General features: G+C 62.3%; 3 protein-coding genes across 7 annotated transcripts in view; all 3 read left to right on the forward strand.

Moving 5' to 3' along the window:
* The window catches only part of TH (tyrosine hydroxylase), a 7,337-nt gene extending 1,341 nt beyond the window's left edge, over nt 1–5,996 (forward strand). Inside the window, exons 2-13 of one of the 2 annotated variants that reach the window (XR_010841554.1) lie at nt 402–599; nt 1,394–1,568; nt 1,836–1,924; nt 2,113–2,180; nt 2,481–2,531; nt 2,912–3,057; nt 3,144–3,279; nt 3,404–3,473; nt 3,912–4,024; nt 4,216–4,311; nt 4,618–4,751; nt 5,607–5,996. Coding sequence is in view for 1 of the 2 variants with exons in the window: in XM_059068137.2 (XP_058924120.1) it covers nt 402–599; nt 1,394–1,568; nt 1,836–1,924; nt 2,113–2,180; nt 2,481–2,531; nt 2,912–3,057; nt 3,144–3,279; nt 3,404–3,473; nt 3,968–4,024; nt 4,216–4,311; nt 4,618–4,751; nt 5,607–5,766 (1,380 nt within the window). In the remaining variant the exon portion in view is untranslated. The remainder of the gene's footprint in view (nt 1–401; nt 600–1,393; nt 1,569–1,835; nt 1,925–2,112; nt 2,181–2,480; nt 2,532–2,911; nt 3,058–3,143; nt 3,280–3,403; nt 3,474–3,911; nt 4,025–4,215; nt 4,312–4,617; nt 4,752–5,606) is intronic. The other variant, XM_059068137.2, reaches the window with a different exon arrangement.
* Nucleotides 5,997–8,268: 2,272 nt separating this feature from the next.
* INS (insulin) lies at nt 8,269–9,105 on the forward strand. The gene is made up of 2 exons (XM_059068604.1): nt 8,269–8,455; nt 8,960–9,105. The coding sequence occupies exons 1-2, from the start codon at nt 8,269–8,271 to the stop codon at nt 9,103–9,105; spliced, it is 333 nt and encodes a 110-aa protein (XP_058924587.1).
* Nucleotides 9,106–26,573: 17,468 nt separating this feature from the next.
* IGF2 (insulin like growth factor 2) lies at nt 26,574–38,377 on the forward strand. Of its 4 annotated transcripts, none has more exons than XM_067037836.1 (5): nt 26,574–26,647; nt 27,182–27,346; nt 32,102–32,264; nt 34,292–34,449; nt 34,820–38,377. In XM_067037836.1, the coding sequence occupies exons 2-5, from the start codon at nt 27,185–27,187 to the stop codon at nt 35,057–35,059; spliced, it is 723 nt and encodes a 240-aa protein (XP_066893937.1). In that variant the 5' UTR covers nt 26,574–26,647; nt 27,182–27,184; the 3' UTR covers nt 35,060–38,377. The 4 variants fall into 4 exon arrangements, with proteins under 4 accessions (XP_066893937.1, XP_058925072.1, XP_058925075.1 ...); XM_059069089.2 differs by having other exon boundaries at nt 26,576–26,647; nt 34,301–34,449; XM_059069092.2 differs by lacking the exons at nt 26,574–26,647; nt 27,182–27,346 and adding an exon at nt 28,483–29,242 and having other exon boundaries at nt 34,301–34,449.
* Nucleotides 38,378–67,208: the final 28,831 nt, after the last annotated feature.

Below are 67,208 nucleotides of genomic sequence, written 5' to 3' on the forward strand. Positions count from 1 at the left end.
TGAGCCCCAGACAGGGGGCTTCTTCTCTACTCAGGCCGGGGGGCGGGGCAGACACACTGACCCCCGGAGGCTCATGGTCTCGGCACCGGCTGTGGACAAGGTGTGGCCAGGGCCCCTGGGCTGTGAGGCAGAGCCGGGCACGGGGCCGTGAGGCGAGGTCACTCCGTGGGGCCAGACACTATGTCCCCTGGCCCTGCCCAGCCCGGGGGCAGCAGGGCAGCTCCCGACTCACCCCTCCTGTCACCTAACCCGGTTGGATGTGGCCCGGGGGCACAGGCCACCCTCAGCTGTGGCTCCCAGCATCCTCCCTGCGGCCCCCCGGCAGGCGCGACGCTGGAGCTGCATCCCAGGTTCTGTGGGTCCACTGAGGGCGGGGGGAGCTGGCGCGTCTGTCCCCACAGTCCCCGCGCTTCGTCGGGAGACGGCAGAGCCTCATCCAGGACGCCCGCAAAGAGAGAGAGAAGGCGGAGGCTGCAGCTGCAGCTGCGGAGCCGGGCGAGGCCGCGGAGGAGCGGGACGGGAAGGCCGTGCGGAATCTCCTCTTCACCCTGCGCGCCACCAAGCCCCCCGCGCTGTCCCGGGCTCTGAAGGTGTTTGAGGTGAGGGAGCATCGGGGGCCACGTGGGGAAGGGACTCACAGCCCCTTGCCACTCCCTTCTGTTCTCAGGAGCTCCCTGAGCCCGGCCCCCAGCCCTCCCCCGAGCCCAGCACCTCACCCTGGGGGCCGGTGGGTGTGGGTCCCCCAGGGCAGCCGGGGACACAGGGCCCCCCATGCCCGCCTGGGCTCACGTGACAGCTGATGGCGTTAGCCGCTGGATCTGGGCACACGCACCCAAATAACATTACAGCCGACTCCTCTCAAGCTCCCGCGATGGCCAATGGCCGTGTGGCCCGAGGGCCATGAAGACTGAGGCTCCCTCGTTGCTGGGTGATGGGAGCTGTCAGGGGAGCGCACCCACCCCTCCCCCCGTGCTCAGTGCTGCTTGGTGGGGGCCTGAGCCTCCCGACTTGCCCACAGGGGGATCAGGGCCCACTCCCAGCCCCAGGTGTCTAGAGGTCTTGGACGAGGCCACCAAGGATGGAAATCAGGTTGCCTGGGAGAAGGCCCCACCCGAAACGCCGGGTCTGGGGGACCCTGTGACAGCCCCTGTTAGACCAACTAGACAAGAGCCGTTTTCCCAGCTGAAACCTGCCCAGGCAGCCAGCAGCGGCCCTGAGTCTGGAAAGCGGTCTTGTGGGCTGCTGGCTGCAGGCATCCAGGGCAGGGCCGGGCAGGGCAGGGCGGGCCGACCCTGGTGCCTGCTTCCCAGCTCCCTCACCTCCCCGCTCTGTCTGTCTCTGTCTCTGTCTCTCCATCTCTCCCTCCCTCTTTCTCCCTGCTTTTGCTCCGAAGACATTTGAAGCCCAAATCCACCACCTGGAGACCCGGCCCTCCCAGAAGCTGCGGGCAGGGGGCCCGCACCTCGAGTACTTCGTGCGCTGTGAGGTACCCAGCGCCGCCCTGCCCACCCTTCTCAGCTCCCTTCGCCGCGTGGCCGAAGATGTGCGGGGCGCCGGGGAGAACAAGGGTGAGGCTGCCCCTATGTCCTTGAGTGCGGTCACATGACCTCGAGACATCCAGGGGCAAGGGGTCCCAAGGGGGAACCCCAGTGACTGTGTGCACGGCCTGGGGGCTCCCTCCCTGCTGGCTCCGGCCCTCCCCCATCCTCCTCGTCTGTGTCCGGGGCTGGGTCACCTCCAGCCCCCCAGTCGCGAGCGGGAGGCTGCTTCCGGGGGGCCCTCCCACCACAGCCCAGCACCCAATCTGGCCCTTCTACCCTCCTTCCTGCGTGAAGTCCTCTGGTTCCCAAGGAAAGTTTCTGATCTGGACAAGTGTCACCACCTGGTCACCAAGTTTGACCCTGACCTGGACTTGGACCATCCGGTGAGCTGGGGCCCTGACCTGTCCCCGTACTTGTGGCTGGGGCGGCGGGCGTGGACCCCGGCTTGGGACGGGGTGTCTGTTTGCCGCCGGCTCCTGGTGGAACCCTGAGGTGTGGCTGGGTGCAGCCGCCAGGAGCCCGCTGGTGTCACGGGCCGCGGCCGGGCTGATGGCGTCCACTCTGCCGTCAGGGCTTCTCGGACCAGGTGTACCGCCAGCGCAGGAAGCTGATTGCTGAGATCGCCTTCCAGTACAAGCAGTAAGGACTCCCCTGCCCCGGGACCTCATTCTCTGAAACCCAGACCCCGTCCTGCGGCCTCACACTAGACCTGGGCGGGGGGAAGGGAGGGATGTCTCTGTCACCGGTGCCATCACCTTCACCGTCACCACGGTCACCGATTCGGGGTCCCCAAGTCACAGCCGAAGAAACGGAGGCATAGAGCAGTTAAGCAACTTGCTGCGGCCACGCAGCCAGGGTGGCTCAGCCCAGGCCCTTCCTGTCCACCACCCACACGCCCTCCCCAGGGGGGCCTGGACTAACTGCTGACCCCCTCCCCAGAGGCGACCCTATTCCCCACGTGGAGTACACGGCCGAGGAGACAGCCACCTGGTGAGACCCCACAGTGGCAGCTGGGGAGGGCGGGTGGGGAATGAGGAGGGCCCGGGAAGACCCCCAGAATCCCTGCGTGGACAGTGGTGGCCTCCAGAGGACAGACTAAGTCCGGGTGGAGGAGGGACTTGCCGAGGCCTCCCGCTGTCCCCTGAAAACCCCCAGAGCCACAGGTGCGAGACATCCACTCCCAGTGGCCGGGGTCTTTGGGGCCAGCGAGAGGCCTGCAGTGTGAGGCTGCCTGGGGCCTGCAGGGGGCAGAGCAGAGCACCCACGGGAGGGGCTGCTGGGTGCAGGGAGGGGTCTGGAGCGGGCGGCGGGGGCCCAGGTTGGGAGCGGGGGGCACCCGGCCGGGCTGAGAGCCCCCCACCCACCCGCAGGAAGGAGGTCTACACCGCGCTGCGGGGCCTCTACGCCACCCACGCGTGCCGGGAACACCTGGAGGCTTTCGAGCTGCTGGAGAGCTTCTGCGGGTACCGGGAGGACAGCATCCCCCAGCTGGAGGACGTCTCCCGCTTCCTGAAGGGTGCGGCGCTGTGCAGGCCCCGGCAGGAGGGCCTGGGGTGGCCAGCCGGCGGCCCCAACCGCGCTGACCGCCCGCCGCCCTTGCAGAGCGGACCGGCTTCCAGCTGCGGCCCGTGGCCGGCCTGCTGTCCGCCCGGGACTTCCTGGCCAGCCTGGCCTTCCGCGTGTTCCAGTGTACCCAGTACATCCGCCACGCCTCCTCGCCCGCGCACTCCCCCGAGCCGTGAGTGCCCAGCCCGCCCGCCGCCGGGGCCCACGGAGGGCGGGGGCCGGTGCGTGCTGCGGGGGGAGCGGGGCAGGCCGCGTCCCCGGCCCCCAGCCCCACCCGCTGTCCGCCCCCAACACAGGGACTGCTGCCACGAGCTGCTGGGGCATGTGCCCATGCTGGCCGACCGGACCTTCGCCCAGTTCTCCCAGGTGTGTCCTTGAGGCCTCAGGAGCTGGGCGTCAGCCGAGGGGCTGGGGGTGGCACCTGCAGCCATGGGTGCTGCCTGCCCCTCCCCACCCCCAGGGCTGGACGCCGCCCACATCTGGGTCACGAGACTTCAGAGAGATTGCAACGTCCTGGAAGAGGGGGGCGGGCGGGCCGTCTGGGAAGCCCACCTTAGAGCAAAGAAGGGAAAGAATCCCTTCCCAGAGCCAGCGGATCTCAGTGCCCAGAGGACAAGCTGGGGGCCCAGTGCCGCGGCTTGTGCTGCCACCTGCTGGCTCTCCCACGAACGGCAGAGAGCGGCCATGGGCCCTTGATGGATCCCGGGAGGGTGCCTGCACGCTGGGAGGGTCTCCGTACCCGGCGGTGTCCAGGAGGCCCCTGGAAAGGGCTGCAGACAGCCCCAGCGCCCTCCCCTCACACAGGCGCCCAAGCCACGGTGGGCTGAGCCTCTCCCCCCTCAGCTCTCCCTCCCCCGCAGGACATCGGCCTCGCATCCCTGGGGGCATCGGACGAAGACATCGAGAAGCTGTCCACGGTGGGTTCTTTCCCCTGCAGGACGCCGGGTCCAGGCCGGGCCCTCCCGTCCGGGCCGAGGTCTCCGCTTCTCACGCCGTGACCGCCTGGCGCCTGGCTCGCCTCTGCCTGGGTGGTGGGTGCCTGGGGCCATGGTCAGTGGGGAATGCTGCGCTGTGGTCTCTCGGCTGACCTGCCAACTGCCCCCACCAGCTGTACTGGTTCACCGTGGAGTTTGGGCTGTGCAAACAGAACGGCGAGGTGAAGGCCTACGGAGCGGGGCTGCTGTCCTCCTACGGGGAGCTCCTGGTGAGATGCTCCCCGCCCCCCCAGCCCAGGAAGGGGCTGGAGCCCTGGTCCCCACGGGGAGGGCGACCTTGGCCATGCCTTCTGGATTCGGGTCTCCCAGGAGGCTGGGGCTGCCCTTTTAGGGGGGGCCAAGAAAACTTGTCCCTGACCCGTCCCACTCACACGGTCCCCAGGCCTCGGGAGGCTCCCCAGTGGAGAGGGGTGGGTATGAATCCACACCCAGAGCCCACCGTGGAGTCAGGCCAAGGGGCCCCAATTCCCTCGGGGCCCTGAGATTCCCCCCCCACACTCCCGGCCCGCCACCAGCACTCCCTGTCTGAGGGGCCCGAGATCCGGGCCTTCGACCCCAACGCAGCGGCCGTGCAGCCCTACCAGGACCAGACTTATCAGCCTGTCTACTTCGTGTCTGAGAGTTTCAGCGATGCCAAGGACAAGCTCAGGTAGGCCGAGACCCCCACCGTGCCCCCCAAACTGGGAGAGCCAGCCAGCAGGCTGGGCCTGCGAACCCATTTCACAGTGGAGAAAGCTGTGCACACCTCGTTTACAGCACCCCTTCCGCAGCAGCACCCCCAAAAAGTCTGGGGTGGGGAGACCTGTGGGGCTGGTGGCCATGTCAAGGCCAGGCCAAGGCCAGGCTCTGAGGAGGTGAAGTTTGACTTTGTAAGACAGATGTGTAGGGTCCTTCCCAGTCCCCTGCCCTGTGAGCAGCTGGGGCCAGGGTGACTGAGAGCCGGTGGGGAGTCTGGGGGTAGCGGGGAGTTTCCAGTGCTGGAGGTGCAGTGACCAGCATTCCCCAGGGGAGGAGGGCAGAGCCCCACCCGGCCCACCCTTTCACCTTCGGAAGGGGCCTCTTTTCCAGCCAGGCTCCTGTTGTCACCGGGGAGATTGAGGCCCAGGATCTATGTGCCTGCAGTGGTGGTGGGGGACGGTGGTGGATCACACACAAGCCTAGGGATGGGGATGTAATGGACCCTGCAGGGCGCATGGTCTGGAAACCTCCTGAGGGAGGAGGCCTGGCTGAGCGGGGCCTTGGGAAGGAGCAGGGAGGGATGGAGTGCCTCGCAGAGGCTCGCTTGGAGAAGGCCCGTCCCTCCCTGCCGTAAAAAGCCCCCAGCCCTTGGAGGAGGCCTCAGGCCCCCATCTTGTCTGGCTGGTCGGACGGACCGAGCTCTGGGGGCCCAGGCGGCTCAGAAAAGTCCTGGGAGCTCGGAGCCTGCCGTGATGGAGACCCAGGCCCCAGCCCTCCGGCTCCTCCCCACTGGGTGACTGAGGGTCCCTGCCGGCTCCCCCACCAGGAGCTATGCCTCCCGCATCCAGCGCCCCTTCTCCGTGAAGTTCGACCCATACACGCTGGCCATCGATGTGCTGGACAGTCCCCACGCCATCCAACGTGCCCTGGATGGTGTCCGGGACGAGCTGTACACCCTCACCCACGCCCTGAGCGCCATCAGCTAGACACGGGGAGCCACCCCACAGGCCCCCATAGGCCGGCCCCGGCCCCCGCCCACGTGAAGGGCTGGCTCACAGGGCGCCCCGAGAGCCCGCCAGAGATCCCCCCCGCTGGAGGGCACCCTGCTGCCCCACCCACCGCTTGCCAGCTCTGCCCGCAGGTGACTTTGTGCCGTGTGCCTCCCGTGTGCCGTGCTCCCAGTCTCAATAAAAGAAAGAATCCCCCCGAGTGCCTACCCCGCTGCTCCTGTGTCTGTGTCTGTGCGCCGGGCTCAGCCCGCAGCCCTGGGCCCCTCACACTCTGCCCCATCCCTGCTCAGAGGCTCCTCCACTGCCTGCCCCCTCCTCCAGGCAGCCCCGGGTCACCTGCTCGCCCAGGGGACCCAGCCTGTGCTGAGCCACCAGCAGCTCCAGAGGGCTGAGGGGGTCCTAGCTGAGCTGTCCCATCTCTGTGGGGTGGCAGCGTGGAGGTGGGGGCCTGGCCTGGGTTTGTGGGGGCAGGACTCACAGCCGTGGTCTCCTAGGCAGGGCTGCAGGGGGACCCTCCCCACAAGCCCGATGTCCCCACTAGGAGGAGGACGGGGCTCCAGGGGCCAGCCTGTGAAAGCAAGCAGAGGAACGGGGGAGGGGGGGGCCCAAGGCACAGCTGCCTCTGATCCCCGTACGCCACCTCACCCAGAGCAGGACCTGGGAATGCACCCCCCCCCCCAGCAATGTGTGCTGATGGAGCGTTCAGCTGAGCTGGCCCCTAGGTAACCTCTCTGGGCCTCAGTCTCCCCAGCAAGGTGGGCGGGGGGCTGGATTCTGGGCTTTGTTTACTCGACAGGTCTGGACCTGGCCCTCCAGCTAGAGGCCCCAGAATCCTCCAGGTTTGGCCCAGCCCAGGGTGTCCATTTTTCCCATCCTGGCCCTGGCCCTCGGAGCAAGCAGCCCGGGGCTTCCTGGGAGGTGGCTGGCTCCTTACTTCCTGCAGGAGGTAGACATCAGCCCATCTTCCAGGCCCTGCTCTTTCCCTCTGGTTCCCCTACCTCCCCCTCCCACCACCAGGACCCTGGCTCTAAGCTCTTAGGATGTTAATCCTCGTAAACTCCTACTCATCCGTCAAGACCCTCCTGGGCAAAGCCTTCTGTCCCAGCCCTCCTTGGTGGTCGGTCCTTCCATCAGTTGCACCTCAAGCACCTCGTCTGTGACTAGCCCTCCTGTACCTGTGTCCCTTTAGCCTGTAAGGCATCAGGTGGAGCCACTTCTGATGGTTGTGAGCCCCACTGAGACCCTGGGGAAGGGCTAACGGCCGGCCTCATTTCCCTCCTGCCCTCCTGGGCCCCGGGCTCTGCCCTCCCACTGGGGACTTCCGTCCTCCAGCCTTCTGCCTTGCACACCCCTCTCTAAGAGGCCCCCAGATCTTCCCTGGCTGCAGAGGGGCCTCCGGACATCGTGACGCGCTGGGAAGGCAGGGTCCAGCCCCCTCCTCGGTGTGGGGGCCTGCTAGGGTCCGGGCCTCCCTCCAGGGGCCTGTCCAGGGGGTTGGGGGCACCACAGGGGCTCGGCCCAAATGACAGCCAAAGGATGCAATGGGGCTGAGGGGCCGGTCTGCAAGGGGTCAGCACGGGGGCCGTGGGCAGGGCTCTAGGAAGAGGGCTGGGGGCCGAGAGGCCGCCTGGGCAGGGCCCCACCCGCGCGTCCTGTGGCCCCTACATTGAAGATGAGGAACAGGGGCCAGCGTCAGGGGCCTCACGGCTGCAGGTCCCTGAGTTCAGCCCCCTTGGCAGCGCCCCAGGGAGCTGGGGGTCTCAGCGGGCCGCAGTGCCGGGGTGGGTGAGGACGGGGCCGTGAGCCAAGGAGAGGCTCCCTCACTGCCCACCCGTAGCCTTGGACCACCTCTGGGGCCCCGAGGGTAGCCCCAGGGACAGAGGGCAGGGGTCCTCTCTTTTGCCCACACTCCCCGGACCAACATGGAAGATGGCACCCAAGCAAGGCCAGTGGGGCTCGGCTCCCGTGGGGCTCGGCTCCCGTGGAGGGGTCTGCCCCCAGCTGTGAGTGGCGACAGCTCGGCATTAGGTCCCTCGTTCAGACTCTAATGACCCCGTGGCCCCAAGAGGTGCTGACGACCAAGGAGAGGTTCCTGCAGACCCAGCAGCGGGGAAATGATCCAGAAATTGCAGCCTCAGCCCCCGGCCATCTGCCACCCACTTGAGGCCCTAATGGGCCAGGTGGAGGGGTCAGGGGCTATAAAGCTGGCGGGGCCCAGCAGCCCCCAGCCCTCGGGACGAGCTGCACTCGAGGCCATCAGCAAGCAGGTCTGTCCCTGAGGGCTCTGCGTCAGCCTGGGTCCGGGCCGGCCCCGCTGGGGTCCGGTGCATCGGGGCCCCCGGACACGAGCTCTGCTGAGTGGCAGGAGGGCGCGGGCTCCTCTCTTGGAGCGTTTGGGGGTGAGCACGGGCTGGGGGTCCCGGGTGACCCCTCGCTGACCTCAACCCCACCTGTCCCCCAGGTCCTTGTGCCCCCGTCATGGCCCTGTGGATGCGCCTCGTGCCCCTGCTGGCCCTGCTGGCCCTCTGGGCGCCCAGCCCTGCCCGGGCCTTCGTCAACCAGCACCTGTGCGGCTCCCACCTGGTGGAGGCGCTGTACCTGGTGTGCGGGGAGCGTGGCTTCTTCTACACGCCCAAGGCCCGCCGGGAGGTGGAGGGCCCTCAGGGTGAGCCCTGCCCCGCCGCCCCATTGCTTCCAGCTGGCACCCGGTGGGAGGTCAGGAGGGATTTTTTTAAAAAAGGAAAATGATCTCTTGGTCACATCCTCAAGTGACCAGCTCCCTGGGGGTGAGCCAGGAGGACGCCTGAGGGTGGGCTTGCCCCTCCCCCTCCCCTCTCCCCCCCCTCACCTCCCCACCTCCCTTCTGGCCCCCGCCTTGCCCAGTGCCCTGGCCCCATTCTCTCCCCTCCCCACCAAGGGCAGCTCCAGGGAGGAATCTTCTGAAGTGAGTCAAGTCCTGGGCGCCGATTGTCTCGGGGTGATGTGTCGGCCATGGGGGTGCTTGTGGGAGACGCCCGGTCACCCTGGGAGAGGGCCCCGTCCTGGGCGCGCTGTCGGGGGGTAGCGGGGCAGGCCCATGATGGGCGCCAGGGCACCTGTCCAGGGTCCCGCTCCAGGGCCGGGCAGCGTGGGCAGGGAGCGCCGTCTGCCTGACCGTCTCTCCCCGCAGCGGGGGACGTGGAGCTGGGTGGAGGCCCCGGCGCCGGCAGCCTGCAGCCCCCGGCCCTGGAGGGGCGCCCGCAGAAGCGCGGCATCGTGGAGCAGTGCTGCACCAGCATTTGCTCCCTTTACCAGCTTGAGAATTACTGCAACTAGGCCGGCTGGGCGCCCCCTCCAGGCAGGTGGCCCAGAGCCGCGCCTCCCCGCACCCCGATGGTCAATAAACCCCCTGAATGAGCCCTGCTGTCATCTGTCTGTGTGACCTGGGGGGCTGAGGCGCTGCTGGGGGTGGGGGCGAGGAAGGTCGGCCCACCTGCCCGGGCCCGCCTGCCCCAGACCCCTCTCTGTTCTCTCTGCGTCACGCACTGGGTGCCCACAGGCATGCGGGCACACGGGCACCAGGGCCCGTGGCAGTACCCCCCAAGGTGGTGTGCTCCTGTCTTCGGGAGCCCTGACATCCCCCTCCTCAGTGCCCCACTGCTGCATGGGGTGGCTCCGCAGGGCACCCACCCAGGCCGCTGCCGGTCATGCCAAAGAGCCCAGGGGTGCCTTGGCTGGTCACAGCCCGGGAGGTCAGAGGGTGACCTGGCCGTACCAAGGCTTGGCCAGCCTGCCGGCCGCCCAGGCCAAATCAATCTGCAGCTTTCCTGAAGGCTCCACCTGGGCCAGGGCTCGGGGTGGCCGGGCTGGGGCTGGGTGCCTGGGCCCCAGGTGCTGCAGACCACTCAGAGGCCGGCTTGGTACCCAGCTGGCTGGGCGGCCCTCCCTGCGACCCCGAGGCTCTCACTCCGGTCCCCCCACCCCAGGGCCACATCGACACCCCCCAGGGGAGACGCTGCAGGCCCCCAGCAGGCCCCGCCCCTGGAGTGGAGGCCAGGGCTGGGCAGGCAGGTGGACGGCCGGACACTGGACCCGGAAGAGGAGGGCGGGGGGGTGGCCAGGGTGAGCCGCAAGCTGCCCATGGAATCACCCAGGCGGCCCCATTAGCACGGGTAGAGGCAGGGGCACCCCGCAGGAGCTGAGGTATGTGGGTGCCCGAGGCCGGGCTGCACGCAGCTGGGGCTGGGAAGTGGGCCTCTCGGAGTCAGGCTGCCCTCAAGGCCCTGCCAGCCAGGGAGACCCTGGGGACGACTCGGACCCTTCCCCTCCCCCTCAGGTGCCAGCAGACTCTGCGGAGAGGGAGGGGGCCTTTGGGGCCCCGGGGCCGGTGCGGCCATCCCAGCCAGCAGGACTCGCAGCACGGCTGGTGCTGGGTGGTGCGGGGGCTCGGGAGAGGAGCCCACCAGGTGGGGAACGCGGTGGGTCAGGGAGTGACGTGGCCCTCGGCCCCCTGCCTGGGCTGGGGCCTGTCTTCCTTTCCCCTCCTGAGACCTGCTGTCGCTCTCAGGCCCAGGATCCACCCCCGCCCCAGCCGCTCCCACCAGCCCCTGTGTACCAGCGGATGTGTTTTTGAACAGGTGGGGTGGGGACCCTCCACACCCCCAGCAGGGATGGGGTCACGGAAGGAAGGAGAAATGGCTGCCCAGGGCCACCAGGGTCCCGGGGGGCGAGGGCCGGATCGGACCTGGTCTCCTGCTCGGCACCGCCCTGGACACTGAACCCCAGGTGCCTCTGCTTCTGGACCCCCCACATCGCCCCACGGAAGCCAGGCCCCCAGACCTCGGCTCTGCCACCCCACCCGGGCCCAGGCTCCGCCCCTTCTGGGAACTGGAGGGCAGACCTGGCCTGCCCTTGGGACCCGGGCTTCACTGGCCCATGCGGCTGGCGGTGGCCGTCAGCGGTGTGCAGGCCCGTGTGTAACCCTCGTGTGGGCGGTGGGGTCCAAGTGCCGAGTGCAGCCCCTCCACGCGTTCCACTCCCTCGCTGTTGCGTCTTCCATGTTGCGCTGTCACGCATGCCGTGGGGGGTGGGTGTGTGCTGTTGCCCCCGTGATCCTAATGGGGAGACTGAGGCTGGGGGGGTCAGGCCCTCTGGTGCCCACCCACTAAGGACGCTCTGCCTGTGTGGCTGCCTCCAGGCTGGCTCCCCGGATTGCATCTTCTCCTGGCACGGATGAACTGGCAGATCCACCTGGCCACTGGGGCCGTATTTGCCTTCTCCTGTTGGCAGTAAATATTTACTGTCCTCGCTGTTCTCCGGGCCTGAGCAGATCCTGAGGGCCATGGGAGGTAGACGCAAGGATGCTGGGGTGGGCTCTCTTGCCCTTGAGGGCCTGGTGCTTGGTGGGGGCCAGGCTGGGAAGAGGGCGCAAGACCAGGAACCAGTGGCCTGATCTCCTGGCAAAGGCCCCCTGGCAGAGCCCCGGCCCGTGTCTGTGTCCAGTTAGGCTGTGAATCCCCAACTTGGGGAGCCTGCCCCGGGACCCAGGCAGGGTTGGGCCCCCTACGCGGGTGGTTTTACCAGGTGGGCACCCGTCCACGCCAGGCAAGGCGGTCAGAGCGGTCATTCACAGGCAGAACCAGCAGAGGGCGCCAAAGCCCCACTTTTGCTACACTCCGCTTGATGCTAGGCCTCACTGTCCTGGACGGTGGTCCTCCGCGCACGGGTCTGCTGCCCACGCCGCCCACATTCCCCCCTGCCGGCAGGCACAGGGGCTCCCGGGGGTTGCCCAACGGGCTGGCCGCCCCGGGCTCTGGAGGCCATGAGGCGAAGGAAGGGGAGAGGGTGCCGAGGTCTCAGCCCCCCATTCAAGCCCACACCGCCCTCACGGGCCCAGGCTTCCTGCGGGAGCAGCTAGACAAATGTGCCGGGCCCCCAACATTCTGGAAACGTCTCCAGTGAGAGTCTGACCCTCTAGAATCAGAGACATGGGGCCGGAAGTCCTTGGGGCTGATCTTCTCCAGGGCCCCCATCCTGGCTGAGCGAGCCAGGCACCCATGCCAAGCTGGAGCCGTGGCTGAGGGTCTCCAGGGCCTGGGGGAATTGAGGCTGGGGGCTGGGGGGGTGGCTGTCACCCTCAGGCCAGGCGGCGCCTCACTATGCTTGTAGCCACCTTGGCCACCCGAGCCAGAAGGTTCATGTGAGGCGGGGGCTTCGGGCCCAGGAGCCCTGGGCCCAGGAGGCCTCTGGCGGGGGTCCAGCTGGGTCAGGGTTAGCTCTTTCCCATGTCCATCCCCATCTCCCCCTCCCGGTGCTGGGAGGAGAGAGAGGTCAGTTCCAGAAAGAATGTTTTGGGGTAAGGGGTGGTCATGGGTCTGGGAGCCGTGGAGATAACAAACAGGCAGGGTGGTGGGCACTGGCCCACGCCCCTCCCTCCGGCACTGTTGTTTCTGGCCTCGGTGCAGGGACAGCGAGGCAGAGTCCTTCGAAAGTGGAGACCAGCGGAGGTGGCTCCCTACCACTCCCCAGCCAAGCACCGGCCCCCCACCCCACCCCTGGGGCCTCAGCTCAGCCCCCTCCCCAGGCAGCCCGCCAGCCCCAGCCCCACCCCCCCCACCCCGGGTCAAACCTCCCACTTTCTGCCACCTGCCGCTGTCGGGCCTCTGACCCGGAGACCCCTGGGAGAGTCTCCAGGAGCCCAAAGATGGGTCCCTGAGGCTGCCCCCAGAAGCTGGGCCTGGGCCCGTCACTCCACAATCCCCACCCTCCAAGGCACTGGGCTGAGATACGGGATTTCGGGGGCACCCCTGGAGCCTCAGGAGGGGGATGCAAGTGGGTGCTGCCTCCCAGGCTCCCCCTTCACCCAGAGATGCTCAGAGGCCGTAGACCCAGGGTCAAGGTAACAGGGTCGTTCCTAGCCGAGCCTGGCTCTGTGCTTTGCCAGGGATGAAGGTGGGCCTCCAGGTCCCCAGCCTGGGGGTCCAGAGCCTGTGAGCTCCGGTGCCCCACCTTCTGCAGCCCCATGTGGACCAGGCTGCTGGCCCATCAGAACCTCGTGGGGCGGGGGTGGGGGGGCGGAGGGGGGCAAGGAGCGCATTCCGCCAGCCTCACTGACCCCCTGCCCAGTCCATCTGTGTTTTTGGAAAACAGAGCCGGCGCCCCGGCAGCCCTGCAGCCTGAGGCCGTTCACACTGTGTCTCAAAGCACACGATTTTCTTCTTCAAAGTCCATCCTCACTTCAGAACTTGGCCCTGTTCCAGCCTGGCCTCTCTGGGGGCACCCTGCCTGCCCCTCCCACACCCATGGCCCACTTGCTGGGGGACCTTGGAAATCCCCTTCCCTTTCTGGGCCTCAGGTTCTGGGCTGTGGGTCAGGCCTGTGTGGTAGCTCAGCGGGCAGCCAGAACAGGGCTGAGAGGAGGTGAACATGGGGGACCCGGCTCTGAACCCGAGGCTCTGTCCCTTCCTAACCCTTCCTGGCTCTCACTGGCCCTCTTGGGCCCTTCATGGTCCTTCCTGGCCCTCTCTGGCCCTCCATGACCTTTTTTGGCTTTCTCTGGTCCTCCATAGCCCTCCATGGTCTCCCTGGCCTTCCCTGGCACCCACCTGAGGTCCAACAAACTCAGCCTGTCCAAGGAACCCTCCAAGGATCAGGGAGAGGGAGAGGATGGAAGACGGGCTTCCTCCCTTGAGGCCTACATGATGGGTCTGTTCTTGGTCACCTGCTGGGGTTGCTTCCTGGACACGGGTCCAGCTGTGGGAACAGAGAGGGCAAAGAGGCCAGACTCCGGGTGGGAGGAAGAGCTAGAGGAAAAACAGGAGAGGGGAGGGCTGAGGGGGGCCCCCCCAACTCCAGCTGCATAGATCAGAGGAGGTCAGAACAGGCAGGCTGGGAGGCTTCCTGGAGGAAGAGTCCTGTGTCCGCATTCAGGTGCCTAGACCTTAAGACTGTGTCCGCATCCGGCTGTCACCACCAAGGGTGCAAACCGAGCCCGGGGATTGCCATGGGGCAAATACAGCCCGTGCCACCCTCCCTGGAGCCACACTGGGAGCCGCGTTCACACAGAGATGTCATCCTCCAGGCCCTGGCCAAAAAGAAGGTGCAGGTTGAGGTCTGGAGGACACAATGGGTCAAGTCCTGTGGACGCCTCACCTCCCGAACGCCCTCAGCATGTTGGGGTCAGCAGGGGGGTCCACTCGGGCCAGTGCAGAGCTGAAGGGTGAGAGCTGGTGGGCCAGGCACCTGGGGATTAAGTCCTTGCTCTGCTGCCCATGGCTGTGTGGCCTTGGGAAAGTTACATAACATCTCTGAGCCTCGGTTTCCTCATCCATCAAAAGGGAGCCCAAGGAGACTCTCCCCGCCTTGGTGGTGAGGGGCCAGTGGGGCGATATGTGTGAGTGGGGAGCCCCCCAGGCCCGCTGCCATGGCGTCAGCAGGTCCTCTGAATTGTATTCTCAGCTCCTTCCTCATAGGACAGGCCGTGGTCTCAGGCTGCCTGCACGCGCCCGGCAGGCACTGCGCTGTCCTCTGTGGGCCAGGCATGTAGGTGAGGAAGGCTGAGGGAGGGCCACGGGCGCAGGGCGCTTCTTGTGGCTTCTCGCTCTGCATCTCCAGCGAGTTCCTTCCCCTCTCTGGGCATTAGTGCTCCACAAGCCTGCTGCCCCTCCAGGCAGCTAAGGCAAAAGGCAGCTGATGCGTCTTTGCCGGGGAAGGAGCAGCTCCTCACTAGCAGGGGTGGCCCGTGGGCATGTCGGGGTGCTGGGTGGGGCTCGCCAGGAAGACCAGCTCCCCAAGGGAGGAGGCCCCGGGCTGGGGACGTGGAGGGCTCACACGTCTTGAATGAGGCCGAAAGCAGGATGGGAAGGGGTGTGCATGACCCAGGGGATCTGGGGCTCCCTTGTGTCCGGGGACAGGGCAAGACTCCCTGCCTGGCCAGTCCCCCTCCTCCCAAACTCCAGAGTCCTCTCAAGTGGCCACTTTCACCCAGGACCAGCCGGGGCCATGACTCAGCTACCAACACCCAGGAAAGAAGGTTCGAGTGCCGTCGGTCAGGGGAGGCAGGGGCAAACATACCTTTGCATTGAGAGAATATAACGATGAACAATAACAAACACGTATCAGTATGTGGTCTGTGCTGGACGCTGACCTAAAGGCTTTCAGGCACCAGCTTGTCAAGCCTGTGAGGTCAGAGGAACGTGGCAGCCCAGGGGTGACGGGACCCGCCTGGGTCCTTCAGCAGAGCAGGGATTTGAGCCGGGTCAGCCTCCAAGCCCCCTCCTGCCCATTCCTCTTTCCTTCTGGATACACTGCGGTGTGAGCTGTACAGCATGAGCCCTCGGCCCTCCCACTGTGGCCTTGCTGCCCTGGGGTGGTCTCACCCTGGCCTCTCCGGCTGCCCACACAGAGGTGGCTGGGTCAGATGGGTCCCAGTGGTGCGGGGCTCTAGGGACAACTGGAGAGTTCAGCACGGGGGTTACGTTTCTTCCCCCTCTTCTCTCAGCTCTCAGGTTTGGTAAAGTGGCTCTTCTGTCTTCTCTTGGCTCTCAGGTTTGGTAAAGTGGCTCTTCTGTTATCCTCATGGCAATATTGATTTCTAGGACAGCCAGGTGCTTTCTGAGGCTGTGGTTGCATTTCTCGATGTGGCCACAAGGTGCCAGGCTCGGGTCAGGTTTGGAAAGCCCTGCGAGGATTGGGGGTCGCTGGCGCAAGATTCAGCCCCTGAATCTGGGCTCAGGGACCCTGCCTCAGTATGGGGGTCCCAAACATTCTTCTCCAGAGCCTCTCAGTAGTGAATCTGATTTTATTCTGATATAAACATAATACAGTTTTCTCTAATTCTCAGAACACAGCGGATGTTTTGGGAAGGCGTCCCGGGTTTAACCTGTGCTCTAGGCACCACCTCGCCACACCCCTGGGATCAGAACCGCCAGAGAGGAATTCCCCTGGGCCTCCTTCCACCGTCAGTTCTGTAATGCCAGGGCGGGGGCAGAGGAGAGCCTCAGATCCAAGCGCAAAGGTGCAGAGCCCACCAGTACCCCGACACTGCAGGGGGTCTCCTCCTTGCAGGAAAGGATGTTGTCACTTTGCCCCCAGCCCCCTCCCCAGGGTCCCCTAGATTGCCGCTCTGAAGAACTTTGGAGCTGTGCTCTGTAATTCTAGAAGTGGCCACCAGGTGTCAGCATGAGGCCACTTAAGCAGCCAAGTGGAGGAAACTTGGGAATTTCTAAGGGTCCTTCAGGTCTCTCCTGCATAAATAGGATGTGACCAGAAGCCCAGGATGGGATAACCCTCTCTCAGGCCTAAGAGGCAGCGGGGCAGTGAGGTTCATGTTGTGAGGTGCACCCCAAATTTGTCCCTTCTCTCCCACTACCCTGTATCCCCTATAGGCCATGTGTTCCCATCACAGACAGTAAATGGAATAAGATGTGGAGGGTCACAGCCCTCACACCCACAATACTTCTAGTCCTGACTTGGTGGCACCACGGCTTAGCTAGTCCCTCAGGGGTCCTCCCCACCCTGAACCCCTTTCTCTGCTCCCCTTCCTTTGCCGAAGCACTCTGGGCTTCAGGGTTCTGATGGAATAAAACAGCCCTGCTCTGGTGTGATCCCCTCTGGGGCTGTGCCAGAAACGGGGATTCACCCTAGGGCAGAGCTCAGATTCAATACGCTGTTTTAGGGGTGGGAGGTTCCACATTTCCAAGAGTTTGATCTGTGGGTTTGAAATGCTGCTCCCCTTTCAACCCCTTATCTGCCCATCTTCTCAATTTGAAGACATCCCCTTTGGTAGGCCTTCCGTGGAACCCCATTATCTGACGTGGGGGTCAGCCCTTCACCCTCCCTAGCCCCACGTGAGGCTTGGGAAGTCCCAGCTAAGTTTCTCTGTAGGGACCTGCAGGTAGCTCCTTGTGACACCTGGGCGTCTGGCAGTGGACACCGGGGTCGGGGGGTGGGGGCGTAGGTGTGTGGCCCAGGCTGTGAAGACTCCAAGCCACAGAGCCCAAAGCAGAGCCAGCGTGAGCAAATGACTGCTGCATCCCCCAAACTGTGGGCTGCTTCACACTGAGTCCCCTCTCTGTGCCCTGGACCTGATTCGGGACCTTCAGCATCCCCGCACGCCTCCCCGGCCAAGAGACCAGTGAGGAGGTCCACCTTCCCTCCTCCCAGAGGAGGGTATGGCCCTGGGGCATCTGCATTTTGTTTAGGACACTCCCACCAGATTTGAGTCCCCCCAAGTCTGACTCTCTTCCCCACTGAAAGCCCTGCCCTCCCACCAGATGACCTATACCTCCAGCTAAGGAAGGAAGTTCAGGCAAGGGCTTGAAAGACAAAGGGAGAGGGGAGAATTAAACCCCAACACAGGCTGGTAAGCTGGGGTGCATGGGCACAGGGAGGGTGTGGACTGGTGGTCTTCTGGGAACGGCGCATGTCTTTGCCTCTTAGTGAGTCTTTGACCTGCCACCTGCTCTACTTGCAGGCTCAGGAAAGTTTAAGTTCTCAGTGATACTTAGTCTAATCAGGTAGCACTTCTATCTGGGTCCCCCCACCACCACCACCACCAGCTTCTGACACCTCTGGGTTTATGCCTCAACTGGAGTTTCAGCCAAGCTCAAAAGGCTGTGAATCCCAGTCATCCCACCCAGGGGTACCTGTGAGCAGGACACTGCTGCTTGCCACCGGCTGCCTGCCATTTGCTTAGCATCCTTGGTGCCCAGAACCACACATAGGGGGGAGCGGGTAGTATCAGATGCCACGAGGGAAGGGAGAAAACTCCCAGGTGAGTCCCCTGCCTCCGGAAGAAGGACGGACATGGCCGCATTGTGTCGCAGCTGTGTTGGGAGCCCAGGAAGAAAGATTTTTCTGACCATTCTCGAACCCTGGCCTTTTCCCCATTAAGCCCCGCCCCCATTTTACCCGTGCCACGCCCACTGGCGTGCCCGGGTGTCAAGTGACTGCCAAGTGTCAATCTAGTGAGGCCCTACCCACTCCCCACCCCTCCAAAGAGTCCCACCTTCCAGCTGGCAGGGAGTGCTTCCGGCTAAGGCCCACGCCCACAAACGCCTTTCCGCCAGGCTAGGGGTGGGCCGGATCTCCACCCCCTAATGCGCTGTGCCCTCACGTGGGAAGGCGCCAGGGCCAGCTGCCCCAGCACCACCAAGCTGGCGCAAAGCTACCCAAATTCGGAGGGGCTTGAGGAAAGGCGTGGAGGGGACGGGGAGGTGAGGGGCAAAACCGTAGTTTCAGTTGGCATTCGAGCAGGTGTCGTGCTCAGTGGCGGCGAGGCTCCCCTGCTTCTAGGGGCCTGTTATAATGCACACTTTGAAAGTGCCCTTTATCATCTCTCCAGCCTCAGCCTCGTCCCCCTCCTCCTCCGCCTCTGCATCAAGCTGGCTGGAGGGTCTGGGCAGCACAGCCAGAGCACCCCCTGCTTTGGCAGCGATTGCTAATATTGGCCCGGCCAGCGGACCATCAGCCGGCAGTTTTGGCAGAGAGCCTGGGGCACCAGCGACTCCCCAGTCCTCTTTATCCACCGCCGGGGAGCTTCAGGGGCTACACAGCGACTAGAGTACAGGTGACTGGGCTTCCCTCCCTCCCCTTTGAGTGTATGAGAAAAGCTGCTTTCTGAGCATTCAGGTGTGGGTGGGCTGGGGGCTGGCGGCTGGGGCAGTTAACAGGAGCAGAGAGACCTCCGCACCAGAGGACCCAGGCAAGCTTCGACTTCGGAGGGGACAGGAAGGATAGGTGGAGAGAGGACTCTTCTGTAGAGGTGCCCAGAGCCCTCGAGTCTTTTGCAAGGAAAGTAAGTTTTCCTTCACTCATCTGCAAAATGGGAGGGGCAGAGGCTGAGGATAGCGCTGCTCTTTTCAGCAGGAAGGCACAGCTGTTTTTGCAAATGTAAAAGGCAGGGGTTTTCTGTGTGAGAAATTCCCTCTTGCTGCACCCCACCCTCCCCCGATGGCAACCAAAGACAAACAGGACACTGTGCAGAGGGGCCAGGGCCCTGAGATTTTGGAGCTGTTTTTTTGGTTTTTGATGCCACTTAAAAAGTAAAGCTTCCCTCTCTCCCCACTCCCTACAACCCCCCCCCACCCCCACAAAGAACCCCACTATGTCATTGGAGAGGGAGAAGGACAATGAAGGGGCAATGCCCCTTGGGACCCCACAGCAGGATTTAGAAAGTAAAGCTTCTCTCCTCCAGACAGTGTTCCCTTGGACCCCCTCCCAGCCTCCCCTGCCCTGGGTAGTTTCTCCAGGAGTGCATTATTTCGTGCATGCCGTGTTTCTTCCCACCACCCAGGGTCCCAGACGCCTCCGTCCACCCAGGGTGGTGTGTGTGGGGAAGGGGTTCATTTCCCCAGAGAAGCCCAGTCTCCCCCCACTCTCAGCTGCCTTCCCAAGGCAGAGCTGTGTCCTTCGGTTTGTGCCCAGCTCCCTCCTTGCTTCCATTCAAGGTGGGAATGTTGGGGAGCAGAGGAGAGAACTTTGCTATCGTGTGCTGTGACCCCCCCTCCCGAGGCAGGCTGTTTGTGTGCAGCCCCCATGCCCAGGCAGAAGTCCACCCTGGGAAGGGGCAGCCTGTCCAACAAGAGGGTGCCCTGCTGCTCTACGGGCACCTCTGCAGGCTGGGCTGCCGTCCGCAGTGCACTTTCCTCCTTCCCTAGTGCTTTAAGAAAGGGAGAGCTGGGCAGCCAGAGAGGGACCGGAAGGGGAACCACCGCCCAAACCCTGACAAGGTGACCTGCAGACCTCTCCACCCAACAGCCAGGGGAGGGGCAGGGGACCAGGGCCCTGGCTTGGGGGGTGGTGGTGGATTTGTTTAAAAAGCGGTCATCTTAGGAACACCCTTTTGCTTCTCCCCAGGGGCCGAAGAGTCACCACTGAGCTTGAGGAAGAGGAGGTGGATTCTAGCTCCCAGCCCCAAGGCCCCACATCTCCTCCGGGTCAGCTCCCTGCCCAGGCTGCCCCCGAGCCTGAGCCGCAGCCCGAGTGCCAGCCTGAGCGGCAGCAGGCCAGAGCCACCTGAGACCCCAGCCCGGAGGTCAGCTGCTGCGGCCTGTGGCCCAGGCAACCCCCACCTGCTCAGAACTGAAGCCGGCAGTCAGCTGCAGCCCCGCAAAGGTGAGTGATTCCAGACTCCCAGGGCAGGACCGAGCGTCCCCTGGCACAGATCTCTGGGCAGCAGGCTCTGTACAGGGGCCTGGTGCTCAGAGCCCCCCGGGGAAGTTTTAGTTCCCATTTGACATTTCCTTTGACAAGGAGGGGAGGCTCAGAGGGGCTGGGAGGGGTGTTCAGAGTCACACAACTGGAATCTGGGATTCAGGTGGTCATCTCCAGGTGTGGTCCTCAGAAGGGAGCTCCTGGTAGAAGAAGGACAGGGGAAGGGGGAGGGGTGCAGCCTAGGGGAGAAGCCAGGGAGGGGGTCAAGGTGAGGACAGGATTGGAGGAGGGGGGAAGAAGGAGGGCACAGGGGAAAAACTCCTACGCTGGGGAGGAATAGGGGACCCCAGGAAAGCTGGGCTCAGCTGGGGCATGGGAGACCCAGTCCTCCCTGCCCTGCGCTGCTGGCTCTGGGTCCTCACACCAGTGGTTTGACCTCTCTGTGTCCCCATTTGTCAAAGTGGGCTACAGTCGCAGCCCTCCTGGCTGTTGAGAATTGTGAGGCACAAGTGAGGTATGACCAGAGGCCGGGAGAGGCATTCTGAGTGCTGCTGTCATGATTCCATTGTGTTCAGGCCGGCGGGGCTTCCTGTGTGTGAGTGGGGGCTGGGGGTGGGTGGGTGACTAGAAAGGCCCAGGGGCCAGAGCCTCCTTGGACACTTCTGGAGCCAGCTTCGTGGTGGTGGCCGCAGGGTTCACGCATCAGGTACCGGGGTGGGGGCCCAGGCTAAGCTGCCCCAGAGGGGCGCCCGCTCCAGGCTCTCGGAGAGCTTTGGAGGTGGAGGTGGGTGGGTCTGTGTTCTTCCTCCTGACCCCAAAGCGACAGAGGCCACTCTTCAGGGCCTGCAGTGGGGGACCCAGCAGGTGCCCCCTTGCAGGCCGGTCTGCCCATCCAAGAGAGAGAAACCAGGAATGCTTTTTTAAGGTGTCTTTAGTTCAGACACTACATAAAATAGTACAATCGTGGCAATGCCTCAGTCCTTCCCGAGGGCGCCTGCTTGGCCCCCTCCCCTGGCGCCCACACACCGACCCATACGTACTTCTTCTGACTTTTGGTTTATTGATCACTGGCTTGCGGTGCCTTGTGCCTTGGGTGGCTTGTGCCGTCGGGTCCTGGCGTTCCAGCTGGGGCCTGGGTCCCCTGCTTCCAGCTGGGCTGACCGGAGCGGGTGTCCCTCCTAGATTGGAGGGCAGGGTCCTTGCCCCAAGTGGCGGGTGCCCTGTGTGAGGGGGGTGAAGGAGGGGCGCTCAGGGGACTCTCGGAGAACGAGCTGGGTTTGTAAAATGCTGGGCTTAGTCCCAGGGAGGCGGGGGGCGGCCAGCTCGGAGCCAGAGCCGGGGGAGGAAACCGGGGAGTGGGAAAGGCCGGCTGCAGGGCGGGCGGGCGGGAGCGAGGGAACCGGCAAGGCAGGAGCATTGGAGCCGCGGGCCTGGGTGCAGGGGCTGGGCTTGCTGGGGTGAGTCCGAATCTTTGGGGGGATGATTATTCTCTTTGGAATATGGTTTGCAGATCTAGAGGGGCGGCCAGGGCTGCTGCAGGGTGGTAGTGGGGGAGGTCGTGGGGGGGGGGGCAATGGCGCTTGGGGCTGAAGTTCCTGCCAGCCAAGCCCTGTGCTGGGGGAGACCCCAGCCCCGCGACATGCCAGGCTTGCTGGCAGGTCCCTTCCTACCATGGGGGGCCGGAAGTCGGGGCGACCTGGGCTGCTGGTCCTGGCTGGGGGCGGCCAGTGCCCTCTTTGAGCCCCGCGGTGACCCGGATCTGCCCCCGACAACCCTGACCCTTTAGCCGAACTCGTGACTAAATAAGGCGAGGGTTCAGCAGGCAGCCCCTCATGGGGAGGAAGTGCATCTCTGCCCCCTCCCCCTCACCCTGATGGCCTAGCCTGGCACCCCGAGGTGGCCTCAGCCGTCTTACCTCCAAGGTCCAGGTCTGCAAGCGCAGGCGGCAGCTTCTCCAGGGCTGGCGCCTGCTCAGGGCACAAAGCAGGGGAGGGGCTCACCAAAGGGCCACTGGCATGGATGCGCCCAGGCAGCCCCACTGACACACGTCTCACCCCAGCCTTCTGCCACCCCCAGCCTGGGAAGCAGGACTGGAGGAGAGGTGGGGAACCCAGAGCAGGGCCAAGGGCAGCAGAGGCCCTCATCCAGGACTTGAAATCTGCTCTGGGATCCCAGGGAGCCGGGTCTGCAGACAGGCACTTAAAAATACCCCTCGCCCCCAAATTTACAAGTAGCCACAGAATAGGGAGCTACGCAGCCAGGCTTCCTTTCCGGAGGCTCCCTCCCCGCCCTCCCTCCTATAGGCATAGGCCTGAAAGCCAGGGACGCAGGGGACTGCAGAAGGCTGGTGGAGGGGGGAAGGGGGGCAGTGATGGGCGGGGGGGGGGGGCGAGACAGGCCAGATGTTCTTGGAATGGACATGGGGGTGATTGATATGGACTGGAATTTGAAGGGGGAACATTCCCCACGTGCCTTGGGCTCTGGGTGGAAAATGGGCTGTTTTTTTTCATAGGTGGGGGGGTGTCCTCCCTGTCCTGCCAAGCTCCTGTGAAAGGGCTGCCTCAGCCCTGCCCAGTCCCCACACCTGTCCAATGGCATTAACCCCTGCCTTCCCAGAGTGTCAGGCTTTGAGGTGCCCCCCTTCTAGCTGGGGTCCCTCTGTGGGATGACAGCGGGGACAAGCAGCGGCTGCGTACTGGTCCGGGGCCCCGCCATTCTGCTGCCCCCAGCAGCACCCCCTCTCTGGCAGCGCCCCCAACCCACAGATGCCCCTGGGGTGGTGGTCCCCCACCTCCCACAGTGCCCAGTTCCGAAGGGGTGATCCAGTTCCCGCCAGTGCCTTGCGGCTGGGTAGGGTTCAGTGTTTGTCTTCAAGGAACTAGGCTTTCACAGCCTGGAGAGGGAGGCTTTTCGTGAAAATTCTCTTCGAGAAAAACGAAAGGAGACCCCTGGCCCCCGGCCACCGTGCAGGCCTGCCCCCCATCTCTTCCCCCCAATTTCTCCTCCTCTTCCCCAGCCCTTCTGTTCTCCAGCATTTACCAAAACAAAATTGGGTTCGCTCTCGCTTGGGGGCTGGGGGAAGGCCCGGACGGCGCTCGCGGGGCGCCGGGGCGAGCAGGGGGTGGCCGCCGGGGGTGCTCCCGGGCCCCCAAACCGAGCCGGGGACGAGCCTGCCCGCGGCGGCGGCCCGGCCGCGGCTTCGCCTAGGCTCGCAGCGCGGGAGCGCGTGGGGCGCGGCGGCGGCAGCGGCGGGGAGCCCGCGGGCCTCCTCTTAGGCGGCCGAGCGGGGAGCCCGGAGCTCCGGGAGCGCCGGGGTAGCAGCGCCCCATCGCTCCCCCGCGGCTCTCGGGTTTCTCCCTTGCACCCCGACGTCCGCCCGGCCGGGCTTCTGCACGGAAGCGCTCTCAGGGGCGAGGAGGCGAAAGCGTGAGAAGCGATGTGCCAGCCTGGGTGGAAGGCGCCCCTGGGAGCCCCGCGCACCAGCCCCGGAGCCGGAGCCGCCGCCGCTGCCGCCGCCGCCGCCGCCGCGCAACCCGCGCTCGCGTCCCCCGGGGAGGGCGCCACTGCTCCGCGCGAGTCCCGGGGGCGGCCGATGCCCAGCGGCGGGTGCTTCCCCGGGCCCGGAGCTCAACCTCTCAAATGCAGCCCTCCGTTGCCAGGGCCCCAACCCACCCAGCACCTTCCCCGCTCCTCCGGATCGCAGACATTATATTTTCTGGTCTCTTCCAAATTTAAGCCTTGCTCAGGTCCCCCCAATACATTCAACATTTCTCCAGGTCACAAGGGGTGTTTTTTTTGGTTTTGTTTTGGGTTTTTCTGGACATTAATTTTTGGGGATCTGAAAACGCATAACCCCCACTGGCTCTCCCAGGTTTACACTAGTGGCCTGGGTCCCCAAAATCATTGGGTATTTTCTCCCAGGCACTTTACAATTTTATATACCCCCAGCCCCACCCCAGGTTCTGCAGAGTTACACAGTGGCAAACCCTATTCAGGAAGATTTAAACATTAACCCTGGGTCCTGTGGTCAGGCTGACCAATTTGCCTGGCTCCCCAGAATGCGCACAGTGTTTTTCTGGCATTTTAGGCGTCATTCCCAAACAAGGGGAGCTCTCTTCCTGTGTCCCCGTAATTTTGGACGACAGGGGCTCCCAAGCTTACCACCCCTGTTCTGGGCCCCCCACACTGAAGCCCTGTTGCCCTGGTTCACCAGAGTTCGGGGCATTATCTGCTGAGTTCCACAAATGTATTGGCCTCACCCTGGGTTCCCTAAATTTTCCACAAAGAATCCTAGGCACCCCCCACCTCCGCAACACACTAAGCCATTTCCCGGAGACCCTCAGAGTCTGAACGTTGCTTCCCATACCTCCACCAAAATTTAGGCATTACACCCAAAGTACGCCGGTCCGATCCCCTTTCTGAATCATAAACAGTCTGCGCTCTGATCTCCTGAGTCCCATAAAATTGAGAGGGTGATTTCTGCTCCCCCAAACGCATTGATTTCTGGTCCCCCCAATTTTTGGGGGGTGGGCCATGAAGATATGGGGGCGTTCATTTCCGGGGATCTCCAAGTTTCCTTGCCACTAATCAGGTTACTTAAAATTTAGACACTGTTACCCAGGCCCCGAAAGCACACGGAGCAATTATCCAAGGTGTGCTCAGTTGTGATCACGGAACAGGCAGATTCGCCCCAATCACAAATCTCCCAGGTCCCCCTGGGTCAAACTACGCACAAAACAAACTCTTTCACAGAGCCTATATCTTGTTATACCAAGCTCTTTTGAGTGTCCCAGTAACCAAATATTCTGAATATTTTCTCCGCCTCATAACATTCTGAATATTAAAAAATTCCCTGGGCCCCACGAGCTTACTGACAAGAATCCAGGTTTTCTAAAACTCAGAACTGATCCCAAATCCCAGGCCAACCAACACTGGACCCTTTCCTCTATTTGGACATGCTGGGCTCTCAACATGAGGCATTGCCCCCCAGGCCCCCCAGACACATTCAATGTTACACTTCTGTCACAGAAAGAAAGATTTCTTGGGCTCCAAAGCATCCCAGGCACCCACTGAGTCACCCCAAATTTAGTCGACATTTTCTGAGTCTCCTAGACACTGCAATCCCCCTGTAGATAACCAACTTCAGGCACTGATTCTTCAGGCCCCACCACTTAGGAACTCTTAATCCTTTCCCCCTAAAACTTAGATATTGACCCTCAATTCTCCTGAGGACTTTGAAGAACTTCTTTGGATCCCCAGATTCAAAAATGATTTTTCTGGGGCCTCCAGATTGAGATACTGCCTGCCAGCCCTCTAAAATAAACTGAGACTGTTTTCCCCCCTCCACAAAAGAATTGAACTTTTTTTGAACATTGATTCATGGGTCCCCTGACTTTATGATCCTTGCCCTGAGTCCCCCTAAATTTAGGCAATTTTCCACAGGCCTCCCAAAGCGAAATTGCCCAGATACCGAAAAATAACCCCGGGTCCTGGAAATCCCAGGTATTATAGGCCGCGTCCTACAAGCTTCCTTGCTACTAACCAGGTTCCCTGAAATTTAAGTACCAATCTCTATTGAACAATTTTCATGGATCCCCCAAATTTGGGCCACATCTTACTAAGGTTCCCCAAATGCAGACAGTGCCCAGGAAAATATATTTTTTCCCTGTTCACCAAAAATAAACCAATTGAAACCAATGTAAAAATTACGATATAAAGGGACATTGATTTTCTGCGTTCTCCAAATGTCCTGATCACACCCCAGGTTGCCCCGAATTTAGATCGTGTTTCTTGATTCTCTAAAGGACATTGAGAATTTTCTCAAAAGCCACAGCAATTATGGAAGTTACTTTCCTTGGGTGCTGCAAGCGTCCAGGCCACTAACTTGAATTTCTAAGTTGTGGAAATTCATCTCCACTCTTCTCCACCGCATGGACGATTTGCCTAGATCCCCAAAATGTGTCCATTGTTTTTCTTCCCCCAGGTTTAGACAGTACGCCTCTGGGGTTCTCCCAAGTTTCACGCTGAGCATTTTCCTCGGGTCATCCCCAAACCTACTTCCCCACAAAGTGGGACCCCCACAAGCTTGCTAACCCAGATGCTGGGGACCCCACATTTTAGACGCGGCTCCCTTGTCGCCCAGTTGCAGGGAGAAATTCCCCCCGGTCCTCAGACTCGGACACTTTTTCTGGAGTCTCGAATTTAGTCATGAATCGCAGTTCCCCACACCGACGCAACCTCCCATGGGTCCCCACTTCAGGACACTCGTTCTCTCGCCCGCAAATCAGGCGGCTCTGACTTGCGTTCCCGGCCTTTGGGCATTGTTCCCGGCCCCGCCGCGGTCTCTGCAGCTTCCCCAATCCCGCGTACCACGGGCACTGGTTCTGGGCCTCTCTGCGTTTCCTACGAAGTCCCCGGAGCTCCTCGGAGTTGGAAAATTTCTCTTGTGTTCCCCAAACACACTTGGCCCGGCAGCGTGTCCTCCAGGACGTAGGCAGTGCTTCTCCCGCGTCCAGGAAAACGACTGGGCATTGCCCCCAGTTTCCCCCAAATTTGGGCATTGTCCCCGGGTCTTCCAACGGACTGGGCGTTGCCCCCGGACACTGGGGACTGCCCCCGGGGTCTCGCTCACCTTCAGCGCGTCCACAGCCCGTTGCAGAGCGCTCGCTCTCGGCCTCGGCTCCTAGCGCGCCCGCGGACGCAGCCTCCGGCCTCCAGCCTCGCGGTGAGCTCCCCGCCGCCTCGCGTCCCGGTCCGGCTCCCAAACCCACCCGCCGCCGTCCCGCCGTCCTGAGCGGCTGCCGGGGACACCGGCGCGGGGCGCGGGAGCCTGCGGCGGGCTAGCCCCTCGGCGGGCGGCCGCGCTCGCTAGGCCGGACGCCCTGAAACCCGCGCCGCTTTCGTTTGCTCTCTGCAAAGATCACGGTCGTGGGGAAAGCGCCTCGGCGGCCCCCCAGCGGGGCAGGCAGGGCGCAGGGTAGGAGGGACACGGAGGAGAGGCGCACCCGGCTCGGGCGGCGCGGTGCCTCCAGCCGCCGGGCGGAGGAGTCCGGGAGGCGCGCGCCTAGCGCGGGCGACGTGATTGATGGCGGAGCGAGGGGGCGAGCCGGGCGCGGGCTTCCGCCGCCGGCGGCCCCCTTCCCCTCGGAGGGGCGCTGGCGGCCGGGGCTCCTGGGGGCGGGCGGGGCGCGGGGGCTCGTGCGTGGTTTTTGACTTGGTAAAAATCACAACGACTTCTTACATCGTCCAAACTCTCCAGGAGATGGTTTCCCCAGACCCCCAAATTATCGTGGTGGCCCCTGGGGCTGAACCCGAGTCTACGCAAGTCCACCGCACTGAGGACGGGGGAACTAGTATCCGGATATTTTGGGTGGGCCCCAAAGGCGAGCTGCTTAGATGCACCCCGGTGAGCCCAGTCATGCAGGTAGGATTTGAGCGATGTTTCCCGCCCTGCTCGTCTCTCTCCCGGCAGGCGCAGCCCGGGCCGGCCCCATGCCTGGCCCAGATTCGGTCCTGACCCGGCCGGCCCTCCCCATGTACCGCACCTGGCGGCCGCCGAGGCTACTCCCCGGTTCCCGCGCGGCACCGGGGGGCGCTCGGGCTCCGGCTGCGGCTCGAGGTGCTGCGCCTCTGCTCGGGCAGGTGGCGGCTGTGCGCCCCGCCCGTGCGCCCAGGGACTCCCCACTTCCCCTGCACATCCCAGCGGCACTCGGGGACCCCCGACCCAGTGTCGAGCCACCTGCGCCCGCATTCCGACAGGGCACCCTCGCCGCGTAGCCCCCTGGCCGGGCGCGGGGACCCGGCCGTCGCTAGGGCGTGTGACGCCGCCCACCCTGGTCACCCCGAGTCCCCCGTGCACTAATGCGGGGACCTTGGCACCCCGGAACCTAAGACGGGGCCCCCAAACACTTTAGAATGGCGATTCGGGATTTCTTTCGAACTCTGCCGATCCCTGCCCCCAATCCAAGCTCGCCCCCGCGCACCCCACAGCCCCCCCCCTACGACCGCCGCCCCCCGGGACCCCAAGCCCGCCCCCCGCCCTTGGCTCGAGTTGCGAGGGCGGTCCGGGGGCGGGGCGAGGGCCCCGCGGGCGCCCATTGGCGCGGGCGCACGGCCAGCGGGGCCCGAGCGGGCGCCGAGCCGCGGGGTGGCGCGGCTATAAGAGCCGGGCGTTGGCGCCCGGAGTTCGCCTGCTCTCCGGCGGAGCTGCGTGAGGCCAGGCCGGCCCCCGGCCCCCCCCTTCCGGCCGCCCCCGCCTCCTGGCCCACGCCCGCCCGCGCTCGGCCCGCCAGCGCCTCCACCCGGCTGGCGGCCCCGCGTCGACGCCGTCCGCCGCCACGCTGCTGACTCCCATCTCGGGCGCCGTCGGCGGGGTCGCGCTCCGCCGGCCTGCGGATCCCCCGCCGCCTCCTCCTCATCTACCTCAACGCCCGTCCCGCTTCGCCCGAGGAGGCGGTCCCCCCCGCAGGCAGTCCGGCTCGCAGGCCGCCGGCGTTGTCATCCCCCGCGCTCCCTCCCGGCCCTCCCCGGCGCGCAGCCCGGCCGCTCCCCCTCCTCGCTGCGTCCCGAGCGGCCCCGGCGCCGCCACCGCCGCCCCCCCGAGGCCCGGGCTCGCGACGGCCGAGGGCTCCGTCGGCCCAAACCGAGCTGGGCGCCCGCGGCCCGGGTGACGCCTCCGCTCCGCCCCCCTCAGCACCTTCCCCGGCCCCCGACGTTGCGCCCTTTCCTCGCTTCTCTGCGCTCCCCGTCCCCTCTCCGGCCTCTGGTCCCGGCCCCCTCTCTTCTTCCGCAGCCTTCCCTTTGCTCCCTCCCGCCCCCCCCAGCTCCTTGCCTCCAACTCCCTCCCCTTCCACGCCCGCCCTCTCGCCTTCGCCGTCCCAAAGTGGATTAATTATACGCTTTCTGTTTCTCTCTCCGCTGTTCTCTCCCGCTGTGCGCCTGCCCGTCTCTCACTGTCCTCTCTCTCTCTCGCCCTCTCTTCGGCCCCCCCTTTTCACGTTCACTCTGTCTCTCTCACTATCTCTGCCCCTCTCTATCCTTGATACAACAGCTGACCTCATTTCCCGATACCCTTTCCCCCCCTAAAAGTACAACATCTGGCCCGCCCCAGCCCGCAGACAGCCCGTCCTCCCCAAACAATCAGACGAATTTCCCACCCCCCCAAAAAAGCCATCCCCCCGTTCTGCCCCGTCGCACATTCGGCCCCCGCGACTCGGCCAGAGCGGCGCTGGCAGAGGAGTGCCCGGCAGGAGGGCCAACGCCCGCTGTTCGGTTTGCAATACGCAGCAGGGAGGTGGGCGGCCCCTGCGCCGGCTTCCAGGTAAGCTGCGTGCGGGCCGGGCCGGGCCGGGCCGGGCGGGGCGGCTGGGCCCGGGGCACGCGGGGTGGGGGGCTGTCGGTCACGTTCCGCGTCGCGAACCCCGCGCTCTGCCCTGTGCCGCGGAGGAGGGGGCGAGGGCTGGGGGGGCGGGGGTGGGGACTTGGGAAGTGCCAAGGGAGGTGTGAGCTGTCTGCAAGGCGACTTCCTGGTCGCTTTACGGGTGCAGGGGGTGTTGCTGAAAGTCTGTGATTTGTACCGCGGGGGCGGGGGCGGGGGGCAGTGCAACGAGGACGGGCGCAAGTCTCAGAAACCCACCCTGGTATGTTGACTCGGTGCCAGCAAGACCGAGAGAGGAAAACTGGGTGGGCGGGGCCAGGATGGAGCGAGGGGGGCCGAGTTGGCAAAAGAGTCCTGCCAGACACCGCATTCGCAGCGCACCCCCCTACAGCCTCCCTTTCCCTGTCCCCAAAATTGCCAACCAGGAATCTGGAGAGGGGGCCTGGTCCAGGGCTCAAAAGGGCAGGAGTGGACAACCCAGAGAGGGTAACTGCCCCTGCCCCAGTGGGCAGATGGAAGTTTCCATACAAGGAGGTGGAAAGCAGCCCCCCTCCCTGCACCACCCCCCCCGCCCATTTCCCGGTGCCAAGATGGGCTGGGGGTGCAGGATTAGCCCCCCCGCCCCCCCCCCCCCGTTCTCTGCTAAGAGATGGTGGGGAAGGCGGTTGGGGGTGCCTCAGAGAAGGGAATGGCTGGAAGGAGGGAGGGGGCGGGAGCAAAGGGGGCGGGGGGAGTGGTCAGCAGGGAGAGGGGTGGGGGTAGGGTGGAGCCGGGGCTGGGAGGAGCCGGCTCAGACATAAAAGCTGAGGCACTGACCAGCCTGCAAACTGGACATTAGCTTCTCCTCTGAGGCAGCCTTCCAGCCTCCTCCTCCTCTTCCTCCTCCTCCTCCTCCTCCTCCTCCTCCAGCCCCAGCGAGCCTCCTGTCCAGCTGCAGGTAACCAGGGCTGTTGAGCGAGGACCCCGCTGCCCTCCCGCTCCGGCCTGCCGGCTGCTGAGCGCCTCCGGCCTCAGCCCCTTGGCCCCTGCCCGCTGCCTCTCACTCAGCCCCTTCATGCCTCCTTTCTGCCTCTGCCCTCTTACCCCTGCCCTCCCTCCCCTGCCCGCTTGCTCACCTGGCCCGCACAGCTGCATGCCCCTCGTCTAGTCGTCTGCTCTCTGCTGGTGCCCTGGACTGGACCCCGCACTAAGTGGCTGGGCTTGCAGAAGGATGGAGCTGCCGCGCGGACGGCACTGAATCCCTAGCTGGCCAAATTTGTTCTTAGAATTTGGAGGCGGGGGGGGGCGGCACTGGGGTGTCGGGAGACAGGCTGGGGTCTGGTGCAGGGAGGAGGTGAGCTGAGCCAGGCGGCAGTTTCCATCTTCCATGGAGCTGGCCCTGCTCGTCAGGAGCTTAAGCGAGACTGTGCTTCCTCCTCAGCCCCTCATTTCCTACACGATTTATTGCATCAAAATTCCCCTGGGCCCAGCATGCAGCAGCCTTGCTCCAGGCTGGCAAGGGGCGTGCTGCTCGGTGCCTCTGTGCTCACTGGGTGCACAGCCTAAGAGGGACACATGTGGGCAGCTCCACCCAGGCCCTTACTAGGGTAGCCTGCGGGTGCCACGGGGCTCAGGGGCACCCGGCCGTGACTGTCCCCCCAGAAGGGCCTCGTACCTGGACCTGCAGAGGGCAGGCTGGCGCTGCCTGCCTGGGGGGGCTTCCACCTTTTGCAGGGGCAGGGGTGGCTTGCTGTGTCTCAAGAGGAGTCAAGGTCCCTTTCAAGCCCCCAGACTCCTTAGGGGACCTGGTTAACCCTTGCCCCAGGTCTGCAGCCACAAAGCCTTGCAAGGGGGTGTGTCTTGAGATGTGCGTGTTCTTCTAGATGGTACCCTGAGGGACCTGGGGTCTGGCCTCCAGGTGGCCTGACCTGTTCTCTCCAGCTCCTGGGGTGGGGTTTAGTACCCCACATGGGGAGAGGGTCTGGTGGTCCTGGAGGGACTTTGAGGTCCCTGGCCCTGGGTAGTGTGATGCGAGGCCTGGAAAGGAGGCTTCGGGCTTTTATGTGTGTTTGGAGTGCCCAGGGCAGACTGGAGTCGAGGGACTAAGTGATGTAGGAGAAGGAGGCTCCTGGGAGCGTGGCTGGCACCGCTGTGCAGACTGTCGGACCCTTGACCCAGGCTTTGCTCAGCTGCAGACTGAGAGGGTGGGAAAGGCAGCGCGGGAAGGAGAAGGGTGGTTCTGGCCCGGCAGAACCCCCTGTTGCTTTGGGAGGGAGGCTGGTCCTCCTGGCACCCTTGCTTAGCTGGTCCTCTGGGATGCACATGTTCTGTGCTGGGGTGGGGCCGTCTGCCATCTTGGCTGGCGCTGGGAGGCCCGAGGAGTGGCCGCTGCCCTGTGCCGGCCCCGCCCCCATGACATCATAGGATGGAGGCCAGGTCCAGTGTCCAGCACTGGCCCCTGCAGCTCTGGGTGTGGCTGAGCCCCTGCAGTAATAACGATGGGGACAGTGATCCCCACGTGAAATCGCTGACCAGCACTTGGTGCCCCTCAAAGATGTGCTCCACACACGGCCCTTCACGCGGGGCAGTTCTGCGTCCCGCCCGCCTCAGCAGTGAAAGCTCCCGTTCTTCTGTAATTAAAACAATTAAGATTAAGGAGAAAGCCATGCTTTAAAACTGTAACTGGACTTTAAGTTAGGAGATGGCTGGGCTTAATGTCCCCAAAGGGAGCAGGCCCTCATCCCCTTGCTGGCCGACAGTGGGAGAGGCCTGGGCCTAGATGTGGCGGGGTGGTGGGCTCACGCCTCTTGTCTCCACCCGCAGACACCAATGGGGATCCGAGTGGGAAAGTCGATGCTGGTGCTGTTCGCCTTCTTGGCCTTCGCCTCGTGCTGCTATGCTGCTTACCGCCCCAGTGAGACTCTGTGCGGCGGGGAGCTGGTGGACACCCTCCAGTTTGTCTGCGGGGACCGCGGCTTCTACTTCAGTAAGTAGCTCAGCGGGGCAAGGGCGGAGGGGTGTACACAGCTGGTGCTCGATAGATGCTGGAGTCCTCCTTACCTCACGTCAGACACCTCTGCAGGTCCTTCAGCACACCTGGCCTGGGGGTCGGGCCCAGGGAGGCCCCTCGGAGGTGAATGAGCCCGGGGCCCTTGCTCTGAGACTTTGAGAGCGCAGTCACGCCCTGGCAGTCCCCACATTTATTAGGCACTTACAGTGTGCCTGGGCGGTGCCCGCACTCCCTGATTTCTTGCAACCTGACTCAAGGTGGGAGGGAGAGTGGACGGTGGTATCTACAGGGGGACCAGACCTTAAGTGGCAGGTGCGGGTGGGGTGCACAGTGGGCTGGAGGCCGGGCTTCCGGGCGGGGTGACCCAGGCCCCCGCAGGGAGGTAGCCCTTCCCTCCTGCTTCTCCCTGACCCGCCCACAGGCAGGGCTGCGGGCACTGGTTTCCCCGCACGTTTTGCCCACACCTTGGCAACGGGCAGATACCCATGGATGGTTAGATCTTAAATGGAATCAAATAGGTTGAAAACCAATAAGAATAAAAGCACACGTTGCTGGTGGCGGGAGTGTGCACGCCCCACGTGCTGGGGGACGCTCGGCTCCATCCACGGGAGGGGACGGCCGGGGCCCCTAGGCCTGGGTGGGACCCGCACCCAAGGGGCAGGGCACAACGCAGGGTGCCCGCCTGCTGGCCCGAGTGCTTTGGCTGTTCCTCGCCCTCCTCTCTGATTCCCGACCTGCGGGAGCTGGCTGGGCAAATGGGGACCTCTGCTTTCCCTTGCCCCTGTGCCCTGCGTGGCAGGGCGGGTCCCCCGCTGGAGGTGACCTCTCCTTTGGGGTGTGGGCTCTTGCCCTCGCTTCCCAGCCATCTGGGCCTCGGTTTCTTTAACTGTAGGATGGGTCAGGGGAGTTTCGGATACTGTCCATCTGGATAACGGGAGAAACTGGGGAGCAGTTTCTTGACCCTCAAGGTGGGAGGGAGTGTGTGCTCCCCCTGGGCTCAGTCAGACACCGCTCAGGACTGGGTGTGGGTGGGGACGTGGCCGGGGCAAGCAGGCAATGGCCGTAAGGCTCGTCGTAAGCAGCCCATCACCCACCACAAGACACCTTCTTCTGCAGCCTTTACTTACCCACCCTCTGAAATGGGCCGAAAATGCCCGTCTCGGCATGTCAAAGCTTCTCTTTAAAAAGCATTCCTGCTTCTTGACGCTTCTGAGGCCCCTGCCTGCCCTGGCTTCTCCTGTGGCCTCTCTCTCCTGCCACATTTGGGGGCAGGAGATGGCACCGTATGGTCTGGTGCTGGCTGGCCCTTGCCCGGGGAGTGGCCCCCTGGCACCAGGTTTCCCTGAAAGGAGGGCTGGGCTGAGCCCCCAACCCTTTCGATCCTGCACCTGGACCCCTTACTAGGGGCTCCTCTCCCTCCCCCCACCGATGGCGGAAGGCAGGCCGGGGGCTTTTCCTTGCAGCTGAGTCTGGAGCCTGTGCGTGGAGGAGAGGGAGAGGACGGGAAGAAAGGAGGGCGTGGTTTTTGCAGGTCCTCACTCCTCTCCTCCCGTCTTCTCCTTCTGCCTCCCATTCCTACCTGTCTCGGCGGCGTCTCTAGGGCCGCAGGCACCCAGGCTCCTGGTTGGTTCGGGGATGGCACTTGGGTCCCTGTCGGCCTTTGGGTCAGGACCCTGGGGATCCCAGGATGTGGGGCCGGGCCCCGTGCATTTTCCAGACAGCCCCTGGTGGTGGACCAGGAGGCCGTGCCCACTTTACATACGACGAGGGAGGCACCGAGAGGCCAGGGGGCTGGTCCTGGAGCGCGCTCACCCCGCTGTCCCTTCTCTCCTTTCTGGGGCCCCTGCGCGCCCCCCTCTCGCTTTCTTCCTCCCCTCCAGGCCGAGGCCGGCTGTCCCTGCAAGGTGACCGGCATCCTGTCCCAAGGGCAGGGCCGGGGGGGCTGGCTGGAGGAACCCTGGGGAGCCCCGTGGTGCTGACGTGCCCTTTCCTTCCTCCTGTGGGACTTCCAGGCAGGCCGGCGAGCCGCGTGAACCGCCGCAGCCGTGGCATCGTGGAAGAGTGCTGCTTCCGCAGCTGCGACCTGGCCCTGCTGGAGACCTACTGCGCCACCCCCGCCAAGTCCGAGAGGGATGTGTCGACCCCTCCGACCGTGCTTCCGGTAAGGCGGCCCCCCAGCTCTGGGCCCATGGGCGGCCCAGCCCCTGTGAAGGGAACCGGGGTCTCCGGGACCCTCCCCTCTCTCTGGAGCCCCTCGAGGCTGTTACCTCTAAGCCAGGGGACCAGGGTGCGGCAGCTCCTTAGCTGGAAATGCGGCTAGGGAGTCCTTTACATGTTTGCCACCTGCCCGCCCCCCCCCGTGGTGGCGTTGGCCAGAAGCCGGGGGAGTTACTGACCTGTCACACGTCGGGCAAGATGCAAGATTTAGGGACAGCCCCCAGCAGGTTGCCCAGATGTCCCCCCAGGGCCTGGGTGGCTTGGGGGCAGGGGCCAGGGGCCAGGCACCCCTTGACCGGCCCTTCCCCTCTCAGGACAACTTCCCCAGATACCCCGTGGGCAAATTCTTCCAATATGACACCTGGAAGCAGTCCGCCCAACGCCTGCGCAGGGGCCTGCCTGCCCTCCTGCGGGCCCGCCGGGGTCGCACGCTCGCCAAGGAGCTGGAGGTGTTCAGAGAGGCCAAGCGTCACCGTCCCCTGATCGCCCTGCCCACCCAGGACCCCGCCGCCCACGGGGGCGCCTCTCTTGAGGCGTCCGGCCATCGGAAGTGAGCCAAATTGTCGTAATTCTGCAAAGTGGCACCATCTACTCGTGACCTCCTCTTGACCGGGACCTTTCCATCAGGTCCCACCTCTGAAACCTCTGTACCGTCCTGTCTGCGGGCTCCCCCGACCTGGCCTCCGTGCCCCAACCTCCCCACGTCAGGCTGGTCTCTCCTCGGCCCCCTCCATCGGGCTAAGGGAATCACAACAAAATCTTTAAAAATGTACAAAACCAATTGGCTTTAGCTCTCTCTCCCAAATTATCACCCCCAAATTACACAACCAAAATTGCATCACAAACGTGTCGGCCCCCTTGAAACGAATTGGCTTCTTAGCAACACCAGAAAAGCTAACTAGCTTTCCAGAAAACCCTAAAAAAAAAAAATCAATTAGCTGAAAAAAAATACTAAAAATAAATTGGCTTCAAAACAATTGGCAAAATAAAAGAATTTGGCCCCCACCCTTCCTTCTCGTTCCTTTCGGACCTGGACTTCAATTGGCTGTGAGCTGACCATCCAAGAGAAAGGAAGGCACCAAATTTACAGGTAGGCTTGTCACTGCTCGCCAGCCATCTCCCTCCTTCACCAAACCCTCGCTGGGCTCTGGCAACGTGACACCAAAGACCCAAACCCGTTCCTCCCCCTAGTCTCTGTCACTTAGACCGCTGTGGGACAGTGGGGGGGCCCAGCAAGACCGGGGAGTGGTGCACGGAACAGAAAACCCGAATTCGCGCAGATAAAACTTAATTGGCATAAACGCCCACACACTCCAAAATCTTACGTCTGAATTCTCACCTTTGAAAGCACACGCACCCACACTCAACCCCGCACGCACACACACACACACACGCACACTCTCACACACGCACACACACCCTCACACACGCACACTCACACACCCTCACACACGCACACTCACACACACCCTCACACACGCACTCACACACACCCTCACACACGCACACGCACACACACACCCCCTCACACACACCCTCACACACACCCTCACACACACCCCCTCACACACACACCCTCACACACACCCTCACACACACACATCCACACAAGCTCACACACATCCACAACCCTCACGTACGTCCGTACATGCACACGCACACACACCCAGATATGTGGGATACCCAAACCCAGCATTGTGCAGATGAGACCGCATTCCATCCCAAATTCTTCTCTAAGCTGCCCTGCAATGAGGTTTTCCCGTCCTGTGCTCCCCTCAGGTCCCCTGGGATGCGCCCTAGGGTGGGAGGTTGTGTGTCCCAGGCTCAGGCGCGGGTGGTTCCATCTTTCCGAGACGAGGAAGATCCCCCCTCCTTCTCGGCACCCGTCCTGACCCCACGGCTCCTGCAGTGAGAGTCCCGATGCCTCCAGACCCCACTGGCATCCACGCACCTACTATCGTGCTGAGCGAGGAACGGGTTTGGCCGGACTGGAGATGGCTGTAGCCAAGCAAGACATGCCCTGCCACGTGGCCTGACCCCCTAGGTGTGCTCCTGTGAGATCTGGGGACCCCCCCCAGCACACCTAGGGATCATCTTTGCCAGCCTCCTGGGGGAGCCTGTCAGAAATGAGGGCCCCCCGGAGGCTGGCAAGGGTGACGGGGAGTGTGGGAAGTCTGGAGGTTGGTGGGGTGGGTGGGGGGGCTGGGGGGGCTGGGGGGGGGGATGCTCTGGGGTAGGAAGTGGTCCAGCAAGGGTTTGGACAAAACGGTCAGGAGGAAGGATTGACGAGGAAACGTGCAGAATTACAGATCGAATCGGGAACCCAAATTGACGCCAATTGATCTATATTCCCCCCTTTAATTGGCTTCTCCTGGGGCTATTTTCCTTTTTTTTTTTTTTTTTTTTTTGATCCCTCCTTAGCTTTTTACGCGCTCATGTACCAAATTAAACTTACTCCCCTCCCCGTGTAACAGGGGGGCAGTGACCAAGGACAAGGAACGCATGAAGCCAACCACCCGTCACCTCCGCGGCGCCCGCCGCCGTCCTGCCCTCCGCCATTTATCACCCTTGGTTTGATTTTTGCCTGTCCCTGTCGCTTGGGTTGAGTGGAGAGTGGAGCCTCCGCGGGGGTGCTGGCCACTGTGCCCCCCGAGAAGTCAGAGGGGAATGGAGACGGCCGCTGCCTGGCCTGGCCCCCGGGGACGGTGGCTGGTCCCCGGGGGTCCTGAGGGGCGGAGGAGGGGGCAGGGAGGCGTCTCTTCAGGTGTCAGGAAGGTGCTCGGAGGCCATCAAGGTGGGGCCCCCGTCTGGCCCAGCCGGCCGGGGGGGAAGGGGCTACAGATGCGTGAGCGAGGGGCTCCATCGGGCGGGAGCAGGTGGCCACCTTCCGCGCACCTGGGGAGCCCTCCCTGCACCCCTTGGTGACAGCTTGCCCGCCTCCTCAGTGCCCCATCTTGGCCCCAGGAAGCTCGGAGCTCCGCAGGGCTTCCTGGTGACCAGGTGGGGTGAGGCCGGGCAGTAGGAGAGGTCCGGAGGGCACGAGCCCCGCAGAGCAGGAGAGCTGCGAGTGCGTCTGACAGCTGGGGTCGCTTGGGCCCCGAGGCCCTTGGGTCTGGCGGTACTGACTCAGCCACCATCTCAGCGCCTAGGGCTGCGGCAGGGACCCGGGCGGCTGGGAGGTTTACCTCACCCCCGCCTCTGCCCCCAGTGCAGCCCCCCTGCACGGCAGCCCGACTAGCAATCTAGAGGCCCGAAGCTTCTGGGCCCCGGTGACGGGGCTGGCACGACCCAGGGGGCGGTCCGTGCCAGCCCACCCAAGGCACAGAGGGTCCCCGGCCAGCGTCCGGGGAGTGGAGCCATTTGGACCATCGGACAGAAGCCCAAAGAGCCAAATTGTCTTCATTGGAGACGCCAGACAGATTGGCCCGAGATCAAAATTGTCTTCGAGGCACCCCAAATTAACTGCCCACTCAGCCAGACGCCACCCACCCAGGGTTCCGTTTGCCTCGACTGGGTGGGGGCTCTGGGGGCGCCTGCCGAGGCTCCTCTGTGTCTCCCAGTGAGCAGCTCTCTGTGGGTCATCACCATCCTGACCCGGGCCCCTTCCGACCTCCATGCCCTGCTCGTGGCCCTCCATCGTGTCTCTTCCCCCGGTCCCCCCAGCTATCTTCAGCGGGACCCCCTCTTGGGTCTCTACGCCATCATCTGAGGACCCCCACGCGCAGAACACCCAGTGTCACCTGCCGCCCAGTCCATCCCGCGGCCGTGTTTGCCTCCACTCGCCCCTAACATGCTATTTCTGGCAGAATCCACAGCTTGGGTTTTGCCTTTAACTTTTAAAGCTCGCAATCCCAATAAAGCATTTAAATTGATTTCCTTCTGAGTCCTCTGCTTTTTCACTTGGGTACCTGGTGGAGGGAGGGAGGGGAGGTCTGAGCCCTGGGGAGGGGGCAGGGTAGGTGGGAAGCGGGGGCAGGAAGACCCTAGAGCTGGGGACACCTCCTCTGGGCCCCTGTGGGGTTCAATATAGAGGTTCAACAGCAGACGAGATAGAGCAGAAGAAAACAATCCGTGAACTCAAAGACAGGGCAGCAGAATTCATTCGATCAGAGAAGCAAGAGGGAAAAAAAGAAATAGAGAAAAAGAGTGAAGGCGGTGTAAAGGACTCACGGAACGGTGACGGGGTGCAGGGAGAACAGCCCGAAGGCCCGCAGCTCTCAGCAGTGGTGCCACCACTCTCGTGGATCTCGGGAGGCTCTGGGACCATCTCAGGGACCAAGTCCTCAAAGACAGGGCTCCAGGCGACGGGAGGGGTCCCGGGGGGCTTTTCCAAGAGCCCACTGGTGAGGACTAAAATGCCGTCGCTGTCTGACAACCCCAGGGAATCTTCCCAGCCTCGGGGGACAGGGGGAAAGACGTGGGCCTGGTTCCGAAAGGTTCCGGAAACTAGCCGTCGCTACAGATGGGGACTCAGGGCTCCCTGTCACCTGTGTGCCCACCTGCACACGCAGACGGGCTCCCCGTGCCCCCACGATTGAGGCCGCATCAGAGGGCACTGGAAACCCCCTCCCCTGCTCAGCCCTGCACCGCCGCCCAGACCACTCTGACCACTGACCTTTAGGATCCTTGTGTTCCTGAGAAGGCAGTGAGGCTGGCATCCGAGATGCTCGAGGCCTGCCCGGGCCCTCCCCTCACCCCACCTGTCCCCAAGCCCTCGGTCAGCGGGTGTGCCCAGTGGGGAGAGGGCGGTGGGCTGTGCCCGGGGGCTGGGCAGCGCTCAGTGGGCGCCCAGGGCTCTCAGCCCCTGCCTGGGTTGGGGGGAGGCCTTGCACCTGAATCTCCTCGCTCCATCTCTGGTACTTATTGCCGTCCTGGTGCTGGGCTATGGCCTCTGGGGTCTGGATGGCGTCCCCAGGGGCGGCCATGCTGCCTAGGCTTCCTGAGAACTCGGCCAGGGGCTGGGGAAGGCTGCCTGGAGGAGGTGGGATCAAGAATGAGGAGGGCTGGGGGACTGGGAAAGAGCGAGCTGGATGGGGGTGCACCGTGCCCTCGGGGCAGCCGGGGCCCTTCAGGGGAACCTGGGGGCCAGGGTGGGTGAGAGGCACCCCCACCCCCACCCAAGGAGGTGCTGAGACACTCCCGGGGGGTTGGGGTGTGGACCCAGCTCGGGTCCAGCTCTGCCCAGCCCTGCCCACCCCCAGACCAGGTTGGTGTCTGTCTCCTGACAGCCCCAGGTAGGACCCACCCCCGAAAGGTCCACTGCAGCCCTGCCCGGGGCCCCTCCCGGGACCCTTGGGACGCTGGGCCAGGGTCTCCCTTCCTCCAGCTCTGGGCAGCCCCTGCCCTTCCCAGCTGCCCCATCACCCAGCCCGCTCACCCTTAGTGCAGCGCGTTCACCCGTGCCTCCGCCCCCGCCCTGCTTTCCCCAAGACCCCCGCGAGCAGGGCCCAGCCAGCCCTCCTGCGGCCTCCCCCACTGCCGTCTCCACCCCCACTCCGCTCTGCTTGGCCCAGCGGTGTCCCAGGTGCCCTGGGTCTGCCCAGTCTCTCCACGTGCTTTGCCAGTGCTCAGCTCACCCCAGAGCTCCATTCATCCATTCACTCATCCACTCATTCACACGTGTGCGTGTGCGCCCATGTGCGGGGCACCCCAGGCTCGGTGTCATGGAGGGAATTATTGGGGTGCTTTTTTTTTTCTTTTCGGCCACACCGTGCAGCATGTGGAACTTTCCCTACCAGGGATCGAGCCCTTGCCCCCTGCAGTGGAAGTGCGGAGTCTTAGCCACTGGACCACCAGGGAGGTCCCAATTGGGGTGCTTTTTCCAGTGGCTAGACCTCATGGAGAAAGTGACTCAGGAGGTGAGGGTGGGGGGTGGGGTCTCCTGGGAGGAGGGGTGAAGTAGGACCTGGGGAGTCCGGGGCTGGGGCTGGGGCTACCACGGGGGGCGCAAGGGAAGTGTGGGAGATGAGGTCAGAGGCTATTGTCATTCATTCGAGGAATATTTATGGGCACCCACGGGGGTGGGCTGAAAGGTGTCCTCCCCAAAAAGACGTGTCTGTGTCTACGTTCTAAACCCCTGCAAATGTGCCCTGATTTGGAAAAAGGGTCTTTGCAGATGTGATGAAGTGAAGGATCTGGAGGTGAGACCATCCTGGATTTAGGGAGGGCCCAGGTCCAGGGACAGGGGTTCCTACCACGGCAGAGAGGAGAAAGGACACAGAGGAGGGGCCGTGTGAAGACAGAGCAGAGATTGGGGGGATGCGGCCACAAGCCAGGAGCCCCCAGAAGCTGGATGAGGCAGGAAGGACCCTCCCCAGAGCCTCTGGAAGGAGCCTGGCCCTGGACACCTTGAGCTGAGTCCAGTGAAACTGATTTCAGACCTCTGGCCTCCAGGACTGAGAAAGAATGAATTTCTATAGTTTTAAGCCACCCAGCTTGTGGTCACTGAGGAAACGAGTTACACGAGGGCACACCTCCTCTGCCTGGCCCTGTTCCAGAGGCCGAGGGCACTGCAGCGAGCCCAGCAGGTGGCCACGCCCACACCTCCCCTCAGGATGGTCCCTTCCGGTGGTCTCCACTCCTGACCTCCACGTGGAGCCCAGGTGGTCTTTTTAAACATCAGAACAGGTCCCACCTCTGCTCTTGGCTTCCCTGGAGACAAACCGAGTCCTCGCGATGACTTGCAAGGCCACCCTGGCCCACCCACCGCCAGACTGGTTGAACACACATGCATGTTCCTGCCTCAGGGCCTTTGCACGGGCTGCCTCTGCCTGGACCCCTTTCCCTGCCGGCATCCACCTGGGCCCTGCCCTCATCACTCGGTGCTGAACTGCACCCACCTCGGGGAGGCCTGCCCTGAGCACCCTCTCAGGAGCACTCCGTGTGTTCCCGTCCCCCGACCACTTGCTGAGTGAAGAGGATGGGGGAGGGCGGGAGGACACCAAGGCTTGACCATGAGCCATGGGAGGAGACTGAGTTTGCTAAGCTGGAGGCACTGGACTTGCTTCCCCGCTGCTGACCCCACCTGTGTCTCCACCCGGTGTTTTCACCTGAGCTGCAGCACGGCACCTGCTGGGGCCTGTTCAGCTGCCTCAATGTGCTGCAGACCCTTGACCAGAGCGCGCTCATCGCCATCACCCCACACCTGCTCCAGGGTCCTCCCCCCACGTTCAGTGGGTCGCCAAGGCCCACTGGAAGCTGGACGCTGCTTCCAGCCTCTGCTCCAGACTCTTTCCATGTGCGACTAGGCAAGCTTGCTCTGCAGGGCCATAGCTTGCTTCTCTCCCCTTAGGACCCTCCGTGGCTCCCGTGGGCCACTGGGTAGAGTGCGAACGCCAGGCCAGGCTCTCCTGGGGTCTTAAGCACCTGGCACCCTCCAGTTTCCCGGTGGGTCGTGTCTCGGTCCCCACCCCCTCACCCCTCAGGCTTCACACAGGCTGGCTGCTCTCTCCTGGGCCCTCTAACCCCCCGCCCCCGTGCCCTCTCCATCATTCTGTGCTGTCCTGGCCCACCAATCCCCCACTCCTGGGTCTCTGGTGTCCAGAGCTGCCCCTCCCGTGTAGACAGCGGTCTGGCATTCAGCCCCTGCCTGTGACCCCCAGACATGCCATAACCACAGGTGCATAATTTCAACTGCTGTCAGGTCCTCCCAAGCTCTCTGGAGCTCTCGGCGAAGCCCCCAGCACAGAGCCAGCCGGGGAGGAGGCCCCGGAGGGTGTGGGGAGGGACCCCATCACACCCAACCCCTGGGGACCGCTCGCCAGGCAGCCCCGTCTGCTCTCCGCCTTCAGGGGAGAACCCCGCCTTCCCGGAGGCAGGCCTCACCCCCAGCAACCTGTGTCCACCTGCCTGGCTGGTCCTGGCTCCCGGGGTCCCCGCTCCTCCCGGCTGCCTGGGCCTGGCACCCAGCTGGCACTCCTGCACAGGTGTGGTCGCCCCAGGGGGGCCACAGGCCAACAGGCCGCCCCAGGAGGCCTGGCCCGTACCTGCCCAGCCCCCTCTGGCCTCATTAGCGCAGCCTCCAGCCTCTCCCGCCCCAGCCCCAGACAGCCCAGGCCTCAGCGGCCAGAAACCACAGAGAAAATGCCTGTTTGTGCCAGTTACGCCGAAAGCAAAACAGTTTGTGGTTTGTGACCCAAATTTTTTGCCTTTTTTTTCAGAACATAACAAAGCTCAAGACAACTCCCCCACCCCCACCCCCCAGGCAGACAGAAATGATCTGTTTACACTGGCCCTCGCCCTAGGCCAGGCCCTCCGCGATGGGCGGCCTCGCAGAAGGGGTGCGGGGCCTGGCCGAGGTGGGGGGCTCCTCAGGCTGGGGTGAGGGGACGCTGCCTCTTCCGGGGCGTCGGGGACAGGGAGCGTGCTGGGGGCTGGAGGTGGCCCTCCGTCTAGCTGGACTGGAGATGCTGCACAGTACTGCCCAGAGGGGGAGGCGGGCAGACGCTGCCCCCAGCGGCTCCCCTCCAAGGAAGCCCCCACCGGAGTCTGCTGTCAGCCCCCCAGCTCCCACCCCTTCGCGCAGGGCCACGGGGTGAGCGGACTTGGTCCGTCACCCGCCAGCCCTGCGCGGCAGCCCCTTCTCCCCACTCCTTCCTGTCCTAACGCCCGGGGCCCATGTCCCCTCACCCGGCTCAGCGTGCAGCCCACGGTGGGGGGCACATTCTCTGCCCTGGGGGCGGGCACCCAGGAAGGCTAGTGTCTGTGAAGTGGCAGGTGTAGAGCTTGGCGGTCCCAGCCCAGACTGGGGGACAGCAAGGCAGGGCTCCTCCCAAGCCCTGGCGGGGCCAGGCCCACGCTGGAGCCCAGAGGTGGGAGCCAGGCAGGACTCGAGGTGCTCTGGCCAGGAGGAGGGACTGGGCCCTTCCCACTCTGACTGCTGTGTGCAGTTCCCCCTACAGTCTCCCTCTTCATCGCCTCCTCTGTTTCGGCCTCAGCCTGTCTCCTCCTCCTCCTCCTCTGCCTTCTCCCTGCGAGGCCTCTCTCATCCTTCCGTTATCTCGTGCTCTGCGCTGGGGGCCGGGGAGCCAGAGCCTAAGAAGAAGGAATGCCTGGGCTGAGGGCTCGGGTGTCATGGGGCAGATCCACAGTCTCCCCGGCGGGGCTGAGGCAGAGGCGCCCTGGAAACCCCTGTGCCGGAGGAGGACCACCTGGATGGCGAGGCTCAGCTCATGAAGTCACAGAGGAGTTGGCCAGACGCTGAGGCTCGAAGGGCCTTCTGGGCAGGGGGCACAGAGGCTTTGGAGCGACCTGTGGACTTCACGAGCAAAGCTGCTCAGGTGCCGTTCTAGGGATGGTCTAAACGTGGGACCCGCTGGCGCCTGAGGGCTGGGGGGATGTTAGGGGGTGGAGGGGGCAGAGCCCCGAGGGGAGGCATGCCCACTGGAAAGAGCTCGGTGCGGCCCAGCGTCCCTGAGCCAGAGCACCACCGGGTGTGTGTGTGTGTGTGTGTGTGTGTGTGTGTGTGTGTGTGTGTGTGTGTGTGTGTGTGTGTGCCTCCATCCCTATCCCTCCCACCCTGGTGGGCAGGTCCCAGTTCCCCACTATTGGCGGGTGGTGCAGGCGGGGGGCTCGTCCTGCCCCCAGCCCTGGAGACAATTCGGTCTGCTTCTGCCAGGCTGGCACCCCACTCCCCGTGGCCTGGCCCGAGCATCACTTGGCGAAGGCCTGGCTTCGTACCTTTGCTCCTCACTCCCCTCCTTGTCATCCCCGGCCTCCCCTCGATCAGGAACAGATGTGCCTCTGAGCAGGAATTCTAGCTATTTGGTTAACCAGTCACTCGAGGGAGTCTCTGATAAGGCGATTTGGTTCTCAGTGGAGCGGTGAGGGGGAGGAGTGAGAACAATGGCTCCCACCCCCACCTTCTTAGAGCCCAGGGCCCTGGGATGCTCCCCAGCCAGGGTCTCGCTCCTGCTGGGCAGCTGTGGGGAAGAAAGGTTCTCCAGGCCTCTTGTGTGCTGAGGTGTTCCAGCAGGTGGGAGCTGAGGCTGTGGGGGCATCTCCCACCCCCAGGGACCCGGGTGCAGAGCTTCAGCGGGAGGGGAAGAAACCCAGACCCACGCTGAGGCAGTGCCCTACCCAGCTCTCTACAGCGTCCATGTGAGCGCGCACTGCCTCCCAGACATTGGTCCTCCTTTGCCTCATCTTTTGTCCAGTAAGCGTTGGTGCCGGGCTCCGAGCAAGGCCCCGGAGCCACGGAGATGGATAAGGTTCCATTCCTACCCTCAGGACAATCATAGTGAAGGAGGAAACCTGGTGTGTCAACTCAAGGGTAACAGGGACAGCGGAGCGGAGGGCATGCCCAGGTCAGGGGAGTTACCTCCCAGGGGGCTTCTCACCTGGGACCCTGGACCTCTCCTTCTCCAGGCTGCCTCCTCCAAGCAGGAGCTGAAAACTGCCCCTGCTGCTCAGGTGGGGTGGCCCACCCCGAGATCAGTCACTCAAATCTGCCACTCTGGACCCCTGGTTCCCTGGATCCTAGCACAGCATCCTATCTTGTTCAGTTCTATTCATACTGTAGCCTCCTGGGGCCATTTTGATCCTTTATTTGGTCTTCCAGCACTTAAGCACTTAGCTTATATCTCCATGGACCCCAATAACTAGACCAGTATCTGTTGCAGAGTAGAGACTCAGTGTGGTTGCCCTGAATGGACAGATGGGTGAGTGGGTGGACAGGTAGAAGGATGTATGTGTGTACATGTATGTACATATGAATGTATGTATGTATGTATGTGTGGGTAGATGGGTGGGTGGATAGATGGATGGATGAATAGGTAGATACAGGGATAGATAAATGTATGAACTGACATGTGGCTGTGTATAAGGCAAGTGCAGGTCAACGGATATCTACAGTGTTGTCACTTGTGACATCCCTAGTCGGGGAGGAGCGAGGGAAGCAAAGAGACTGAAATTTACTGAATGTCTATCCTCATAGATTGAAATTTATCTGCCTTTAGAGTCTGGAATATAATAGGAATTGAAACATATTTGTTGATTAAATGGAATTTAAAGGTCTTGTTTAACTGAATATGTATCTGGAAATTGTCTTAAGGACCTAGAATATCTAAACCTGTCAATAAACAGGTTGCCCACTGAAAGCTATAAAATCCTACCCTAGAAAAAGGCACAGGGCCCAGAGAGTTTTATGGGTAAGTTCTTTTTTTCAATGTTCAAGATCATTCCTATACTACACAAAATGTTTCAAGCACAGAAGATGCAGAAAATTCTGATTCATTTTCTGTGTTCACATATCCCTGATACCAAAGCCCAATCAGGAGAGTACAAGAAAAGGAAAAAGCACAGGCCAAGTTCACATGTGAAGATAGACACAAAAATTATAAATAAAAGAATGAGCAAATTAAATCCAGCAGTGTATTGAATTAGAGTAATAATACACCATGACCAAGTAGAGTTTACTTCCAGGAACACAAAAATGACTCAACATTAAGAAATCCATTAATATCATCACGTTAATAGGCAGTATGATAGAAAAGAGAAGAAAAGCCATATAGTAATATAGATAAGTGCCCAAACATGTTCCATAAAATTTAAAGTGCACTCCCAGTTATGTGTGTAGCTTTTCTTTTTTTTTTTTACAGTGTATAGTGTCTTTTTAAAATTTATTTATTTATTTATTTATTATTTATTTATTTTTGGCTGCGTTGGGTCTTCATTGCTGTGTGCAGGCTTTCTCTAGTTGCAGCGAGTAGGGGCTACTCTTCGATGTGGTGCATGGACTTCTCATTGTGGTGGCCCCTCATGTTGTGGAGCACAGGCTCTAGATGCATGGGTTCCAATAGTTGTGGTGCACGGGCTCAGTAGTTGTGGCGCATGGGCTCAGTAGTTGTGGCTCATGGGCTCTAGAGCACAGGCTCAGTAGTTGTGGTGTATGGGCTTAGTTGCTCCATGGCATGTGGGACCTTCCCGGACCAGGGCTCCAACCCATGGCAGACGGATTCTTAACCACTGCGCCACCAGGGAAGCCCCAAAATATTTTATTTTATTATTTATTTATTTATCTTGGCTGAATTGGGTCTTCATTGCAGCATATGGGATCTAGTTCCCTGACCAGGGATCGAACCCGGGCCCCCTGCATTGGGAGCGTGGAGTCTTACCCACTGGGCCACCAGGGAAGTCCCCTGCACTACCAGTTATAAAACATGTTTACTAGGCTAGGAATAAAAAGAAACTTCCTTAACACAAGAGAGGATATTTATGACTCACCCTGCCATATCTATCCCACCCTGCTATCCCACTACCCTTGGAATGACTCTTTTCATCAGCACCACCAACATCCCTGCAGCCAAATTCAATGGACACTTTTTTCTTTATAAGACATGGCCTCTCAGGAGCATTTGCTGCTGCTGACACCTACCCCCACCTCCATCCTGAAACTTCTCTTGGTTACCCTTCCTGTATGGACTAGTAAGTTTCTAACAAACAAGCCCTCCTGAAGATAACAGTCATAAACCTGGACAACAATCAAACAAACGAAAAACTACCCAAGGGCTCTAGTGAGTTAGTTAGCAAAAGCAGGTTATTTTGGAAGGGCAGTCACAGTACAGTTCTGGCATATAAAATCCCAATCTTTCTGGCTGGAGGAACCAGGAGAAGGTGCCTGGGGCAATCAAGGTTGTCAGTGAGTGAGATGGGAGTCCCAAAAAGAGCCAGAGAAGGGACATTACAAATCTTATGTATAAACTCTGCTCACATTCCTGGCGTGGGGTGCCTCTACAACATAACAGTTGCAAAGTCTATAATACAATCCAAAATTACATGACATGCCTGAGGGCTAGGAACATGTGTTTTCCTCTCAAGGAGAAAGACAATTAACCGAGACCAACTCTGAGGTCACTCAGATACTGGAATGATCAGATAAGGACTTTAAAAGAGCTATGATAACTATGTCAGTGAAGATAAAGGAAAACACATTCACATGAACAAAAAGATAGAAAATTTCAGCAAATAGAAAATATTAAAAATATCTAAGTGGATGCTTAAGACAGAAAAATACAACCTCTGAAATAAAAAAAAATACTGGATGATGTTAGTGGCAGAATGGAGATGACTAAAGAAAGAGTCTGTGGACTTGAAGACAGGTCAATAGAAGTTATCCAATGCAAAGAAGAAGAGAAAAAAAATTTGTTTTAAAAAAAGAACAGAGACTCAAGGTCACATGAATAGTATTAAAATGTCTAACACATGGGTAATTAAGGTCCCAGAAGGGGAGAAGCAAGAGAATGGGGGAGAAAAAATATTGAAGAAATAATGGTTAAAACCTGCCCAAATTGACTAAAAATATAAACTTACAGATTCATGAAGTTCAGCAAACCCCAAATAGGATCAATTTGAAGAAAATCATGCCTGGGCTCATTGAAGTCCAACTGATGAAAATGAAAATTCAAAAAGACAGATTTGAAAGGAGGACATATTGCATAACCAAGAACAATGTGTTGATGGTGACAGACTTCTCAACAGAAACCATGGAGGCCAGCAGACAATGGAACCATATTTTCAAGGCTTCAGACATGGTTTCCTCTTGGCTGCTATGGCTGCAGGGTCATTTCCCTGTCCATCTTTTGGGGGTTTTTCGGTCCCCCTTTCCTGAAGTGTTGGTTGCCTTGTCCTGACCTTAGCACATTCTCTCCTTTCCTTCCTTGGACTTCTCCCCTTGGGGGAGGGCATCCTCCCACAGCCTCAGTGATCACATACATCCTGAAGACCCTCAACCGTGGATCCTGGTTCCACTTACCCAAGGTCAGGAGCATGGATCCAGTGACTGCTCATTTACCCAGTAGCCCCCGAAATTCTTCACGTTCCACATGTGGCCTTCCTTCTGGTTTCCTCATCCCAAGGAATGGCTGTCCCAGACACTCAGCTACCCAAGCCAGCATTCTGGGTGCTGGAAACTCCCATCTCTCTCACCTTGCACACCTGAGGTGACTTCTTTCTGGCCAGAATTACTACTTACAAGTCAGCCTTCACCCAGAAGTTTCCACCAACTGGGGAAACTTCATGCACCTGTGTACATCTGTGCTATCATTTCATCCTCAAAGTGGAGCCCATTCCCCCCATTTTGCAGATGGTCTCCAGAGAAAGGTCAAGACTTGTCAATGGTCATCGAAAACCCCTGAGCGCCCGACGTCAAGCCCTAGGCTGGCCATTGCCGTGTGGACTCGTGGGCTGGCTGCCCCAGGAGCTCACCATCTGGAGGGAGAGCTGGACAACTAACAAGGTGTTTAATGAGCCGATTACATGATGACGGGCTGCGGAAAATAACGGGGCTCATGGTCTTGGCAATACCACTGCCCCCAGGCTCCCTCCTGAGGTCGAGGGGCAGGCCCAGGTCCTCTCGCATCCCTAGGCTGAGGTAAGACACCTTTGTGGGCCAGTGTCTCCTGGGCAGTCCCAGACTCAGCTTGCTCCAGTGCTCTGGACCCCGCTGCTGTCTCCCCGCCACCCCAGGGCAAGCTGGGGGCCAGTGTGGCTGGGGTGTGGGGTCGAATCTCCAGCCCCTGCTGGGTGCAGCCTCACTTCCAGCTCTGAGTAACTGCCCCTGCCACAGGTGCAGAGGTGAACCTGCTGTGGATCCCCCCAGACTCTCCTGGACCCCTCATGTGAAGAGTGAGAATTATTGGCATGTTTCCAAAGCTCACAGGGGCCAGGGCTGCTCTTGGGCTGTCTGTACACACCCTCCGGCATCCTCTCAATAGCCCTGGAAGGCAGGCTCTGTGGCCACCAGCCCTGTTGTCCAGGTGAGAAGATGGAGATGGTGAGGGAGGTCAAGGTCACTCAAGGTTGCCTGGGGAAGCCACTCTGTGCCCTGGAGTCCCACCAGGCACCTCCCAGATCCAGGGCCCAAGAAACACGGCCCAGAGCTTGGAGGAGGGGCCCAGAGGGAAGGAGGCACGTGTCCCTGTGTCCAGGGTCCCTTCCCTGGGTCACGGGACAGGCAGGTCTCCTCCCCTGGGCCTGGAAGGAGTTGTCCAGGTCAGTGCCAAGTCTGTCCTCGCAGCTGGACCAGGGCCCTCTCATCAGGGCCAGTACCCCAACCCAGAGGCATTGAACAGGTGGGGTCCTGCAGGCCGGGGGTGTCTGGGAGATGCCCTGAGCTCAGTGTCGAGGGCTAGGAACCCCGTCCTGTGGGCGACGGGGCCCTGCTGGCAAGAGCCACTTCCAGGCACGGCTGCAGAGAAGGGGTCGCTTTCGGGCAGGGCGCCTGGAGCACTCAACACCCATCCCGCCTGACCTTGGGGCTTCCCGGGGGGCTCAGGCCCCTTAATCCTGGCCACTCCTGCCCACTGTGAGTTCCATGGAAACCCCTCCCGGCACGCGGGGATTTCAGGCCTAATTCCCTGTGACATTCTAGGAAGTTGCACAGGCCCAGGGACGCGGGACAGGGCCGTTCAGCAAGGGCCGCACGCTCCCTCCACGCTCTGCTTATAATTAGTACGGAGGCCAGTGTTTGCTCTTTGCGGTTCACTGGGGGGTCAAAAGAATTCCCAGAACCAGAGGAGTCTGGCTGCTGCCAGGTCTGCAGTCGGGGCTTACGGGGCAGTGACGGGCGTGCGGGGCAGGGAACCTCAGGGTGGACAAGGGGGAGATAGAAAAGTCGGGGAGTGGGGGATTCTGCCCCCGAGAAGTCCACACCCGACGTGGGGGGAGCCAGGAACACTCTGGGGAGAAGGATGGAGCTCCAAGAAGTGTGTTCCTCTAGGTGGGGCTGATCAGGGAGGGCTCCTTGGAAGAGGAGAGGCTCAGAGAAAGCCTTGAAGGCCGAGGAGAACTGAATCGGGAGGAAGGAGAGTCGGGGAAGGCGGGTGGGTGCATGGAGAAGAGGGTGGGTTCGAGGCTGCTCTTCCACCAGGAATCTTTACAAGAGGGACGTTTGCCCGGATTGGGGGCCGGGGTGGGGCTGGAGCGAGGGGCTCCCAGCACGCAGAGCTCCACTCCGAGAGGCAGCCTCAGAGGAGGCTCCTAGGCTGGCAGCACTTGGTGAAGCAGTCAACCTGATGAATCCCACTAAGCTGGACCCGGGAGTGTGTCTTCACATTCTGCTGTGCCGTGGTGCCGTTCAGGGAAGGACCCGGCTCGTCCAGCAGCAGCCCTCGTGTGGCGGTTGGAGTCACAACCTCGGCTGGCCGCCTGCACACTGTGCCGGTCGCTTTGTCGGAGAAGGACCGTCCTGTCGCCTCAGGGAAAACAGCCCGTGGCGTTTGTTGCTCCTGATCCCGTTTGCACTTTCAGGCAGAAAGCAGGACTTTGGGAAGCGTGCACCTGCCACCTTGAACTGGACAGCCTTCCAATCCCAAAAGGTGGTGATGTTCCCGAACGTGAGTTTTTGTTCACGACAGTGGAGAGCGTGGACCTTGGAAGATCTGCCTAATCCGGAGATTGGCATTTCCCAGTGACCACGCACAGGAAAACGTCCTCTGGGCGTGCAGGACAAACCGGTGGGTTTTCACCTCCCAGAAACTTTATTTTGGAACAATTTTAGATTAACAGACAAATTGCAAAGGTGGTAGAGTTCCCGAATCGCCCTACATTTGTGTCAAGTAAGAGATGGCGAAGGTCCCTGATCCAGCTCCAGGCTTCACTTGGATCTCACCCATGTTTCTGACCCCCATCCTCCTTCCCAGTCCAGGTGCCAAGACGTGTTTGTTTATCCATCTCCTTCGTCTCCTAGAAGGATGGGTTTTCGCATAACAGCATCCGAAGAGATCATTGACGGGGTTTCCGACCCCACAGTGCATCTCACTTTTAAGAACCCACCTCTTGTCAAGTTTGGGTGTAGTATCATAAAGGAAACCCAGGCACATCCGAGAAGTCCATCAAATGACTCTCCTTCTTCCCAAACACCACCGTGTATTGCGGTGGACCGCACGAGGATGCCCGCGTGACAGCCCTCCTCTCCCCATATCTGCAGAGGTTTTTGAAGCCTGAAACAATGCCATTCTTCCCACTAAATGTGTTTTGATTAGAAAAGCTTAGTCACTTTTTTGTAAAAAAACAAAAAAAAACCTTTATGTTAATGTGGAGAATCTTGTTGTGACTTTTTTTTTTTTTTTTTCCCCTTGGCCACACCGTGCAGCATGCGGGATCTTAGTTCCCCAACCAAGGATCGAACCCGTGTCCCCTGCAGTGGGAGTGCGGAGTCTTAACCACTGGACCGCCAGGGAAGTCCCTCTTGTTGTGACTTTTAATTCACTTAGAATTTTTTAAAATTTTCTAAAAATTTAAATATTTCAGAACATTTTCCTGCATTAGTTTGAACTTCTAATGCAGCAAATCTCAGCAGGTGCAACCCTACATCAACCAAAGCTCTTTGCCATCCTCCGGAATGTTTAGGAATATAAAGGGGTCCCGAGGAGAGAATAAGGGGGAACAGAGTTCACAGGGCCTGGGCTGGGGGGCAGCTCTGGGTTCAAACCTGCCATGTCTCGGTTTCCCTGTGCATAAGACAGAGACCATAGGAGCAAAGGGCTCACACAGGTGGGCTGTGTGAACAGTCTAGTGCTCCATGAAGTAGGAGACGTCAAAGCTCGGGGACAGAAAGTCCTCGGATGAGGACAGAACCAGTTTAGGGTTATGGGAAAATTTTGCAGAATGTACAGGGAGTTACCCTTACCACTTCACCCCCACCACACACAAAGTGGCCCCATCATTCACACCTTGCTCTAGGGTGGGACATTGGTCAAAATTAAAGAAGCAATTTTGAGACATCATTGGTGGTGACATCCACACTTCACATTAGGGTTCACTCTTGCGGTCGGGCACGCTATGGGTTTAGACAGACGTATAGGGGCAAGCGCCCACCGTGACAGTATCACGGTAACACAGAGTAGATTCACTGCCCTGAAAACCCTCTGTGCTCTGCCTGTTCATCCCTCACCTCCCCCTAAACCTTGGCAACCACTGATCCTTTTACTGCCTCCATAGTCCTGCCTTTTCCGGAATGTCATGTGGTTGGAATCATACAGTATGTGGCCTTTTCAGACTGGCTTCTTTCCCTCAGTCGTATATATTTACGTTTCTTCCTTGTCTCTTCATGGCCTGATAGCTCCTTTCTATCACTGAATAATATTCCACCGTCTGGATGGTCCACACTTTATTCATCTATTCACCTGCAGAAGGGGATCTCGGTTGCTTCCAAGTTTTGGCAGCTCTGCAAAAAGATGCCGTAAACATCCGCATGCAGGCTTTCCTGTAAACATAGGTTTTCTCTTTAATCTAATCTCACTCCAAATTACTAGGGTGTTACCTCAAGACAATTTTGAAGGTAATTCCTCTTTGGACCCTTGTCGGAAGGGCTTGGTGGGTCGTATGCCATTGTAACTTTGCAGTGTTCTTTTTCTCTGTGGTTTTAATGCTCCCTGTATAAACAGTTGGGTCTATCACCAGACCCCGTCTGTCCCCACCGGGTGACAGCTCCATCCTGCTGTCAGTGGCGCACGGTCCCAACCATGGTTTCCCTGGGACGTGTTCTCACGTCTTGCCGGGCTAAAGCCTGCTCTGCCCTGCTATCTGAGAACATTCCTGAAAAACTGGCCTCTTCTTTAACCCTGTTTGAAAGACACTTGTCTCCCAAACCTGGCTCAGAGAGACCTCCTTTACCCCGCAGTATCACCACAGTGGGGTCGGGGTCTCCAGCCCAGGAAGGGTGTGGAGGACCCACCCCGTGCTGACCCTGAGATTCGGAGTCAGGCTGGGGTGCAGCCAGGCCCTCTGCTCACAGCCGGCCACGGGCAGCGGGGGCCGTCGTGCCCCTCGGCCCGCTAGGAAAAGTGGGGAGCCCACTCCCCAGCTCAGGGCCTCCTGACCACCCCAGGAGCTCACTCTGTCTGGGGAAGAGCCCACTGGACGAGACACTGCCTCTCCCGCCAGAGCCTTCAGGCCGAATCCCTCGCCCGGGCAGTCTTTTCTGTGTGGAGTGTAACAGACACGGGGACGTGTGTCTGACGCTCACAGCCCCGTGCAACCGGCCCCTGATCCACACTCAGAACCTCTCCCCACGGGAGGCCAGGCCAGAACCGCCTTGGCCTCCGCCCCAAGCGCCACCTGAGTGCTGCACGGAGAAGTTGTCCCCACCATGGGCGCCTCCAGCCTGTGTCTCCAGGGGGCTTCTCGGAGGCGGGGGCATCCACGCAGAGCCCAGCTGGCTCTGTCCACTCTGCCTGGGCCCTCTCTGTGTGAGCTTCTCTTTACATGCTCCCGTGACAGGAAACTCACTACCACCCAAGGCTGACAGTTGCCTGCCATCCCCTGACCCTGGCTTTCTTCCTGGGACCCCCTGGTGTCCCCTTCCCATCAGGTGGGGCCTCCCTCGGGGTGGTCCCCTTTGGGGCAGGGCTGAGCCCACGTGCTCCCAGCTGCACACATTTCTTCTTGGGCCGCTCCCAACTTTTCATCTCAGCAGAACTCCACAGAGAGGCCCCGGGAGGACCCCAGGATCGAATCCAGCCGTGGAGCGGCAGGCAGGATGGGGGTATCGGAGTGGACCCCTGCCGGCTTGCAGGAGGCCTTCCTGGGATATGTCCAGCATCTGCCCAGCACCCCTGCCCCCGGCTCCCACGGAGCCCCCGCTTAAACTCACGTGCCCTCGGGCGGCTCAGGCAGCCCACGAGGGGTAACTGAGACCCACAGTGGTGGCGGGACGCGTGCGGGAGCCCCCTCCTCCCCCACAGCACCCCCCTACTCATCTCCCTGGCCCAGGACCGAGCCCAGGGGGTCCCTCCTGACGGTTCCCTCGAGGACACGGGCAGCCCACCCAGCTGAGCTCCTGGCTCCGGCCCCCCGTCTCCGCAGCCCGCGCCCTGGGGACCCAGCCCAGGCCTCACGTTTGGGGAAAACCAGCTGCTTCCTGTTTGTGTGCAGAATCCGGTCGTTTCCCGCGGTGGTGGCGGAGGGTCGAGCGCCAGGGAGCTGGGCGGCCCCGTCCTCGCGAGGCCCGTCGCTCCGAGGAGAAACTTAATCACTTTGTTTTCTTGGTTTAGGTTTTGCTTTTGAATAAAAAACGTGACCCCGCTCGGCTCTGGCCCCAGGGCCCTATGACGTTCCCTGCACAACGGGCGTCACTTTTAAACGCTCTGCCCAGCAGGCAGCGCCAGGCCAGGGGCTCCGGGGAGGGCGGTGGAGCCCGGGACTGGCTCTGTGCTGGGAAAGCTGGACAGCGAGGCCAGGGGAGCAACCCCGTCCGTCCGGCTGCCTGGTCAGCAGGGCCCAGCAACCCTCTGACCCTCCCCAAGCCACGGTCAGTGCGGGGAGAAGGGTCCTCGAATGGCAGGTGGGCCCCGGGAGGGGAAGGCCTCGACGGCCCTCAGCAGGGGCGGCACCAGGTGGGGACCTCTCGGCCAAGACAGCACGGGGTGTGGGGGGGCAGGGGCAGGGGCACTGCAGAGCCCTCGCAGCCTCCCTAACAGAGCTCTTGGCACACTCTGCCCGCAGCGCTGGGGCTTGGACTCATCCCAAGTAGGGGAGAGCTGAGCCTGTCTCTGGACAGACGCAGAGGGGGAAGGGGCGTCGGTGGCGGTGGAGAGGCAATGCATGACATTGGGGATGCAGTGGGCTTGGGCTGGGGAGTGAGGGCTCAGCCTGGGGGCGGGAAGGGTCGAGGGGGAGACAGGAGGCCGGGACCTGGACGGTGATGGGGGTGATGGGGGTGATGGGGCCGCGACGCAGGAGGATGGGGAGAGCAGAGGGGTTGAGATGCTCCGTGGGAAGGAAGGGAGGGAGGGAGGGAGGGAGGGAGGAAAAGGCTGCGGAGTCAAGGAGCCCTGGCCTGGTGGGGAGGCGAGATCCCCAGGTGTCAGGAGACCTGGCTGCATCGCCCTCCGCCATCTCGTCCACACTGTCTCCTCCGGCGTGGCCCCCACACAGGCCCGGTTCTCTCCGCAGCTGGACACTCCGTCTGGGGTGAGACCAGCAGGACCCCATGCGCACGTGGCTTGCAGTATAATCGGGGGTGGGGGTCGGCGGGTGATACGGAAACACTGGAGAGCAGGTGACCGGGCCCTGGCCATTGACCTGAGCTGGTAGGAGATGCAGCGTGGCCCAGGGCAGCTAGGACCTGTTGGGGCAGAGAGGGAAGAGCACGCACTAAGCCCTGCAGTGGGGCTTGGAGGGTGAAGGGGCTCCGGGAGCATGGGGCTGGGCAGGCCCCATCTCCACGAGGGTCTGGGTCTTTACCGCAGGGGCAGAGCACGGGGTGCAGCTGGGGGAGAATTGGAGGGTTTGAGAAACGGCAGGACAGGGTGGGTCTGCATCTTTTGAAGGGTTGGGTCTATGCACGTGGGTGGGGGTGAAGGGGTTAAAGAGAACATTCTAAGTACCCAACCTGTGGGTAACTTCTGGAGGTTAAGAAGCCGAGTGGGGCGGGGGGGGGGGGTTGGGGGAGGGCTTTGTGCAGCCCAACAGCAGGGAGCTGGAGGCGATAGACGAGGGAGGTCAGGGCCAAGAGGCTGGGACAGGATGCACCCATGCCTCTGCCATGCAGCCACCGCTCCACGCATCCATCCACCTGTCCGTCCACAGCTAAATACCCAGCTGGGCTTCTGGGGAGAGGCCAAGCAGTGGCAGGTACAAGGTCCTGCGTGACAGTGAGGTGGGGTCTCTGGGGGGTGGTGAAGGGGGAGGGTGGTGAGGCCACATGGGCAGGGAGGGTGGCTCAGAGACTGTCAGAGGCCACGGGGAACTGGTGAGGGCCTGGAAAGCTCTGAGATGATGTGGCTTTTTCTCTGAGGCAGGGGCTAGTGGAGGGTCTGATTTCAGCGTCGAAGGGTCCTCTGGATGTAGAGTCAGCCGACCAAAGGGGCCGGGGCCAAAGGCCGGAGCACTGGGGCTGCTGAGGAGGAGGTGATTGTGGCTGAGGTCAAACGGGGGCCGGAGGTGGAGCTGAGGGCATTTGCTGAGGGGCTGGAGGTGCCCAGGACGGATGAGCCCCAGGCCTGCCCTGAGCCCCTGGGGGAATGCGATTGTCCTCACTGAGCGGAGCGGGCCTCAGCGCAGCAGGCTCTGAAAGGCTCAGGTGGGGCTTGGGGCCGGAGCCGACCCCTCTGAGATGCCCGGGACGTCCGTGAGAGGGGGCTGTAGGTAGATGGTGCTGCTGTGCGGGCCCTGGACAGGTGGCCTGGGGAAGGGGTCGGGCCCTGGCTGCTGTTTCCGCCCACCCCGCCCTGGTGTGGGCACCCGCTTCGGGCCAGCCTCGCCGTGTTTGCAGGAACTCTCAGGGCCTTCCCCCTTGATGGCCCCGCGTCCTGGCCGCCTCACCAGCAAGGGCTGGCCCCAGGCCCCAGACTCCTGGCCGGCCGGGCTGGCCCACGCACTGCCCAGAGCAGAGGCGGGCGGGGAGGGGGGCTGCAGGAAGAGGGGCTCTGAGGAGGGGCTCCTGGGCTGGGCCTGGGAAGTGAGGCTCCGAGGTACGCTTTGGCCCACAGGGTAAATGGGCTCAGATATTTTCTGCGTTAAGGAGTTGGGGTCTGGGAGCAGGGGGGGTGCTGGAGGAGAGTGCTCTGCGTTTCCACTGCAGGCACAGAACGATTCGGTCGTTAGTTTTCATTCCAGTATCTGGAAAACAGCTGATTCTGGAAACCTAAAACTTCCCTGGGCAAGGAGAGTTGAGGAGGAGGGCGCCCAGCAGGGCTGGGGGTGGGAGCTCAGGCCCAGGGAGCCCTGGTCCCTGCCCCGGGCCCTTCCTTTCTTGGAGGGGGGCTGCGGCTGGGCCTGGAGGGGAGACCCCCCGGGAGCCAGTCCCGCCCACCGAGCCCAGCCAGGTTTCTATAGCACTGGTGAATCTGACACCCGGGGTTCTGGAAACATGGTGGGCTAATCTGAGCGCTAATCCTAGCAACAGGCCGGGCCTGCAGCCGCATGTCGGCTGGGGTTGCCGCTGGCAGGCTCCGAGACCCTCCAGCTCGGGGTCTGGTCGCCGCAGAGCTCAGGCGCTCCGGGTCCCGCTGTTGGATGGAGTCGCCCCGGGAGCGAGGCCTGCCTGGGGCTCCCTTCCCCTCCGGGCCGCCTGGGGTCCCCTCGGACGCCCTCACCTCACCTCGAGGTTGCCAGGATCAGAGGGGATTAGCAGGTGCGGGAGGCCATGTGCGTGGGCCAGCTGGCTCCCTACTGGGAGCAGGAGGACCCCGGCGGCCACTGGGCAGGCTCAGGGACCCTGGCCCTGGGTCTGCCCGGTCACTAAAGCCCTGAGGAAGGAAGGACGGCTCTGGAGGCCTTGACCAGGGAGGCCCACTGCACTCGCGTGCGTGTGTGAGAGCACAAGCGTAGGAGGTAAAGATGGGGTGCTGCCCGTCTGTGCCTCTGTCTGTCTGCCCTGCTGTCCAACGGTGCACATCCATCCATCCTCCATCCATCCACGCGTCCACTCATTCACTCACTCACTGATTTGACAGCAGTCCAGAGGCGCTGTCTGTGCCTCTGGGTCAGCAGTGCTGGCAGAGCAGCCATGGGCTGAAAAGATGCCTCCGCTGTGACCCCGACCCCCTCTGGGCTGGGCAGGTAGCGAGGGGGACCCTCCCTCTGCCTCTCCTGGATCTTCCCAGACCAGCCGACCTGGCCCCCACTGGGACCCCGTCCCCCGGGGGCTTGGCCTCTGCCTGGATTGGGGTGGGGGTCAGGGACAGTGGGGGCTCAGGGGGCAGGGGGTCCTGGGGGAGGGCCCTCTCTCCTGGGGGTCATGGGTGCAGTGGCCTGGGCGGCGAGGTGGGGCAGCCCTGCCAGCCCCGGCTCAGGTCCAAGAGATTCCCAGCTGAGTACTCCAACCCCAGGAGCCACTGTCAGACGCCGTGGACAGTGGGCTGACTCAGTTTCCCCCTCCCTACCCTCCGCCCTCTTCTGGCATCGGGCGGGGGGGCCTGCGCCCTACTCAGCCGGCCAGTCTCCTCTTCTGCCAGCCGGGGGTCTGTGGGAGGGGCACAGCCCAGGCTGGCCATGGTAGGGGAGGGGAAGGCGGCGGGAGCTGGGACAGCCACAGAAAGAGGACGAGAGGGAGAAATGAGTGACTTGAGGGAAAAAGGCACAGCGAAGAAACGGAGTGGTGTTCTGGACACTGCGGGGGAGGCAGCCCCACACCCTCTCTCCAACACCTGCAGAAAGCCTGGGGGAAGCCAGGGCAGCAGGAGCCAGGCCAGGCCCCTCGGCCCAGAGGGACAGCACCTTTTCCACAGCCGGGCGCTCCTCTGCTCTCTGCCCCACCCCCAGCCCCCCAGCATCCAGTTCCGAGGGCCCCAGCACCCCATCGAGGTGGAGGCGGCCTGGGTGGAGCAGGGCGGCGGAGGGCAAGGATCAGGCCAGGCCCATTGTTTAGAGAAGAAGGAACTGACTTCAGCCCCGGCAGCAGGGCCTCCCACCCCACCCGGGCTTCCTGCTCCCCGGGCGGCCAGAGTGGACTTTGTCCACCTTATTTGGGGATTGAGAAGCCGCATGGCATGTACGGCCCTGGGAGTCGCGGCGCGGAGCCACGGCCTCACAGGGTGGAGGGTACCTTTCCAGCCGCTCTCCGTGACTCAGACTCACAGCCCTTTAGGCAAAGAAAGTGCTAATCAACGATCCGTTCAATCCTCCATCCCACTGTCCATCCACCCTTCCAGGTTCCCACCAACCCCTCATCCACCCACCTAGCCATTCGTATGTCGACACCTGTCCTCACACCTACGCTGACCCATGCACCCATCTATCCGTCTCTCCACCCACCCATCCGTCTCTCCACCATCCACCCATTCACCATCTATCCATCAATCCATCCACCCATCCAATGTGTAGCATCACAATTTTGTAGCAGCTTGGTTTGAAAATTGGAAGCTCATTCCCAAGAAAACATCTTGAATAAATTCCCTGGCCAAGAAGTAAAATGCTGCCTCACTTTGTGCTTTGGGTCTGGGGCTCGTAGATTTTGGACTCTTGTGAGTCATGTCTGGGACCGGGGCTGGGACATGGCACTGTACTGTCAAGACCTTCCATTTGCCATGATGCAGATGACAGAAATGTACATGGGGCACCAAGGAGGCCAGGATCCCAGTGGGGAAGGGTCTCTCCTGGATCCGCATGACCTTGACAAAGCATCTCATTGCTCTGGTCTTAGCCGGCTCTTTGTCACAATGAGTTGCTGAGACTTCTGTGAGAGTCAGTGGGGAGCAGCAATCTTCCTGATTCAGCAGTTTCAAAGTGTCCCGGGCAGAAACTGGGATGGCAACACCAAGGCTGTCCGTGGAGATGGTTGTGCCGGGGGCCCTGTTTCCTGGGAGTCCATTCCAGGAAAGGAATCTTGTAGTCCCAGGCTCCAGCAGCGAGTGCCCCAGTCCCTGGAACTATCTGCACAGATTAGAGGTAGAAACAGAGCTTTGGATCGTGGGTAGGTGGCCACAAGTCCAATTTATGTCTATTGTCCCAGCATAAGCACTTATGGTCCCCCTCTTAACTCTCAAGAATCTTGGTTGGGACAGTTAATTATATGGTTGTTGTACTGAGCGCTCATTCTATTTGAATAGGGTTTTGAAGGATGAATAGGAGTCTGCCACGTGAAGGCAGGAAGGACATTCCAGGCAGAAGGAACAGAGGTGAGAGGGAGGCCCCATCTGACATTTTGGGTTTGCAGGGAGTCTGACGTGGCTGAAGCTGGCATGCAGTTTATGGCCAGGCCTGCACCAGTTGTGATGGTGGCTGGAGAAGGAAGGGGTGGTGAGTGGAGCCTGAGGGTCTTCCAGTCCAGGCCAAAAGACTGAACATGACTGGGAGCCCACGGGGGCTAGGGGTTCCTCACCACTCCTAGAAGAGTGGGTGTGAGGGCCGGCTGGCCAGAAGCTGCTCTGTTAGGAGGGGAGTGGGGAGGGGAGTGCTGTCACAGGGGAAGGTTCCCAGAGGGAAGATGGTGAACCCAGGAGCCCTGCTCCAAGCCCCAAGCATCCTCTGCTGCGGCGTTTTGCCGGAGAAGGCTCTCCTCTGGGGTGTAGCGTCTGGAAGGCTCTGATTCTACTCCCCGAGTCTGCAGGGTGGGGTGCTCTCTGCTCTGAGTCTGGCCTGAGCCCATCTCTGAGACCCCAGGCACCCCCGCCAGCCTCTCGGGTAATCCTGATCCTCCTGCCGGGCCCCTGTATCTGCACAGCCTGCTCTCCTAGCCCTGTCCTCCCCATCCTGTGACCCTGCCCCCTCGGACAGGGAATATGCTGGAAGCCCCTTGTCACCGGCGGCCGACTGCTGACCTCCAGTCCCCATTCAGCGGCCACAAGCCATCCAAGGGGACTCCTGACCTGTGGCCCAAGACACCCTGCCCTTCAAATCCTGGACACTGGGGCCTCAACAGAGCATGTGGGTCTGGCAGCTGTCCTCAGGGCCGTGACTTGGGGACCGGCTGCCCGAGGCTGGCCCGCAGACCAGGAGGGAGCAGGTGGGGACTGGCCATGGTTCCGGGGATGGAGCCGGTGGGGAGATGGGCCTGGCGGCGCCTCCCTCCCTGCGCTGGGCAGACTTCCTGTCTGGCCCTGGGAAGTGACACCCCGCCGCCCCCAGCAGGCAGTGACGTCAGTGTCTGAGGTGACAAGGCCCGGGGCTGGCACCTGCCCCACACATTTGCACGGTAAGGTGTCTGAGCAGTGTGGGGCAAGGCCACCGGGGCTCAGGGAAGGCGGCCCCCGGGCTTCTGGCTGGCTTGAGGAAAACACGTCTGCATGTGCCTGGGTGGGCTGGGCTCTGCCCTCGAGAGCCTTTGCTCCTTGCCAGGACTGAGCACCGTCAGCCATGAGCACACAGACCTGGAGCCCCGCACACAGTAGGTGCCCACTAAACGTATACATGAGTAGATGAAGACTGGCCAGTCTTAGTGAGTCCTAAATTAAGGAAAAGCAGGACATTTTAGAGGCAGGGAGTGGTAACAGGGGAACCGGGGGCCTGGGTCTTTCTGCAGAGGCAGGCTGGTGACAGCCCGGGGCCCTGCGAATTAATGCCCGGATGGCGGAGGGCAGGGCTCTGCCCCCCAACCCCGCCCAGGCCAGCCTCCGGCAGGTCTTCAGGTGTGGCCAACGCAGTGGATGGCTTTGTGACCTGGACGCACCTGACCTGGGACCCAAGTCAGCCTTCCCATGCCCCCCCCCCACCCCGCCGACCTCGTACTCCTGTGCTGGTTAGGGAAGCAGAGCAGCCAAGTAGGCTGCCTGGTACTGGCCTCGGGCAAGATCGGCATGTGGCTGCTGGGTCCGGAGTTCTCCACAGGTGCTGCGGTGAGGGGCGTGGCCAGCAGGTGAGTGGGCAGAGCAGCGTGCAGGGGTGCGCCCAGCCCAGCAGCCTGGCACCAGAGGGCCATTTGGCACCCAGAGACTACTCCCCATGAGAGTGCCCTTGCCAGCTAGCCGGGCAGCCTGGGGTTGTTGAATTTCACTTTGCAGTGAAAGCCACAGATACCAGAGCCATTCCTGAAGGACTGAGGCTCCAGGTGGGCCACAGGCCCCACCCGGCGGGGGCCAGGAGTGCCAGAGGAACTCAACACCTCCAGGAGGGAGCGTGCGCGGTGAGGTCCCAGGTGACGGCACGCCGGCCCGTCGGCCCGTCGAGGGTGGATTCAGCTCTTGGGAGGGTGCGCCAGGCTCAGCCAAGGAGCTTCCCAGGGTCCAGGGCGCTCATCAAGAGCGGGGCTGCTCCGGCTCCCTGGGCACTGACCCAGCAAGCACGGGGTGACGGCAGGTGGTGGGCACAGCAAATTGCTGCCCAGGCTTTGGGGACGGGACCTCTGGGTGAAGCTCAGAGAGGGAGGAAGGAGGCCCTGCTGTCAGCCGGACCTGGATGCCCGACCGCGAGCGTCCACGTGCCCTGTGGCCCATCTTCTCCAGTGCCGTCTGGGCAGGAGGCTCTGAAGCCCCGTCACTGGCACCGGCTGTCCTGAAGTGAGGTTCACGTGGTCCCTGCCCCAAAGATGCTCAGTCCGGAGAAGAGATGTGGAAGTGGACAAGGGCACAGGGCAAATGGAGCAGACGAAGAGAGTGAAGCTGGGGGCACAGAGGCCACACCCCCAGCTGGGACGGTGGGGGGCTTCCCGGTGTACCCCACTGGCTTGTGGGCCCCGCCCAGTGTGGATGTTCGCGTGTCACGGAGGGAGTGGGCAGGAGGCCTGAAGGAGTTAGCCATGAGAATGGGCCAGACTCTCCCCAGCTCTGATGCTTGGCCTGGCAGCTGCCCCCTTGGGGGCCGGGTGCCCACTGGGGCAGGGTCCCAGGCCCTCTGCCTCCTGTCCTTGGCACCATGCCCAGATCCCCGGGCTTCCCTGCCCCTCCCTGCCCTCCCACCGTGCCCCCCCATGGCAGAGGGTCTCTTAACCCCAAGTGGTAGCCTGCACAAAGTTGCGTTTTCCATTTCAAGTCTGTCAGGAGCCTCGAAGGCCACTGTGGTGTCCTCTCTGCGCTCCGGTACTGCCGAGCGCCTGGGGTCCTGCTGGAGTCAGGCGGACCCCCGCATCGAGGAGAGACCCCTTGGGGCTCTGGCGGCACATCTGGGGTTCTGTGCCCTTGGTTTTGGGAGGTGTGCATGGGAGGGGCCCTCACCAGCCCTTCCACGGGCGATGTCTCTCTCGGCCCCTTGGACCTGCCTGCCCTGGACGCCCCTCGGATTTCAGAGACACGGGCTGGTCCCCAACCTTGAGCACCTGCTCCCTTGGCTGCCTTTTGCCCTATGTCCACGGGGAGGTGTTCAAGTCTCGCCCTGATGCCTCCACCCAGGGACAGGCCCTGGCACCTGATATCTGACAGACTCACGAAAAACTGACCCCCGACACCCCATTGCACTTCTGCTGAGCCGATCGCTGTTCTAAGCGTCTTATTTATTAACTCATTTACTGCTCAACCCAACCCTTCAGAGGGGTGTCGGGACGTTCGCACTTCCCAGGCAGGGAAACTGAGGCCGAGAGGACTGCCCAGGGCAGCACCGGTAGTGGCGCTGGGGGCCTGCTTCCTGAGCCTCCCCGCCGAGCCTGTGCATGGGTCCTCCTGTGTGAAGGCGATTTAAGCTGAGACCTGGGGGGAGGAGGTGCTGTCCCTGGGAGGAATGGGAAAGAGGCTTCCGAGGCGGTGGGGCTCCATGAGGTGGAGGACCAGTGGGGTGGATGTGGCCAGGGCCCCGAGCGAGTGGGCGCCAGATGGGACGCCCTGGGAAGGGGTCTGATTTGACTCTGGCGGAGTTGGGGGCACAGGAGGGCTCCCGGCAGGGGAGGCCCGAGTGCACGCTTGGGGACTGTCGTGGCTGCCGTGTGGAGAGCTGACTGGGGGTGGGGCCATCCACGTGAGGCTCAGAGCCAGCTCCAGGAGGGAGAGGAGCATCCTGAGGTCTGGGGACCCTGGTTAGAGCGGAGGGACCAGTCACAGGCCCAGACGCAGAGCCTGGCCAGGCTGGAGGAAGGCAGCAGGCGCGGGGGGGGGTGGGCTCTGTGTTGGGGGAGACCCTCCGCGACACCTCCTTTGGCCGACCCACGAGGGCTGAGTGAGTCTGCGTGTGGTCCCGCCAGGGCGCGCCACGGGAGCGGTGCTCGCCGAGCAGACGTTCCCATGCGCACGCCTCCCCTTTCACTTACGAACGGCTCTCCGAGAATCCCTATGTTTCGTGGGTCTCCCCAGGCCAGCCTGCTCCATGTATGGGCCCCTAGCTCAGGGAGGCAGCAGTCAGGGGCCCAGTGTTTGGAAGGTGCCCAGACATTGTGGTTTCTGAGCTACCGGGGCAGAGCGGGAGCCTCGGGCTGCCCAGAGGGCTGGGCGGACCTGGCTGCTGGGCCAGGAGGAGAGGAAGCCATGGGGTCGAGGAGAAGAAAGGCGTGTCTGGCACGGGTGCGCGCCAAGGGTCCACTGGGTGCTGCTGGGCTGTGGCCTGGGGCCAGCCTGGAGTGGAGGCTCTGGGCCCTCCAGCCACGCCTGGCTGCTTGCGCTGGCTCACTGGGCTGGGCTCCGCTCGGCCAGGTTGCAGCTGGGTGCAGCCGCACGCCCCGGTGGGTGCTGCCCGGCGCGCCAGCCCAGCCTGGCCCAGCAAGTCCCGTTGGTCTGGCCCAGGCTGCGATCCTACAGTCAAGTCGACCCAGCGGGCTGACGCATCCACAGCCTCAAATGCAAACCATCCCCGCTTTCCTGGAGCTGCCGGGCCGGCCCCAGCACAGAGCATCCTGGTGGATGCCAGAGAGAGGCAGGACCTGTCACTGGTGCGGGGGGCATGCAGGAGGGTGAAGCCAGGCTCCAGAGCAGGGGCCCTGGCTCTCACTGGGCCGGCCTCCAGAGCTAGGCAAGCTGGGGCCCGAGACGGGCAGGCGTCCGCCATTTGCCTGAAGGGTGTTGAACCCCAGGCACCGTCCTGCACCTGCTGGCAAGATGGAGAACGCGGGGGTCGTGTCTCTTGGGAAAGCTGATGGCTCTGCTCTGTTCCGGGCCCACAGGGAGCCCCGAGGTTCCCAAGCGTCCCTGGCCTCACAGGGCCTGGAGCAGATGCCCACCTTTCCCTGCCCGGCCTTGAGGACTTTGCCACGTGGCTCTTCCCTCTCCAGCTAGCTGGGCGTGACTGCAGTGGGCAGGTAGGTGGACCCACGCCGGCTGGACAGCCTTCCCGTCCACCTGCAGCTCCTCCCAGCACGCTTATCCTCCACCCTGGGTTCTGCAGCCTCAGGGCCAAGCCACGGCATCCACAGAGTATGGGGAGGGTCCCCAGCAGTCCTCAGGCTCCTTGGCGGCCTCTCACCTCTCAGGCATCCACGGCGCTGGGCAGCCACGTGGGCGGCGGGAGCCGTCCTTGCCCCGGGGGCTCCCAGCTGAGAGGAGGAAGGGGTGCGACCAGGTGTGGTGATGCCTCGCTGTGCGGGGGATGGGCCAACGTCCGGGACCCCAAGACGGTGAGAGTGGGGGAGGGCATGGCGGCACCAGGGGATGGGACAGAAGTAGAAGCTGGGGTCCGGGGTGCAGCCCTGGCGGCCTGCACAGTCACCCCAGAACCCTGGGGAGCTGGTGGATGAGGCTGGGGCAGGGAAAGGGCGTGTTCAGCTCAGTTCCTCAGAAAGATGGTGCCTCGGACCTGGAGGGGTGGTGGTGAGCATGGTGGGGTCGAGGGCGTGGACAGGCAGGGCCAGGCTGCCAGGAGGCTGAGGGACTCCAGCCGTGGGAACCTGGCCGGTCAGCTGTCCCTCGGATCCTCAGTTTCCCCATCTGCACAGCGGACACCTCCCCGTCTGTCTTCTCGGGGCTCCCGTGCGCGTACGGAGCGTGGACCCCCGGGTCCTGAGAACGCTGGCTGCTTGCGGGGGCAGCCGGCAGGCAGGGGTGGGAGCTGTCACCAGGGAAGGGCGTTTTTGAAGGCTGGAACAGCATGCACCCAGGCGCCAGGCGCCCGGAGGGGCCGACACATCAGGATGGCAGAGAGAGTAGGCGAGGGCCGAGGGCTTGCCCTGAGTCCTCCAAGCAGCCCTGCCAGGTGGGGTGGGCTCATCCCATTTTACAGACGAGCGGCTGACGCTGGGCCCATCTGCCCTTGGTCTGCAATGCCCTCTGGCTCAGGTGGCCCTTGGGCATACCTCTTTCCCCGTCGGCACCCATGCCCCCGCTCCTGGCCCAGAGCCCTGCCAGGCCATTGCACGAGCACCGCCGGCCTCCCTCTGCGCTGGACCAGCGAGGCCAGTGTTGAGGTGCTGGGGACCCCTGGTGCGGCTCCCTTGCCCAGCAGGCTGGAAAGCCTCCAGCGGGCCGGCCCACCAGGGCAGTGGCCACACCACGTCCCCTCCCCCGGGCTCTGTAAAGGCACATTCCTGAGGCCGCGGGTCAGCGGCCCCCCTCGGTGGGGCCTTAATGAAGAAGCAGAGTCTGGAGTTGTGTAATGGTGACAGCTCGGAACAGCCCTGCTGGCCTGGGGTTGGGGGCAGGGGCAGCCCTGGGCGTGGTGGGGTGGGGTGGGACGTGGCCCTGCCCTGGCCCCCCCACCGCGCCCCCAACCTCCTAGCTCATGGTCTGTGGCCACGGAAGCCCTGAGGCTCCCCACCTCCCCCGGCCGGGCAGAGGCTGACTGGGCCTGGACTCAATTTATCCCAAGTGCGCGTGTGTGTGTGTTTTTATACTTCGTCACTGAATCCCGTGCGTAGTGAATTAATTTCCTGATGTAGTAAACATTTCGGAAGGCCAAGATCCTCTCCCTCCTGTCCCCATGCCAGCAAAATTCCCCGAGCCTGGTCCTGCCTTGCCAAGGGGGGTTGGTCCTCATCCTGGAGGTGTGAGCTCTGGCTCCAAGACCCTCTGGTCGGCCCCCCAAATCCCCCCATCCCCCAAACCTCCTCACCAGTCCAGTTGCCTTTGCAGAGAGCGCTGTCGTCCTGGGGGCAGTGGAGCCCCCGGGCCACCCTCGGGGTAGGCGCAGTCAGAGCTGGTCCCCAGGCCCACAGGGCAGTGCTCGAGGGGGTTTGGTGCAGGAAGGCCTGAGCGGGAGTCCCAGCTCAGTTTCTCAAAGCTGCGTCTCCGTGGCCAAGGAGCAGGGCCTCTGTGGGAGAGACCCTGGCGGTGAAGTCGGTGGGCCCAGCCAGCTCCCAGAGGCCATCTGATCAGGGCAGCTTCTCAAGGTCACGGCGGTTCACGGCAGGATGGGGAAGGCTCCTGGTGGGAGCTGGGCCCGCCTCGGGGGGTGCGGCCTGGGGTGCTCTGAAGTCAGAAGCTGTGGCTGAGCCTTGGGGTCCCAGCAGCCTCTGAGAAGGGGGTCCTCCGTGGTCGG

Source organism: Kogia breviceps, chromosome 7 (assembly GCF_026419965.1).
Source record: "Kogia breviceps isolate mKogBre1 chromosome 7, mKogBre1 haplotype 1, whole genome shotgun sequence".
Classification (NCBI taxonomy): domain Eukaryota; kingdom Metazoa; phylum Chordata; class Mammalia; order Artiodactyla; family Physeteridae; genus Kogia; species Kogia breviceps.

Coding starts and splice junctions, on each gene's coding strand:
- INS (XM_059068604.1), top strand. CDS start 8,269: ATGGCCCTGTGGATGCGCCTCGTGCCCCTGCTGGCCCTGCTGGCCCTC. Junction 8,456..8,959: donor GGAGGTGGAGGGCCCTCAGG/GTGAGCCCTGCC, acceptor CTCTCCCCGCAG/CGGGGGACGTGGAGCTGGGT.
- IGF2 (XM_067037836.1), top strand. CDS start 27,185: ATGGTTTCCCCAGACCCCCAAATTATCGTGGTGGCCCCTGGGGCTGAA. Junction 32,265..34,291: donor GGACCGCGGCTTCTACTTCA/GTAAGTAGCTCA, acceptor TTCCTCCTGTGG/GACTTCCAGGCAGGCCGGCG. Junction 34,450..34,819: donor CCCCTCCGACCGTGCTTCCG/GTAAGGCGGCCC, acceptor TTCCCCTCTCAG/GACAACTTCCCCAGATACCC.